Here is a 72,089-nt window from a genome sequence, read left to right as displayed (position 1 = left end):
GCATTGCTCATATTCGTCTTGTGTTCTGCATATCCATGTGCAGTTGACCAGCTTCCTTTCTATTTGATATATTATTTCTTTAGACATACCAATAACTTCCATCAGGTTACAGTCAAGTTCTTGCTAGCAAGGGAACCATTCTGTCTTATTAAGGTGTCACTGCATATTTTGGTTAATATTCATCTTACATTAATTCAACACTTCAGCTCTCAAGGGCAATCTTGGTATTTTTTCCCCTAAGCTCTAATACATACACTTTGCTTAAGTGGAAGATTGTGGAACATGATTGGATTCTAGAATACCCTTCCACTGCCACGTTCAATTTCTGAGCCACAGTGTTGTCATCTATGATGTGAGGATTAAAAGAGTACTCACTTTGCAAGGTTGTTGTGAGGATGAAATGAGAAAATAATTTGAAAGCATCTACTGCAGCACTGGCACACAGAATGCACTCAATAAATGCTATCTATTATCATTGTGATCACAGTAGATTTTCCTCAATTATCATTTGTTGTCTTACTACCAGAGAGAAGGCAGAATACAAAAGCCCCAAACACTTAAAAAATAGGTAAGTGCTATCTATTATTATTATAAAAAATAATTTTCTTCAATTATCTTTCTTGTTTTAATATCCTAAAAAGGAAGCACACTAAAGCCCCCACGTAAAATAAGGCATATAGAGAAAATGCAGGCAATCCAGGATGGTGTAAGAATAGGTGTCTGGATGTATGAGCAAATGTCCAAATATAAAGATTAACAGATGGATGGGAGTCTAGTCATACTATAGAATTATTTTGTTTTGTTTTTGAGACAAGGCCTCACTATATAGTTCCAGGTGTACTGATATTAACTCTGTATTCCAGGCCTTCCTTGAACTCATAGAAATCCACCTGCCTCTGTTTAATGCTGGTATTAAAGGCATGAGTCACCATGCCCAACAATGCCTTAGAATTTTGACATTACCCTATTCTTTAAGCTTGAACACAAAATGTGTTCCACAGGTTCATTATTGAAGGCTTGGTTCATAATTTGTGCTCTTTAGGAAGCCTGTAGAAACTTTGGCAGTGAGGTCAAATGGAGAAAGTGGATCACTGTGGGTGTGTGGTTGTTTTATAGCCTGTATCTTATCTTAGTTTACCACTCTTTCTCTGTTTCCTGTTCACTAGCAGGTGAATGGAAACTGCTACACATCCCCATCACTATGCTGTTCTGCCTCACAACAGATCTAGGGAAGGCAAGGAGTGTAAACTAAAAACTTTGAAATTGTGATTTAAGAAAAGCCTTTATCCTTTCAGCAGTATGTATCAGATGTTCAATATAGTAACAGGATGTCTGATGCATAGAGTTTACATGATGAGAAGGAAAGACACTGAAAACCAAGAAAGGAGAGCAGTTTAAAAGCAAACCACTCCGGTAGGGATTATAATATGGTTTACACATGCAGCTAGAGAAAAAGAAACCTGGAGTGTGTCTATTTTGATATCAGCTCAAATGAAGAAGCCATGATTGAAAATAGCAGAAAGGGGGGGGCATTTTTGGTCCTAGTAAGGGCAACATAGCTTATGTCATTCTAAATGTTCCACAAATAACAATTACAAACCCTGGATAAAATATTATTTTGGAAGACTATTTGAAATTTTATAAAGATATTTGAATGCTTTGGAGACTGAACAAAAACAGACAGACCTAGAAGATATTTGATTACTAAAAGAGGAGACTGTCACTGTTTGAAAGCCACAGCTATGTATCATTTTCCCTGTGTCTAGCCACAGTTGTTGTGTCACAGAATTACTGCACTTTAATGAGAAATGCACAATACTTCCTTTTGCATTGTCAGAGAATAGAGATTGGGCTGGTCAGAGCAGTCAGCAGTTGGGAAGTGAGCTTCTAAAATCTTCAACTGACACTGGGCTTTGTGTGCATGGAAAGACTCCAAGGACTTGGAAGAAAGCGAAAGCTAGAAGGTTGAAAGTCCTACATAGGGCTTTCAGCCTCTGCCTACTTCAGAGAAGACAGAATTTGAAGTTTGAATATTGCCAAATAAAAGGGTAAAGATTTCAAGTTTCCCATTGAAACTCAGAAGGCTTTAGGCTGGAGCAAAGACTGTCCTAAGATAAAAGGACTTTCCCTGAGACTAAAAGCTAATTATTGAAATAGACTTACCATTAAAAAGTATAAGACAAGGTTGTAGGGGAATGGCTCCTTGGTAAAGTGCTTGTTATGCAATAAAGAGGACCTGATTTTTTATCCCTGGCACCCATGTAAAAATCTGAGTGTGCATATTTAAGTCCAGTGAAGACAGAAGGGTCTCTGGGTCTTGACAGCTAGCTAGTCTAGCTAAACAGATGAGTTTCAGGTTCACTGAAAAAATCTGTCTCAAAATAAGATGGAGAAAAGACTGAGTAAAACACCCAACATCTCTCTCTCTCTCTCTCTCTCTCTCTCTCTCTCTCTCTCACACACACACACACACACACACACACACACACACACACACACCTGCACACACCTACACATATGTGAACTGTAAAACAAAACCCTATGAATTTTATATTATTAAATCATGATTTATCTGTCCAACAAAACAAGAAATCAATAGTCCCATATAATCTACAACGTCAAAGACAAAATAAAAAGTTATCATACATGTGAAGAAATGGGAATATATAATTCAGTGTCAAGAGAAACAGAAACTAGTTGAAACCAATCTGAGATAAGCCATTTGTTGGACCTAGAGATGATAGTTTACAGACCATAAGATAAACTCAGTAAATAACCCCAGATTCAATCCAATGAGAACTCTGAAAAGTGGCAAGATTAAAATATATTTGTTGGTACTTTAGGATTGGAAAAAAAAATTGACTTTGGGCCTAGAAGAAGGACACACAGGCCCAGTTTCTACTGATTCCATTCTAGCAACAGAGGGCAGCCTAGATGGATTTTGTCTTTCCCTTGGCTGGTACAGGAATCCCAATGGAAATTCTGGAGCAAAATGTGATGCGTCAAAAGGTGAAATCATTTCAAGGATTTGCAAACCATAAGGGGCCAAGAGAAATAATGCCTTTCATTTACACTAATACTCTCAATTCCCTGACAAGAGTAAGGAACTGGTTTAGTGCTAGAGGTGCTAGCAAATGAGATAGATCATACCCAAAGTGGTATGGCTCAGGAAGTATGCATCATTGTCTTTTAATGGCCTAGGGAAACTCCTTGTGCCCACTTAGCTTCACCATCAAAAATCAGTGGAAGCCCCTGCAGCACCATATAAATCAATCAGGGAAAACAGTCTTTAGAGGCTCTCAAATTTAATTGCCCCTGGAATCAGAGTTCATAGGCACAATCCAAGATCTGTATGCCATACATAGAGTGACTACTGCCAAAATAAAAGCTTTAAATAGGATCAAGAGCTACTGAAATAATAGATGACATGTCTAGGACACAATAAAATGATTTTTGTAATAAGCTTTTTAAATACTAGCTTTTGTACTTGGGTGTGCACGCACTCTTGTACCATGTTGCACATATAGAGGTCGAAGGACAACTTGCAGGAGTTGGTCCTCTCCTTTCACACTGTGGGTCCTGGAGATTGAACTTGTGTAATTGGACTTGGCAACAAGCACCTGTAGCTCAGTGGTTCTCAATCTATGTGTAGTGACCCCTTTGGCAAACCTATATCTCCAAAAATATTTACATTATAACTCATAACAGTAGCAAAATTACAGTTATGAAGTAGCAGCAAAAATAATTTTCCGGTTGGGATCACTACATTAGGAACTGTATAAAGGGGTCACAGCATTAAGAAAGTGTAGAGCCACTGTTTTAGCTGCTGAGCCATCTCACTAGCCCTTTTTTAACCCTAGCAGCTTTTAATATTCTTTTCTTTTCTCTGTACATTTAGTGTTTTGATTATTATGGTACAAGGGTATTTTCTTTTCTGTTTGTTTTTTTTGGATTTGGTTTTTTCGAGACAGGGTTTCTCTGTATAGCCCTGGGTATCCTGGAACTCACTCTGTAGATCAGGCTGGCCTCGAACTCAGAAATCCACTCAGAGTGCTGGGATTACAGGCGTATGCCACCACCACCTGGCTTCTTTTCTGGTTCAATATATTTGTTGTTCTGTAAGCTTCTATATGTCTATGGGCATCTCTTTAGGGTAGGGAAATTTTCTTCTATGATTTTGTTGAAAATGTTTTCTGGGCTTTTGATCTGGGAGTCTTCCCCTTCTATTCCTATTATTCTTATGTTTTGTGTTTATGTAGTATTCCATTCAAAAATTCCTAAATTCTTTAATGTGTCATGAACTTTTTAGATTTGCATTCTTTTTGACCAATGTATCATTTTCTTCCATTGTATCTTCTATGCCTGAGATTCTCTCTTCATGTCTTATATTCTGTTGGTGATTGCTGTTCCTGTAGTTCCTGTTCTCTTTCACAGGTTTTCCATGTCCAGGGTTACCTCTGTTTGTGTTTTCTTTATTGCTTCTATTTCTATTTTCAGTTCTTGGACAGTTTTATTCATACCCTTCACCTGTTTGTATTTTCCTGTATTTATGCATATTTATTTCATTTCCTCTTTAAAAGCATCTACCTGTTTTAATGTATTTTTCCTGTATTTTTAAAGGGAATTTATTAATTTTCCTTTGAAAGGCCTCTATCATCTAAAAACTCCCAGGACACAATGATTCTTTCATAATAAGAATGAGAAAAATCAAAACTTGCAAGAGAAAAAATGATGCTTAGCTACTAGTGCTAAGATGAGTCAGATGTTGGAATTATCTTGACATGGATTTTAAAACAATCATCATAAACATTTCAACAAATAACTAAAACTATCTTGAAACAAAAGAAAAGCCAGAAATTCCTAGCAATATAATAGAAGCTACATAAAATAGTCAAATAGAAACTACAAAACCAAAAGTACAATAAGAAGATTTAAATGCCTATTATATAGGTCCAGTAATTTAGTGAGTCAGTGCATTTGAGGATAGGTCAATAGAATTGACACAATTTGAACAACAAAGACAATAGAGACTGAAAAGAAAACAGATGCTCAGTACTTATGGGATAATAATAAAAATAAAACACTGACGTCATTGGAGTCCTAGAATTAAAAGAAAATAGGCTGAAGACATAGCTCAGTGGATGAACACTTGCCTAACATGTGCAAGGTCCTTGGGTTTGATCTTAACAAAATGGTTGTGGTAATTAAAGGCTTAAGGAAACAATAGTGGGAGTTAGAGATGTGGCTAAGTAGTTAAGAACCTGAGAAAGTCTCAAAAGTATTACCCTTCCAAAGGCAAAACTACACACTGAGATATATCATAATGGAATTTCCGAGAAGCAATGACAAAAGAGGTTGAGACAGAGAAATGACAGATTACCAATATGAAAATTCTCAATTCTACTATCAGAAGATTTTCTGTCTGAAACTATGTATACCAGAAGGAAGTATCACATTTTTCAAGAATTTAAAAAAAATCCTCTCAAATATAAATCCTGTGTCTATTCAAAGTATCCTTCAGGTGTAAATGGCAAATCACATTCTTACATAAAAGATGCTCAAAAAATTGTTCAGCAGTAGCATTTCCCTTAAAATATTTCTAAAAGAAGTATTTCAAATAGAAAATAATAAAAAGAGGAGTCATGCGGCAGCAGAAAGAACAGAAATATAAGTATATAAAATAGAGTATCTTCATAGGTTTTCTAAATGGTATTTGGTGAGTAGAACATGTCTGATACCCAAGACAACAATTTTAAGTGTGCAGAAAGAAAATAATGCAAATGGAAGTAATGTTTATCTTTATTTATTTTTTAATATAGAACAGAGTTTATTCAGGGCATGGGGAGGGTAGTTAAGAAGGTAGTAGAGGCAGAGAGGGGGAATAGAGAGAGGAGAGAGGAGAGGAGAAAAGAGGAGAGGAGGGAAGGGAAGGGAAGGGAAGAGAGGAGAGAAGAGAAGAGACGAGAAGAGAAGAGAAATTGAGGAGTAGAGGCCGCCGTGAGCACATGGAGGGGGGAAGGGAATGGGGAGAGGGCAGGGAGAGGAAGGGAAGAGCAAGAGCTAGAGTAAGAGACGAGCAAGAGAGCAAGAGCTGATGTTTATCTTTATATTAACTATGTTTTCTTATATTGCATATTATTGGCACTCTGCCATCTTGGATCTTGCTGAGTGGACAGAAACTGTCTGTCCCAAGATTAGTCAGCATTTAGAGATAAACTCATCACAGAGCATAAGTTTCAGATATAAACTAACCAATCTCAAGACCATACTCTAAATCCCAGCTTTTAAAACTGAGGTCAAGTACCTAAATGTGAAGGTTTTGAAATTTCTGACCAAATATTCAGATTCATACATGTTAACAAATCTCAATTTTTAATATTTGTTTTTGGTGTTTCAAATTATATGTATGTGGCTGAAGAGATGGCATTTGTTGCTCTTAAAGAAAACCTAGCAGTCACAGGGGAGCTCACAAGCATCTGAGTTTACAAATGTCTGTAACTACAGTACCAGGAGATTTGATAGCTCTTTGTAAACTCTATGGGCTCTAGCATGAATGTGGTATAAATGCATGCACATGAGTGTGGGTGACTTGAGAAGAGCTTCAGAACCCTTGGAGCAGGTAGTGCGAGCTACCTAATGTGACTGCTAAGAATCAATCTCAGGTCCTCAGTACAAAGGACTTAATCACTTAGCCATCTCTTCAGTCCTGGAAAAATCTCAAATATTTCAAAGAATTGCATCATGCATAATTCAAACAGAAATCAGAAAAGGCAACATAATCCAACTGTAGTGGTATATGCATTTAATCTGAGAGACAGGAAGATGGCCAGCCTGGTCTACACAATGAGTTCCAGAACACCAAGGGCTATATAGAGAAGCCCTGTCTCAGAAAACAAAGACAAAAAGAAAAGAAAAAGTAGCATGACGATCTCTGAGGATAACCCATGACCACAAAAGGTACCAACTAAGCAGAGCACACATGAGTTCACAGACACTGAAGTAAGCGTCATGGGGCCTGCCTGCATAGAGCTACACCAGGTCCTCTGCATATATGTTATGGCTGTTAGTTTGGTGTTCTTGTGGGACTCCTAACAGTGGAAGAAGGTGTGTCTCTTACTATTTTGCTGCCTTCTTTTCTCCTGTTGAGGTACTTTGTCTAACCTCAGTGTGAGGGCTTTTACCTTGTCTCATTGTATCTTGTTTTGTCCTGTCTGGCTGTGTCTCTTAGAGGCCATTTTTTGGAAGGATCTAGAGTGGTTCTGGGGAATGGGAGGTGGGGGAGCTGAAAGGAGTGGAAGAAGGGGAAACTATGGTTGGGTTGGGTTATATGACAGAAAGATCTCTTTTCTTTATTTTGTGTGTGTGTGTGTGTGTGATACTGAGGGGTTTTTTATTCGATATATTCTTTATTTACATTTCAAATGATTTCCCCTTTCCTGGCTCCCCACTCCCCGAAAGTCCCATAAGCCCTCTTTCCTTCCCCTGTTTCCCCATTCACCGCTTCCCACTTGCCTGTCCTGGTATTTCCCGACACTGCTGCACTGAGCCTTTCCAGAACCAGGGGCCTCTACTCTGTTTTTCTTGGACATCATTTGACATGTGGATTATGTCTTGGGCATTCCAGTTTTCTAGGCTACTATCCGCTTATCAGTGAGTACATACCATGATTGATATTTTGAGACTGGGTTACTTCACTTAGTATGATGTTCTCCAGCTCCATCCATTTGTCTAAAAATTTCATGAATTTGTTGTTTCTAATGGCTGAATAGTTCTCCATTGTGTAAATATACCACATTTTTTTTTGCATCCATTCCTCCATTGAGGAATACCTGGGTTCTTTCCAGCTTCTGGCTACTACAAATAGGGCTGCTATGAACATAGTGGAGCATGTGTAGCTTATTGCATGCAATTCTTGATCTTAGAGCATGTTGTTCTGTTCAGGAACTTTCCCCCTGTACCAATGTCCTCAAGGGTCTTCCCCAGTTTCTTTTCTATTAGTTTCAGTGTGTCTGGCTTTATGTGGAGGTCCTTGATCCACTTGGAGTTGAGCTTAGTACAAGAAGATAAGGATGAATCAATTCACATTCTTCTCCATGCTGACCTCCAATTGAACCAGCACCATTTGTTGAAAAGGCTGTCTTTTTTCCACTTGATGTTTTCAGCTCCTTTGGTGAAAATCAAGTGGCCATAGGTGTGTGGGTTCATTTCTGGATCTTCAATCCTATTCCATTGACCCGCCTGCCTGTCACTGTACCAATACCATGCAGTTTTTAACACTATTGTTCTGTAGTATTGCTTGAGGTCCGGGATACTGATTCCCCCAGAATTTCTTTTGTTGTTGAGAATAGTTTTAGCTATCCTGGGTTTTTTGTTATTCCAGATGAATTTGAGAATTGCTCTATCTCTGTGAAGAGCTGAGTTGGGATTTTCATGGGGATTGCATTGAATCTGTATATTGCTTTTGGCAAGATGGCTATTTTAACTATATTAATCCTGCCAATCCACGAGCATGGCAGATAGGATCTCTTTTCAATAGAAAAAGAAGTCATAAGGAAAAGTTAAGATGAGCGCCACCTTTATTTGTGGAGGGCTTAACATTTGGCATTAGAGTCTAGTGACAAGACAATCAACTGATGTGCTCCACATTGGGAAGGATCACCTCTTCCACTCCCAACTGTATTCAGTTACCTGTAGTTATTTGTATAAGGTTGAGGCCTTGTGGGCTTTTCCCCATCCACTTTGGCATGTTCATTGCCATCTTCCTTGTTACATATAAGAAACATTATATGAACTCAACTATTTAAATTTAGGAATACACACACACACACAATTGATGAAAAAGAGGCCATGAATTTAAAATAGAGTGGCAAGAAGTATCTGATTTTGTAATTAGTGTCAAAAGTTAAAAAGGTATGTACCCCTGAAATAAAAATTAAATATCCTAAAACATCATTGGATGCAATAAATGGGAAAAACTAAGCAGGTTGGGACAGAAATTAATTAAATAGAAATGAATAAAACAATAGAACTAATCATTGAAATGAGACCTGGTTCTTTGAGAAGATAAACAACTTCAACAACAACAACAAAAAGAAAGAAAGGAACAAGCAAACAAAGAAACAAAGAAACAAAGAAAGAGAAAGCTCAAATTAGTAAAATTTGAGGTAAAAGCTTGCTACCACCTTTGGAGAGGGAGATATGCCCTCCCCACTCACCCCTTGCCACCTGTGACAGTTGGGAAACCTGGCACCCAGGAGAGCAGAGCCTGCACAGGCCCTGGGCAGTAGAGTTGCCTCTGGTTGTGTGGGAGGGGGTCTGCCTGGGGCGTTGTAGGTGAAGAAGGCCTTGACAGTGTGAAAGCTGGCCCAGCCCCCCAGCTGCTGCAGCACTAATGAGAGCAAGGCAAGAGTGTCACCTTCCGATACTCTTGTTCAATATACAGCTTGAAGTACTAAATACTGTGATAACTGAAGGAAATAAAAGGGCTTAATGTAGATAAGAAGTCAAAGTATCCTTATTTGCAGATGATATGACTGCATACATAAGAGACACTGAAGAATTCATCAGAAAACTTATAGAGGTAATAACCACTTTCAGCAAAATGGCAAGATATAAAATTAACACACAAAATCAGCAGCCTTTCTATGTATGAATGGTAAACGTACTGAGAAAGAAATCACAGAAATAGTCCCTTCTCAATGGTCTGTAAACACATCCTTCAACTATGCCTAATGAGAAGTGAAAAAATCTTTACAATGAAAATTTTAAACCTGAATAATGAAATTGCAGTTACTAGAAATTGCAAAAACTTCCCATTTTCAGGGATTGAAAACAACTGATATTGTTAAATGGTTGATCTGCCGAAGTGATCTGTAGATTCAACCCAATCTCCAACACAATTCCAATATAATTCTTAAAAATAAAAAATAAAAGTCTTAAAATCTTAAAATTCATATAGGCATAATGAAGACCCTGGATGGCTAAAGCAATTCTGAGTGAAATTACTGTGAGAAGTATGTCCATATCTGTTTTCAAATAAGTTCTTTCTTAAAAATCTATGTGTAATGTGCAAGTGGTCCAGCAATTGGACTCTTTGGCATTTATTCCAGAGAAAAGAAAACTTAGACTCCAACATAAATTTGCATGTGAATGTTTATATCAGCTTTATTCAAAATGGCCCAAACCTGGAAAAAACTCATATTTCTAATAGGCAAATGCATAAACAAACTGTCGTAAATTCAGGCCTTGGAATACTAGTCATCAAAAGAAGGATAAACCATGCTACACACAACCATGTAGATGAATCTCAAAGGAGTCATCTTCAGTGAAAAAAAAAGCTTACCCTGCAATTTTATATACAGCATGATTTAACTCGTGTATTTTTATAATGACAAAATTATAGAGATGTAAAACAGATTAGTGGTTGCTTATGATTGAGTATGGGGGGAAAGGCAGGAACAAGGCAGAATATAACAGCATAAATGCCCACACAAATGCTTGGTATGTTTAAAACTGGGGAAATTCAAATAAAATTAGTCTATTGTTCTAGTGTCAAAATTCTGATTATGATATTGTACTTTAATAATGCATGGTATTCTCAATCGGGAAAACAAGGTGAAAATTAAATAGGATCCTGCATTATTTCTGGCAAATGCATATGAGTCTACAATTCTTTTAATTAAAAATATGAAAATATTGATTGCCATATTCTAATGTGGCTGGAAAAGGAAAAACTAGTCTTTTTCAAAGAATTATCAATTATTACTATTACTACAATTTTTGTCCTATTCATTTTTATGTATGTGTGTCTATGTGAGTGATTACAACACCAATGGGAACTCATCTGTGGATGTCAAAAAGGGCATTGGGTCCCCTGGAGCAGGAATTTTTTTTTATTAGGTATATTCTTTATTTACGCTTCAAATGTTGTCCCCTTTCCTGAAGCCATCTCCCCTTCCCCAATCAACCCCCACCCCCACCCCCGCTTCCCTGTCCTGGTATTCCTCTACACTATGGTATCAAGTCTTTCCAGGACCAAGGGCCTCTCCCCCATTTGGTGTCCAACAAAATCATCCTCTGCTGCCAATTTGTCTGGGTCCATGGATAACTCCAAGTGTACTCTTTGGTTGATGGTTTTGTCCCTGGGAGCTCTGGGAGTATTTGGTGACTCATATTGTTGTTCCTCCTATGGCACTGCAAATCCATTCAGCTCCTTTGGTCCTTTCTCTATCTCATCCATTGGGGACCCTGTGCTCAGTTCAATAGCTGGCTGAGAGATTCCCCCTCTGTATTTGTCATGCACTAGCAGAGCCTCCCAGGTGACAGCTATTTCCGGCTTCTGTCAGCAAGCACTTGTGAGCATCCACAATAGTGTCTGGGTTTTGTAACTGTATATGGGATGGATTCCTAGGTGGAATAGTCTCTGAGTGGCCTTTCCTTCGGACTCTGCTCCACACTTTGTCTCTGTATCGCCTTCTGTGGGTATTTTGTTCCTCCTTCTAAGAAGGACCAGAGTATCCATACTTTGTTCTTACTCCTTCTTGGGCATCATTTGATATGTGATTTGTGTCTTGGGTATTCCAAGCTTTTAGTCTAATATCCACTTATCAGTGAAAGCATGCCATGTGCGTTCTTTTGTGATTGGGTTACCTCACTCAGGATGATATTCTCCAGTTCCATCCATTTATCTAAGAATTTCATGAATTCATTGTTTTTAATAGCTGAATAGTACTCTATTGTATATATATATACCACATTTTCTGTATCCATTCCTCCACTGAGGGACAGCTGGGTCCTTTCCACCTTCTGGCTATTATAAATAAGGCTGCTATGAACATAGTGGAGCATGTGTCCTTATTACATGTGAGAGAATCCTCTGGGTATATGCCCAGGAGTGGTATAGCAGGGCCCTCCGGTAGTATTATGCCCAGTTTTCTGAGGAACTGCCAGACTGATTTCCAGAGTGGTTTTACCAGTTTGCAATCCCACCAGCAGTGGAGGAGTGTTCCTCTTTCTCTAGAACCTCTCCAGTACCTGCTCTCTCCTGAGTTCTTTATCTTAGCCATTCTGACCAGTATGAGGTGAGATCTTAGGGTAGTTTTGATTTGCATTTCCCTGATGACTAAGGATGTTGAACATTTCTTTAGGCGCTTCTCAGCCATTTGATATTCCTCAGGTGAAAATTCTTTGTTTAGCTCTGTACCCCATTTTTAATAGGGTTATTTGGTTCTCTGGAGTCTAAATTCTTGAGTTCTTTGTATATATTGGATATTAGGCCTCTGTCGGATGTAGGGCTGGTAAAGATCTTTTCCCAATTTGTTGGTTGTCATTTTGTCCTATTGACAATATCCTTTGCTTTACAGAAACTTTGTAATTTTATGATCTTAGGGTATAGGCTATTGGGGTTCTATTCAGGAAATTTTCCCCTGTGCCTATGTGTTCAAGGCTCTTCCCCAGCTTTTTTTCTATTAGTTGCAGTGTGTCTGATTTTATGTGGAGGTTCTTGATCCACTTGAACTTGAGCTTAGTACAATGGGATAAAAATAGATTGATTTGCATTCTTCTGCATGCTAGCTGCCAGTTGAGCCAGCACCATTTGTTAAAGAGGCTGTCTTTTTTCCACTGGTTGAAGTTAGCTCCTTTGTCAAAGATCAAGTGACCATAGGTGTGTGGGTTCATTTCTGGGTCTTGAATTCTATCCCATTGATCTACCTGCCTGTCACTGTACCAATACCATGCAGTTTTTAATCACAATTGCTCTGTAGTACTGTTTGAGGTCAGGGATGGTGTTTCCCCTAGAAGTTCTTTTACTGTTGAGAATAGTTTTAGTTATCCTGGGTTTTTTGTTGTTGTTGTTATTTCAGATGAATTTAAGAATTGCTCTTTGTAGCTCTATGAAGAATTGAATTGGGATTTTAATGGGAATTGCATTGAATCTGTATATTGCTTTTGACAAGATGGCCATTTTTACTATATTAATCTGCCAATCCACAAGCATGGGAGATCTTTCCATTTTCTGAGTTGTGATCCACCCAACATGGGTGCTGGGAAGCAATCTCAAGCCCTCTGTAAGAATAAATATGTTGTCTTTACTACTGAGCCATCTCTCCAGCCCATCATTTTATTTCATTAACTATAATAGTTGTATATTCTGTGTCCGTTTCAGGAGTTTCACACAGGCGTGAGCCTACTGCCTATTTTTCTGCCAAGTTGTATTAATATTATCATTTCTTCAGGTGTTTTAATTCAGTTTTGTGAGATTTTTGTTGGTAAACTGTCTGGCCTGGCTTGATATTCCATCCTTCATAGTTGGTTTACTTTTGCTTCTCAAGAACCCGGCAACCTAGAATATTTTGTTAATTTTTAAATTCCATTTCCTGGATACCCAGGTCACATTAATTGTATCCATAACTCTTTGTGGTTATGGATTTTCCAGAGATCTTGTTCACTAATACATACATAAAAATGCAGAAGCCAAAACAGCTACATTTACTTCTCCTCTTAGTTATTATCAAGTGGAATTTTTTTAGTGTAACTACCAAGGTTATGGTTCCTTCAGCATCTTCATATATGTGTTGATGATTAGAACATAACCATGATAATCATACAGGAAAACCTTATGTTGGGTTGTACTAAGATTTTGTTTATCAAGAACCATACTTAAAAGTGAGGAGACATGTTACAAGTGGCTAAGATGTTTTGTTTTGTTCGTAATACTAAGAATCCAAACTAGGAACTTCACATGCTAAGGAAGCACTTTACCACTGAACTATGTTCTTGTCCCCTTGTTGTGGTTCTAAGGATTGAACCTAGAGCCTTCACAAATCAGGTGAGCACTCAACTATTAAGATACATTCCAGCTGGGCAGTGGCGGCGCACACCTGTAATCCCAGCACTTGGGAGGCAGAGGCAGGCGGATTTCTGAGTTCGAGGCCAGCGTGGTCTACAGAGTGATTTCCAGGACAGCCAGGGCTACACAGAGAAACCCTGTCTCGAAAAAAACAAAAATCGAAAAAAAACAAAAACAAAAACAACAAACAAAAAAACAACATTCATAGCCCAAGTATAACTCATGAATACTGTGTGTGAGAATAGATTTGTATAACCACTTTGGAAAGTGCTTGTCAGTATCTACAGAAATTCAATGCATACATTATATCACTGACAAAGCAGTACTTCTATCATATACAGATATATGTTAATCAAAAGATATGTATGAAGTGATGTTTTAGCAGGATTATTTATAATAATAATAATTGAAAACAACCACAACAGCCAGCACCAGTATAATGCATAAACAAATTCTGGTGTATTTATAGAGTGAAGTATTATATAGAAATGAAAATGAACAAATTACACTGATATCCAGTATCATGGATGAAAGTGGCCAGACATGCACCAATCCATGTTATCATGTTCCATGCTAAAAAATCACAAACCACATAGAATTTATCTACTATGTTAGATGTTGAAATCTAGGACCTTTGGAAAATAGTGACAGAACAGGCTAGGAGGGGATGGAGCTTCAGGGACAATACTATGTTTCCGATTAAAGAGCTGGTTATACAAGGTGTGTCCATCTGGATAATTCCTTAAGTAAGACATTTAAGGCATTCATAAGATTTCCTGTTTACATATTATATTTTAATTAAAGTCTAATTTTAAATGGAGTATAAACTAGAAAGTTGTTGGATATCAAAGTGTTTATCCCATGTTTTCTTTGGAACTCAAGAGTTTTCTGCTCAAGTTTAACTCATTTTTAGTTTGTACTTTGTAGAGATAAGGGTCCAATTTCACTCTTCCAACATGCGGCTTTCTAGGTTTCTCAATACTATTTGTTGTAAAAGTTCAGTAGTACATGAGCACAAACATCTGATCTGAGGTCTTCATTACGCTTTGTTGCTCTGTGTGTCTGTATGAACAGTTAATATCCCAAATATATAACTACTAAGACTACAACTCAGCAGAAAAAAACTAATTAACAATGGGCAAAAGGAGCTAGAGAGACGCCACAGGTGTTAAGAATTCTTGCTACTCTTGGATAGAACATGAGTTCAGATTCCACCAAGCACATGGGCTGGCTTACAGCCACTATAACTCAAGCCCTGGGGATTAGATGCCCTCTTCTAGCCTCCACAGACACCTGTACTTATGTGCATATACTCATAAAGATAAACATATACACACGTACAATTTAAAACAAGTTAAGTCTTTTTAATGGACCATGGACTTGAATGAACATTTTTTTTTCAAGAAAGCATGTAAAGGGTCACCAGAAAGATACAAAGATGCTCCCCCAAAATGCCAATTATGTGCATTATAAAAAATAATCCAAAGGTAGTTGTTAAGATGTACCTCAGTGGTAGAGCACTTAGTTTCTGTTAGTTCAATTCTCTGTTTGGGCTCTTGAATCTCGCTTATTTCCTTGTGAGCTCAGTAATGGGTTTAAAAAGATATGTGTTATCTTTTATCCAGAATTTATAGGTTTTGCCAGAAATACACACACACACACACACACACACACACACACACACACACACATATATATATATATATATATATATATATATATATATATATATATATTCCACTGCTATAGTCTGATAATTTCTACATCCCATCTCTTCAAGCCACCCACATCCTCACTTGAATTTCTGACTCGACAGCATCTATGAGATCCTGTTTCACATCTCTACTAGAATGTCTAGTAAACTGAAATACATATTATGTTCAAAACAGAGCATGCTCTCCTCCCACTCAACCATTACTTGTACAGCCTTTCCCATTTCAATCAATTAGTGGATGAATTCCATAACTCAGAGGCAGAAACCTACCTGTCCTGCTAAAATGCTTCATTGTGCATCAGCATACCCTGTCCTACTCACTGAAAACTACATACTTAATTCTTTCTCTGAATTTCATACCCACCAGATTCCATTTACAAGGCTGTTATCAGTTTGTAGCCAGTTCACTGCCATAACCTTCTTATGGCTACCTAATTCCACTCTTAACCTCGCTCTATACAGAGACTGAGCAAATTTGTTGTTGTTTAGGATGGATGCAGAATTAACCAAGAAAGCATTTGATGAGTTACAATAATTTGCTTGTCTTGTGTTGTTTATCTAGTTGGAGCATCCCCAGTTATATAATAAAAAATATATTGGCTGTTTCTGACTGATTATTTGATTTCTGCTTTTTCTCTAATATAGGCATTTACAAGACAGATTAAGCTTTTGCATCTGTTTGCTAGGTCCGATGATCTGGCAGGCTCTGTGTGCTTGGGCATGCTCCAGGCATGTCCTCCACCTTCACTCACTTTAGCATCCTTCATCACCTACTGCAGTCTCAATGAAGACCCTTTCACTGGAGGCATCTACTCCATTGTCATCTTACCTAAGGACAGTTCACTATTATTGGAGTTCAGGGTTCTTTTTCTAAAAAAAAAAAAAAAAAACTAGAAATTTAGGACCATATATGAACATCTCTGATTTTCTCTCTTTGACCTTTAAAAACAAACATGAAATAAAGCAAACAAACACAAAGGTAAATGTTGCGCAGGCTGACTCAAACTTCTTTGCTTGTAGCTAGCTGGTCTTGGCCAGTGGTGATCGTTATCCTGTCCTGCTCAACCCTCCAGATTGTCCCTTTTTTGACTCTGGTCCAGACTTCCTTGTGACAACAACAGACATTGTCAGCACTTCCCAGATTCCTTCCATTTGGTACTTTAGAGCATTCTAGCTGACTTTTAGATGCTTGGTCTGGAAACATGGAAGATGCTATTCATGGAGAATGTGTGCCTCTGAAAAGATGTAATTGCTCTGTTTCCCAGGGATTTCCCCAATACATGGATGGATTATTAACACACTTGCTCCTGACCACCTTTTCTTCTTTTTCTTTCCTTTTAAACATTTTTTATTTATTTTATTTATCTACATTCCAAATGCTATCCCCCATCCCAATTCTCCCTCCCAGAGTTCTTCACCCTATCCCACATCTCCTTTGCCTCTGAGAGGGTGTTCCCTCACCCCCACCTCCCCTCCCCTCCACTGTACTCCCCATCCCTGGGGCATCAAGTATCTACAGAATTAGGCACACCCTCTCCCACTGAAGTCAAATAAGGCAGTCCTCTGCTACACATGTGCCAGGGGCCTTAGGCCAGCCCATGTATGCTCTTTGGTAGGTGGTTCAGTGTCTGGGAGCTCCCAGGAGTCCAGATTAGTTGACACTGTTGTTCTTCCTATGGAGTTGCCATCCCCTTCTGTTCCTTCAATCCTTTCCCTAACTCTTCCATAGGGGTCCTGAACCTCAGTCAGCTGTTGGTAGAGCCTCTCAGAAGACAGTCGTGCTGGGCTCCTGTCTGCAGATACAACATAGCAGCAGTAATAGTGTCAGGGTTTGGTGCCTTCCCATGGGATAAATCCCAAGTTGGGCCATTGATACTTTTAAAAGGTCACTGGATTCATTTCTGGGTCTTCAATCCTATTCCATTGATCTACTTGTCTGTCACTGCACCAATACCGTGCAGTTGTTTTGTTTTTTTTTTTTAATATTTTTATTTTCTATATTCTTTGCTCTGTAGTACTGCTTGAGATTGGGGATACTGATTCCCCCAGACGTTCTTTTACTGTTGAGAATAGTTTTAGCTATCCTGGGTTTTTGTTGTTGTTGTTGTTGTTATTCCAGATGAATTTGAGAATTGCTCTATCTCTATGAAGAATTGAGTTGGGATTTTGATGGGGATTGCATTGAATCTGTAGATTACTTTTGGCAAGATGGCCATTTTTGCTATATTAATCCTGCCAATCCACGAGCATGGAAGATTTTTCCATCTTCTGAAGTCTTCTTCAATTTCTTTCTTCAAAGACTTGAAGCTCCTGTCATACAGATCTTTCTCTTGTTTGGTTAGAGTCACACTAAGATATTTTATATAGTTTGTGGCTATTGTGAAGGGTGTCATTTCCCTAATTTCCTTCTCAGCCTGTTTATCCTTTGAGTATAGGAAGGCTACTGATTTGCTTGAGTTAATTTAATATCCAGCCACTTTGCAGAAGTTGTTTAGATGGCTTATATCTGAGATATACAAAGAACTCAAGAAGGTAGACTCCAGAGAGCCAAATATCCCCCTTAAAAATGGGGTGCAGAGCTAAACAAAGAATTTTCACCTGAAGAATATTGAATGACTGAGAAGCACCTAAAGAAATGTTCAACATCCTTAGTCATCAGGGAAATGCAAATCAAAACAACCCTCAGATTTTGCCTCACACCAGTCAGAATGGCTAAGATCAAAAACTCAGGAGAAAACAGGTGCTGGTGAGAATGTAGAGAAAGAGGAACACTCCTCCACTGCTGGTGGGGTTGCAAGCTGGCACTACCATTCTGGAAATCAGTCTGGAGGTTCCTCAGAAAACTGGGAATGATACTTCCGGAGGACCCTGCTACCAAGAGGATTCCCCAGCATGTAATAAGGACACATGCTCCACTATGTTCATAGCAGCCCTATTTATAATAGCCAGAAACTGGAAAGGACCCAGATGTCCCTCAATGGAGGAATGGATACAGAAAATGTGGTATATAGATACACAATTGAGTACTATTCCACCATTAGAAACAATGAATGCATGAAATTCTTAGACAAATGGATGGAACTGGAGAACATCATCCTAAGTGAGGTAACCCAGTCTCAAAAGAACACTCATGGTATGCACTCACTGATAAGTGGATATTAGCCTAGAAGCTTAGAATACCCAAGACACAATTCACATATCAAATGATGCCCAAGAAGAAGGAAGGAGTGGCCCCTGGTCCTGGAAAAGCTCAGTGCAGCAGTGTAGGGGAATACCAGAACAGGGAAGTGGGAAGGGATGGATTGGGGAACAGGGGGAGGGAAGAGGGCTTATGGGACTTTCAGGGAGGGGGGAATCTAGGAAAGGGAAAATCACTTGAAATGTAAATAAAGAATATAGCAAATAAAAATAATAAAAAATAATTGAAAAAAAAAGGTCACTGGACAGCTTTTCCTTCAGTCTCTGCTCCATTTTTGTACCTGTATTTCTTTTAGACAGGAAAAATTCTGGGTCAAAACCTATGAAGATGGGTTGGTGACCCATCCCTCCATTGGGGTCCCTGTCTATCTACTGGAGGTGGGCTCTTTATGTTCTATCTCTCCACTATTGGGCATTTAGCTAAGGTCATTCCCTTCAAGTCCTGGGAGCCTTTCATACCCTAGGTCTCTGGGACTTTCTAGAGGTTCCCACCCCCCACCCCCCACCCCAGCAAGTTGCATATTTCCATTCATTCTCCTGGCCCTCTGGGCTTCTATCCAGTCTTCCCCTATATCTGACCCTGCCCCCTTTACCCGATCCTGCCCCCTTTACCCCTGCCCTCTCCCCTCTCTCCCCTTTCCACTCTCCCCTCTCCTCTCTCCCCTCTCCCACCCAGTTCCCTTCCTCCCTCTGCCCCCATGATTATTTTGTTCCCTCTTCTAAGTGAGATTGAAGCATCCTCTCTTGGGCTTTCCTTCTTCCCTTGTGACTTCCACTCTGCCTTTCCATAATTCCCACCTCCCCCAATAAGCTACCTAAACTCCTGCCAGTTTCTGGCAGGAGAAAGCAGAGCCAATTGCCTGCATCGCCCTCTGGTCCTTTGCTGTTCCCTGTCTCCTAGCACTTCTCTCTGTTCCCATGGTTTACTCCCACACTTTGTTCTCCCTGTAGTCAACAGTCACCCTTGCAGGTAGGTGACCTCAGCGCACCCAAGCTTCCCAGTCCTCCCTCCTCTTCATTGCAATCACTCGCACTCTCTCTGCAGATCTTTTAGTGATCTGGAGGTATTTTGGTTTTTTTTTTTTTTTTTTTTTTTTTTTTTTTTTTTTTTTTTTTTTAGAGCCTGCATTTATCTATCTGCTCTCAGTAGGAGCTCTGTGAGAGCAGAAGCCCTGTCTGACTTCTTCACTCATCTGTCCACAATGTGAGGCACCAAGGGCACCACCAAGAGAAGACTTTCCACAGTTATTGGACTTCATGTTCATTTCCTCAGTACTTCTCTCTCTGATTCTCTGTTCCTAACCTTACCCTCTGGATGCCACAAAGTTGGTACAAATGAGCACAAAGGGTTCTGTCCTATGGGTGGGAAACTCAAGTCACTATCAGATGGTGAAAGTGTTTCAGTTGTGGATTTTTTACTCCTGAGTCTCGGTGATAGCTTCGATTTTTCCTTACTTTTTTTTGTGTTTGAAAACAATCTCAATTTGCTTTGTTTTCTGCTCTCACTCCTCACACTGGCATATTGACAATCTAAGCTGGGCGCACCATACCCAATTTCCTTCTCAGCCATTTTCTCCTGAAAATCACAGGGTGTCTGTCTTTCTGTTATTCTCCTGTCCCTGACATGCCTGCTGCTGTTATAGTATCTGGCCTTACAGTGTGATATGGGCATGTCCCCCCTCCCCCCAGTTAAAGTCATCTTGATCAGATCGGCAAGTCTCCAAGCAACCACATTCTTCCCTAGTGAGATGCACTCGATCTTTAGCCAAAAGCCTATCATTTCAGTATCTTAAGCCATCGTCCAAAAAACAAATCTGCACAGCTTCAACCCTTCTTTGCATCTCCAGCTGTGCTGGCTGCAGCTACTCCCACACCTAGCCTCAAGGGACCCCTGACCTCTAAACCAGCCCTACAGCGACCAACTTGTAGACAAATCCTATTCCCCTTGGTTCAGATGAGACAATATTGGAATTTCTCAAAAGGAAATTTGCTAGGAAACCAAGTGAAAAACAAAACTAGAGAGGGAGGGAGAGAGCGAGAGAGAATACAAAAGCTTAAAGAATGATGCTTTATAGAGTCCAATTCCTTATCCTGAGATAACTACACTCTGGCTGCAGACTGGCATGGCTGGCACAGTTCACAAGGCACACAGGATATGAGAATATAATCCTTCAACCTTTGCACAAAGGAGATGAGGCTGGAGCTGGAGCACTGCTTAAAGAAAGACAGAATGAGTCTTTGTGTGCCTGGACTATTTCATTCCACAGCAATGGTAGCCTAGAGCATGGAAAGGCTGCTCCAGCGACTCTGCACAGGCAGGAAGTCCTGTCTTCTGGCCCTGATGCCCTGCAAGCTCCCTGCAGCATTGCTGACCGCTCACTTTGATTTTAGTGGTGTTTATTTTAGCGGTTTCTTTAGGATTTTTGAAATACAAGATCATGTTGCCTGCAAAAAGAGGTGGTTTTTCAACTTTCATTCTAATTTGGAGACCTTTTCTTTTACTTTCTTCCTAACTACCCCGGGTAGAATGTCCATTTCAGTGTTGGATAGAATTAGCCTGAATGGTGTCTGCATCTTGTTCCTAGTGGGAAGTATCGAGTCTCTCCATCTAGTGTGAGGCTAGCTGTGGTTTTTATGTGGACAGAGGCTCAATCCAGCTTTCAGTGACTCATGCTTTATTGAAAAGCTTAGCCATGCTTTTTGCATTTTCTTCCTTTGTTGTACTTTTAGCTTCCTTTACTTTTTGCACAGTTCCTTTCAAAAAGTCTAGCCTGTCCTTGTATGGCTAGAAAACTCAAGAGCAAGGGCTTGACTTTCGCCTGTGTCCATTCAACAGGCATTGAGGAAATGCATACAGTGAGCCAACACTTTCCCAGGTTTGGGAGAATACAATACTGGATAAAATAAAGTGTCTGTCTTCTGGAGCTCACATTCAAGGGTGACCTTAAAAATATGTAAATAGTCTAGACAATCACAAAGAGAAGTGTGAGACAGAGCACTGTGGGTGGGTGTGGTGAGAGGGAGGGCTCCTGAGCTGCTCTGTGGCAAGGGGAAAGAGAAATGCTTTTCTATGTAGGTGATATTCAGCTGGGCTCTGGATGATGATAAAACTTTGGAGAAAATTATTGCAGAAGAAAAATGCAAAATAATCAAAAGTAAGCCTGGTGAGTGTGGACAGCAGGGCCACTGGGAAGGTAGCTCAGTGAGGCTGGCATAGCTGGAGGGAGAGGGGGAAGTGGGAAGTGCTGAGAAGAAAGGCAGGTAACAGAGGGACCACTGGAGGGTATTAAACAGGGGGTATTGTGATTTAAGTAAACACATCCCTCTGACTGATGAATCTGTGCATATCCTGCTTTCCAGGTCAGGTAAAGAGCAGAGCTATAGGGATCTATAGCCCCACCTCCCACAGTGGCCAAAGGGATTCTTCTAAAATACAAGTTAGGCCCTGTTCTTCCTTTCCTAAGAAAGTGGTTCTTCTGTGGGGTTGGAGATTGGAGCCAGAGCCACAAGTACCATCAGCAAATGCTTTGCCACTGGGCTACAGCCTCAGCTGCTTCTAAAATCTCCCACATAATGCTCCATTTATCTTGTCGGTAAAGTATATACTTGCTTAACGGCCATCAGGACCATTTTGTCGATTTATTCTTGCTGCCGGAACAAAATACCACACACTGGGTAATTTATAAACAATAGATGTTTATTTGGTTGACAGTTCTGAAGGCTGGGAAGTCTGATCTTGCAGGATTTCTTATTGCATCATAATGTGGCAGAAAGCATCCCATGGCCAGAAGGAGCAAATATACAGTGACTGAATATGACAGAAAGACAAAGAAATGGAAGAAAAGAAAGGGGACAAACCCATCTTTTTGTCAGGAGCACCTTCCTGTGATAAGCTAACTTTCTCCCATGATTACAGCATTAATCTACACAAGAAGGTGACAGTCTCATGACCTACTTACCTCTAAAGCACTTCTCAGCACTGTTGTATGGGAATTACATCTTCAGTACATGACTTGGAGAGGATATATTTAAACCATACCAAAGGTGCTATAGCCTCTCCCCTCCCTGTGTATCTCTGCCTGCCTTTACTCTATCACTCTCACTCTTGTTTACTTTCTTCTAACCATCCTAGTGTCCTTGGCTAGTCCTCCGAAAAGCCAAGCATGCTGCCACCACAGGGCCTTTGCCCTGACTCTTCCCTTTATCCGCAATGCTTTTATCTAGCTATTTGCTCAAACACTGGCTCATCAGAGAAACTTTCCCTGGCCAAAGCCATTTCCTGTCTGACCTTGTCCTTGCTCTTTTGTTGCTCTACTCCGGATATACTGGCTTACATACTGAGATTTCTGAAGCCTGCCAAATAAAATTTGGTTTGTCCATGGGTGTGTGGATTCATTTCTGGGTCTTCAATCCTATTCCATTGATCTGCCTGCCTGTCACTGTACTAATACCATGCAGTTTTTACCACTATTGCTCTGTAGTGTTGCTTGAGGTCTGGGATACTGATTCCCCCTGAAGTTCCTTTGCTGTTGAGAATAGTTTTAGCTATCCTGGGTTTTTTGTTATTCCAGATAAATTTGAGAATTGCTTTTTCTAACTCTATGAAGAACTGATTTGGGATTTTGATGGGGATTGCATTGAATCTGTATATTGTTTTTGGTAAGATGGCCATTTTTACTATATTAATCCTGCCAATCCACGAGCATGGAAGATTTTTCCACTTTCTGAGGTCTTCTTCAATTCCCTTCTTCAGAGACCTGAAGTTCTTGTCATACAGACCTTTCACTTGTTTGCTTAGAGTCACACCAAGATACTTTATATCGTTTGTGGCTATTGTGAAGGGTGTCATTTCCCTAATTTCTTTCTCAGCCTGCTTATCCTTTGAGTATAGGAAGGCTACTGATTTGCTTCAGTTGATTTTATAACCTGCCACTTTGCTGAAGTTGTTTATCAGCTGTAGGGGTTCTCTGGTGGAGTTTTTTGGGTTGCTTAAGTATATTATCATATCATCTGCAAATAGCAGAGGGACGAAGGCTTATGGGACTTATGGGGAAGGGGGAACCGGGAAAGAGAAAGTCATTTGGAATGTAAACAAAGAATATAGAAAAAAATTTAGTTTGTCCATGCAATGGAATATTATGCACCTATGAAAATAATGAAGTATTGGTAATTGTTACAACATGGATGAACATTCAAAACATGTTAAATGAAAGAATCCAAATATAAAAGCACATGGTGTGCTTCCATTTATGCATATGCAAATTCACAGAGATGAGACAGAAAGTTGATTAGTGATCCATGGGGGCTAAGGGAAGACTAAAGAGTGACATTGCTTCCTAAAGTGACGATGATGTTCTAAACTCAGTAATGGTAATGGCTTCCCAGCTTTGGGACTGTTCCCAAAACACTGACATGTGCAGAGTAATGCTCTTCTAGCCCACATACTCATTCTTCCTACTGCTTCTGTGGCTTCACACTGTCACCACTTATGAGTCCTGAAATAAACATGCTACCACTTGATTCTACCTCTGTACACAGGCCTCAGTGGGCCAGAGAAAGGACAACAGGATATTTTTGCTATTGAAATGTTGTTCCATCATGTGTTTTACAATTGACCACAGACGACTATATAGATATCAAAATCAGGATGATGAATAAAAATGTTAGTTTTCCCAAGAGCTAACTACCTGAGCTTGAGCTTACACTCACAGTCACAGTGACTCCTATGGGGAAAAAATATATATAGCTTAAGGCTGATAACCTTGGACCTTCAACAGGGCGCATGTGTGTGTTAGGGGGTCTTCGTGTTGCTGTATTCATGGTAATTTGGGGTTAGTGGCATATCTCGTGCATCTCTTATTTGGGAAAGGATTATGAGTGAGAGTCAAATATATAGTAGAAACAGTTTATTTCTTGCCTTGGGAAAGATTCCATGAGCTGTCTAAATATATGTGCTGGTTAGATTTATGTCAACATGGCATAAACTAGAGTTACTAGAAAGGAAGGAGCCTTAGTGGAAAAGATGCCTCCACATGATCTGGCTGTAGGTAAGTTTGTAGGACATTTTCTTAGTTACTGATTGATGGAGAAGAACCTGCCCATTGTGGGTGGTGCTATCCTTGGGCTTGTGGTCCTGAGTGCTATAAGAAATCAAATTGAGCAAACCATAGGGGGCAAGCCAATAAGCAGTACTTCTCCACGGCCTTTGCATGAGCTGTTTGAGTGCCTGCCTTGTCTTCCCTCAGTTGACTGATTCAGAATCTGTAAGCCAAATAAACCCTTTCTTCCCCAAGTTGCTTTTGATCATGGTGTCTCATCACAGCAATAACAGCTCCAAATAAAACACCATATCACACTCATGTCTGGTAGAAAGTATTACTATTTCCCTATTCTATCTCTAGAATGGGCACAGATCAACTTGCTGTCATTTGATCACATATGGCTTACCTCCACAGTTGAACAGTCTTGCCCTGAGGCCATCCGTGCTTACAAAGGGAAGCCTTAATCTGGACAAATTAGACTATAGCACACAACAGGTCAAAGTGTTAATCATCTTCTAGAGGTATTGAAGATTTGAGCCCAATTGGTATTCCCTGCAGAGTCCTGGCAGGAATTATTGTAGAACTTCCTACTTTGTGTACAAAGCCCTGGGTTCGGTCCACAGCACCACAAAACAAAGTAAAGATTCCATAGCTTTTCCTGTTCTGTGGAATATATATAAAATAACAGTGTTTGTTTATAACTCAGCAGGATCAGTGGAATCACTTGCTCATGGGTAGAGGGGGCTGATCCAGACTGTGACATCCTCAGGGTCTGCTCAGACACTTGAAATCAAGAAGACTAATGTCTGTGCTGTTTCACACAGGGTGGGAAGCTCTGCTTTACTGAAGGACATTTGCTTCTGAAAGCACCTTGGAACAGGATGCTAAGTGAGTCAAACTCCCATTTTCTGACCACAAACGTGTTTGACCTTAAACATATCTGTCTTGAGACCTAGAAATGTATCTTCTGGAACAATTGGGACCCTGAACTTCATCTATGATGCATGCTGCCAACAATATCTTTAGGCCAGGCTTGATGCCAAGTTATCCACTTTGCTAAGGAAATTGCCATCTATTTGGGAGGCACTTTAAGAACAAGGAATGTGCTGGGTGTGGTGGTGGATTCCTGCAGTGCCAGCACTTGGGAGGTGCAGGCAGGGAGACCAGGAGTTCAAGGTCATCCTCTGGCTACATAGTGAGCTCAAAGCCAGCCTGGGCTACAGGAGACTTTTTCTCAAAAGAAAATATTAAAAATTAAAATAAAAACTAGGAAATGCACATTCTAATCCTGTATCAGAACTTCAGCCAGCCCTTGAGTCTTAGATGTTCACCAAAGATGCCATCATTGGGCCTGTGGTCCTAGGTGCTGGAATGTGCTCACTTTGATTAAGGATCATGGGCTCTTGGATTGCGAATATAAAAATCTACAGTGGAGGTTTAAGTTTTCCAATTCTTCTACTCAGGAACTAATACTTTGTAAAGGGGGAGAGAGACGATTTCGAGTGATAGAATATCTCCAGTGGTAAAGGTGATGCATTTCGAGAAATGTTCAAGTATATGCTGCCTTCGACCTGTTGGCTAACTGTCACTCAAATTAGAAGGGTGAAAGTCACATTTTAGATCCACTTAGAGGTACTAGAGGAACAAATGACTATTTTTAGGCATGGATCAATCTTTATTTTTTTATGTCCCCCAAATTTTGAGATCTTTTATTCTGACTGAATCTGGGGCCCTGACTTTACATCATTTCTTCTTTAAAAGCCCATTGGTTTTCCATAGCTATTGTTCAGAGTTGTACTGGAATACTACAGCAGTGCCACCTGCAGGTCACAGCAATGAAATGCATATTGACAGTTTGAAATTCAAGTCAGATTAAGCTCTTAAGCCCTTCTAGACATGTGAATGGCTAAAAAGCAAAATGCAAATGAAAAGAAAATAAATGAGAATATAAGAACAGAGCAATAGTTCCTCTGGCATTACAGAAATCTAAATTAGAAATTCTTCCAATGGGGCATGAATTCATTTTTCAAAATAGTTCTAGTACTCTGGATAAGTTCCCTGTGGGGAGCTACTGGTCTTGTTGATCCTAGACAATACATGAATGGTACCCCCCAAAACTATGAATTAGATACAGGCAGGGTTAAGATTTTTACAGTCTCTCAAAAAAAAAAAAAAAAGATTTTCACAGTCTCTCTGCAGGTCTATAACCTGGGTTTGGGATCTAAATCTGACTCACGCCAGCATTTTCAAAAGGCAGCCAGGCATCATCTAGACTATTGTTATGTCTGAGAATTTTTTCTTTAAAAAAAATTATCTTCTAAACGAATACACAGAACTTCCCATCTAGCATGAAAAGAGCATAGAAATTGCCACTCCATCCTAACAAAGAAAAGGTCGAAAAAAGAAGGGGCAGGGATCAGCAACTCTTCTTAAATCTGAAAGTAGTAAGGTCACAAGACAAACTACTGCTTCAAAAATTGGAGAAATGGAAAGGGATATGTAGAAACCATAATGTTCCAGAAAAGAGCCCTGCCGTTAGCAACCTGTCCTGGGACCAGTGCAAGACTGGGAAAGTCTGCACTGCAATTGATGAATTGCTGGACTCTCTGAATGGATGGATGATAGAAGAGTTAACATTTCTATAGGAGCCTTGATATTTTTGTGAATTTTAACAACAGGAGCTCTACCAAGCTCTCAAAGACACTTGCATCATGCTTCCAGCAAGAGTAGGAGAGGACTAACCATTTTGAAATATATGATCTTACCAAGACTTGCCTAAGAAGAAACTGTTTTATGATTCTAATCTGCTGGGATTTTTTTTTAAATTATTGCCTACCTAGAAGAAGGCAATACCCAGCCTAGCTCCTTCTACTACCCTGAACTAGACAGGGAGACACTATGAGCCCCCCTAAGTTCACAGTCCAAGGCCACAGGCTCATCCAGAGACTCGGAGCTAAGCACAAGTCTGTAAATGTTTTTCTCTCCAGTGCTTTACCACTGAATCACTAAAGGACTCTCTGCTACACTTCCTCGTACTTAGTACATCATGTCCACTTTCCAACAACAAAACCTACGAGGCATAATAAAAGGCAGAAGCATAGTGGGAAGAGACCAAGAAGCATCTAAACGAGACTCAGATGGGGGTAGAAAACGGCTTATCAGACAAAGATTTTCAAGATTCCATAATTAATATGCTAAAGATGCCAACGGGTAAAGCACACAGCAATGCAAGGCAGATGGATAATATAAGCAATAGAGAAAGAGATCATTTTAAAAATGATAGAGATCAAAAATGCTGGGACACAAATGAAGAATGATTTCGATGGGCTAATTATCAGACTAGATAAGCCCAGTGGTGCATCTCCGAGTTGAGGACATGACAATAGAAATATCCAAAACCCGAAGAGCAAGTGTAAGAAAGATTGAATCAAACAATGCAATATCCAAAAAGTGTGAGACAGCTACAAAAGAAACAACATATTCAAAGCAGGAATAGCAAAACTAGAATAAAGACACTGAAGGACAGGAGCAGAATTTGACACAATAGCAACTGACGATTTCTCCAAATTAATGCTAGACACCAAATTACAAATCTAGGAGTCTTAGCCAATAACAAGCAGAGTAAATGTAAGGAATTTTGGACCAACCTATATTATAGTCAAAATTGGAAAAGTCAAAGATAAGTCAAATTTTGAAAAGCCAGAACATTCCAAAAATACTTTTTGTACAGAAGAACAAAGATAAGAATTTGATCTGGATTATTGGAATCCAGCAACGTGTGCTTCAGCCACCACATCCTTGTTGGCACTTGGTGTTATCAGTGTATTTCATTGAAAGCTTAATTGCTGTTTCTCCACAGAGTTTGGATATTATTTGTGTATCTATTTGCCTTTCATATGGTGTCTTTGGTGAAAAAAAAATTAGTACTTTTGATTAAGTGATTTTCTTACTATTCAGTTTAGTTCCTATATATTCTAGATATAGAACTTTGTTAGATATATAGTTTACAATTTTTCCTTGCTTATAGTTTGCCTTTTCATTATTTTTAACATGATCTTGCATCATGCAAAGGAAAAGTTGTTGATTATGATGACTTCTTAATATTTTCCCTTTATGTTTCATTTAATATTTTCATGCAATATCTAAAAAAAATCTTTAACTGCAATTTAATGCAGTGTGTGTGTTGTTCGGGTGCTGTAATGGCTATACCTGGCTGTCAACTTGGCTATATCCAGAATGAACTACAATCCAGAATTGGAAGGCTCACCTGTGATCCAGATCTTGAGACTGGGAGATACAAGTTTCTGACCTGGATCTTGGCATGGAGATCTTGAGGCAGAGTGGCTATGAATCCCAGGAGACTAAGGCAAGGAGATCTGAGTTTAAAGTCAGCCTGGGACAAAACAAGTCCCAGATCCAGGCGTGGTGGTATACACTTTTAATCTGGGACACACCTTCTGCTGGAGACCTACACAAAGACATTGGAATAAGGAAGAGTTCATCTTCATCACCTGCTTGCATTTACTTGCCAGCACATCTGTTGAAATCTACTTGCCTTGTGGGACTGAGCAACTACTAGATCCTTGGACTTCCCATTCACAGTTGACTGTTGCTGGGGAGTTGGACTACAGATTGTAAGTCACCATAACCTAACTATATAGAGACTACACATAAACTCTGTGACTCTAGAGACTCCTGACTAATACATGTGCCTATGGAGGCCAGTGGTTGACTTAGAGTAGCTTCCTTTATTGCTCTCTCTCATGTGTTTTGAGACAGGGTCTCTCCCTGGACCCAGAAAACATGAATTAGCTAGACTATCTGAGTGAGCTCTGAGGACCCATCTGTTTCTGCATCCACCAGCACTAGGGTTATAGATACATTGTCACAGTGGGATTTTTTTATGGGACCTGGGAATTTGCACTTAGATCATGTTTGCACTACAAGTACATCTAAGCCATGTCCCCAGATTTTCCCATGATTTCTTCTAAAAATTTATAACTTGAAACTTTACATTTAGTTCTGTGTCCCATTTTGGATTACTTTTTCTAGAAGATGTGATGTTTATGAATTCATTGTTTTTAATAGTTGAGTAACATTCTGATGTGTAAATGTACCACATTTTTTGTATCCATTCCTCCATTGAGGGGCAGCTGGGTTCTTTTCAGCTTCTGTCTATTATACATAGGGCTGCTATGAACACAGTAGAGCATGTGTCCTTATTGCATGCCGGGGAATCCTCTGGGTATATGCCCAGGAGTGGTATAGCAGGATCTTCTGGAACTGATGTGCTCAGTTTTCTGAGGAACCACCAGACGATTTCCAGAGTGGTTGTACCAGCTTGCAACCCCACCAGCAGTGGAGGAGTGTTCCTCTTTCTCCACATCCTCCCCAGCACCCGTTTTCTCCTGAGTTTTTTATCTTAGCCATTCTGACTGGTGTGAGGTGAAATATCAGGGTTGTTTTGATTTGCATTTCCTTGATGACTAAGAATGTTGAACATTTCTTTAGGTGCTTCATCCTGAGTGAGGTGACCCAATCACAAAAGAACGCATATAGAATGCACTCACTGATAAGCAGATATTAGCCCAGAAGCTCGGAATATCCACGAAACAATTCACATGTCAAATGATGCCAAAGAAGAAGGAAGGAGAGACCCCTGGTCCTGGAAAGGCTCAATGCAGCAGTGTAGGGGAATACTAGAACAGGGAAGTGGGAAGGGGTGGATTGGGGAACAGGGGGAGAGGAGAGGGCTTATGGGACTTTGGGGGGGGGGAAATCCAGTAAAGGGGAAATCATTTGAAATGTAAATTAAGAATATATCGAATAAATAAATAGATAAATAAATAAAATGAAGATATGATGTTTAGAGTACGGGTGTTGCTACTGCTGGTGGCTTTGTTGTTGTTGTTTGTTTGTTTAGGTCACATTTTTGTTTGGTTGAAGGTTTTATACACATGGTAGGTATTCCAGTACCTTTTGTTGAAAGGATACTGTGTTTGTGAGGGTTCTCAAAGAAAAGAAAAGAATAAGTGTTTGTTTAAGGAAGTTTTAGGGCCAGGGATGTGGCTCAGTGGGTAAAAGATCTATCCATGCAACCCTGACAACCGTAGTGAATCTGTAACCCAAACCTCCAACAGAACAGAAGATGGAGACAGGAGATTCACCAGACAGAATAGCTATCTTCAAGCAAACAACACCATAGCAGAAACAAGAGACCCTGCCTCAGCAAGGTGGGAGGGAAAAACTGGCTGCTAAAAAGCATTCTCTGACTTTCCACACTTATACCTAGGCATGTGGAACCCATCACTCCCCAATAAATATATACAGAAAAAAACCTAGAAGGCAAACCTTCCAGAAGGAGGGCAAATAAAAAATAAATAAGGAAACACACAAACGAGTAATTGAATATATAGGATTTCCTAGGATAACTGTGAGCTTCTCTCTAAGCACTGCCTATACGTTGTCCCTTTATCTTTGATGTCTTTATCTCTGATATATTCTTTACCTGAAATAAGTAAGCTACCCCACTCTCCTTTCTCTTAGTGTTAGCATGGTCTATCTTTCTCTAGCCTTTCTAACATATTGATCTTTATTTAATGAGACTTTTGTGTGTGAGAAGAGAAATACATAGTTGTATCTTTTTAAAGAGTATTTTTGTTTTTTATGTTTTTGAGAGCTTCATATTGCATAATGATTACACCAGTTGACATGCCAACACAGATGGGAAAGATCTTACAAGCCCCCCCACATGAAGCACTACAGATGGCTGCAGAGAAAGGGAGAGACAGTTTTCTCCAGGAATGAGTCCTCTGATAGGTTAGTCAGTTTCAAGTGTATTGGTTTTCATTGTGCTTTTTATTTCGTTTTATATATATAATGTGTGTGTTCCTGTATATTAGTTTATTTTAACCATTTACATTTAAAGAGAATAATTGTTTAGTATTAGGTATATATGTTTCATACACACACACACACACACACACACACACACACATGCACATACACACGCACACGCACGCGCGCGCGCATGCAAGCATACAAGGTTTTCCCTATATGTACTACACTGACTGAGACCGAACAAAGATCTGTCTGTTTCTGACTCCTGAGTACTGGGATTAAACATGCATGCCACCATGCCTGGCCAAGTTTTCATATTTTAATTGGAAAATGTATAAGATCTCATTTTCCTCTCCTCTGAGAACACCAATTATCCTTTTTGAAGGTATTATTTGCACTAGAGTTTGCAATCATTTCCATACCACTTCACCAGGAGAACCTTACAACAATATTTAATCATTCACTCCTCAGCCTTTTATATCATTACTGGCATTCATTCTATCTTTCTATAAGCTATAATCAACTAATACATTGTTGCTTTTACTGCCTTTGAAGAACTAATTATTAGATCAACTAAGAAGAAAAATAAAAAGATTGTCCTTTCATTTATTCTTTCTTGTTTATGTAGCTTTTTAGATTCTGACTTTATTAAGTTTCTTGAGAAGAACCTTGGACATTTCTTTCAAGGTAGGTCCTTGAAAGGGATTCTGTCCTTCCACCATGTTTAATCAACAAGCACTTTTACCTGCTGAGACATTATGAAACCCTAGCTGGCCTGAAACTCACCATGGAGAGGAGGTTCATCTGGAACTCACAGAAACCAGCATTCCTCAGAAAATGCAGGAGATGGAAACAAATACAGAGACCTCCAGGCAGGCATTGTTCAGAGATTGAGAGACCTTGGAACAATGAGCCCTAAATGGGATGACTCCACAAGTCCTTCCTCCTGGGGGTTCAGGGAACTCTGCAGAAGAAGAGGCAGAGAGTATAAAAGCCAGAAAAGATGGAAGACATCAAGGAAATGAATGAGGCCTTATAGACAAAGCAGTGCTGACACACATATGAACTCACAGAGACTGGCAGCATATGCAGGTCCTGCGGTTGAAGTCAAATGGGACCAACTGCTAAGGTGGGAAATGGACACAAGCCTCTATCCCTAACCCAGAAGATATATCCAATTGATAATTGCTTGCAAAGGGAAAATTTGTTTTCTCCAACGGAGTCTCACTGGGTGTACAAAAACCATGTAAGAATGGACCTCATGCCCAGCAGTAGATGACCAACACAAAACAAACTCAATAGTATTTTTGGACAGTTTTTTTCTCCCAATGTTTTGATTTGGCATTATTTTTAATCTTGCAGGTCTTCTGCTTATATATCAAGTTTTCCAATTTGGTTTTTTGTTTTTGTTTTTCTTTTTTTGGCTTTTCGAGACAGGGTTTCTTTGTGTAGCCCTGGCTGTCCTGAACTCACTTTGTAGATCAAGCTGAGCTCGAACTCAGAAATCCGCCTGCCTCTGCCTCCCAAGTGCTGGGATTAAAGGTGTGCACCACCACCACCCGGCCTGATTTTGTTTTTATTGGTTTCTGTGTGACATATCAACATCTTTATATGTATCTTTTTCTTTAGCTCTTTTTTCCAGTTTGTTTGATTGGTCTGATTCCTGTTGGTTTATTTGTTTTTATATTGTTATTATTAAAGATTCCTTTGTATTCTAATGAAGGAGAGAAAGAAAGGGTATGGAATTACATTGGTAAGTAGGTGGGGGGCGGTCTGGAAGGTGTTGGTACAAGGGAAACCACAATCAGAACATATTGTATGGGAAAAAAATCTATTTTTAATGAAAGAAAGAAAGAAAGAAAGAAATCCACCTTCCTTTTCCTAGCATGTGCTGGGATTAAAGGCATATGCCTCCATACCTGGCTCTCCTTTACTTTTATATATTTTGTCCAAATTATTTGACTTTTGTTGTTTGCAAGTTTTAAAATTAAAGAATAATTATAATTTCCTCCTCCCTCTCTTTCTTACAACCCCTCTCATAACCACCCTGCTTCCTCTCAAATCTATGGTCTCTTTTCTTTAATTATTATTGTTACATATATATGCATGTCAATACATAACTATAACCTGACCTGCTGATTCCGTTTAGTGTTGCTTGTGTTTATATATGGTTTCAGGGCTGACCACTTGGTATTGGATAACTTATTAGGTAGCTCATCACTGGGGAAAGCTTACTGTCCCTCTTTCCACATTCATTAGTTGCCTGTAGCTGAGCCTTGTGTGAATTCTCCCATGTACGTTGGTTTGTCAACTGGTGCTGTCATCGTTCAGTCTTTAGGTAGTCATATCATTAAGATATCATGGGCGAAGCATCTCTGTCATTTCTAGAAGACAAACTCTCAAAGCCAACTTTCTGATCCTCTAGACATCCCTGGTCTGAGCTGCCTCCTAGGGCCATATTGATGTCCAAGGTCTGCACAGAGCTGCCCGTACCCCTCATTGGCTGTGGCACTCAGGAGAGCAGCTTTACACCTCACCTGGGTAACACAGTAGAACTGGCCCTGGTGGTATGGGACAGGTGCACTGGACTGAGAGCTAGAGAACAGGTCCTGCCCCTTTCTGGCTGCAGCACTTGGGTGAGCTAATTGATGCAGTGCTGGAGAGCTCACCTTGTTGGTATGAGTGTGGGAGAAATGCTGGACTGAGCAGCTTAGATACTGCACAGGCCCAGATCCAGGGCTTTGAGTTGGTCTACCCAAACATCTACCCCATCTATGAACTGCTGGAGCACGAGAAGGGGCTGGACCTCCTGAACTAAAGCTGCAGGATCTCCACAACACAGGACAACAACAGGATATCCAAGAGGAGTCCCAGTAAGGATCCAATATTTATAGTGTAACAGAAGCCAGAGGCCTCAAACCAGACCAATAATCCATTGCAATGAACATTTGCAAGTAAAGATGTGTAAACAAAAGAGTATACTGTGTAACACACTGCAGCTTCCACTCTATGATTTCTGTTTTGTTTGTTTCTCTTTTTTTTTTTCCTTTTCTTTTGGGGGGAGATTGCAAGGGCAGAGAGCAGATACAAAAGCATGGATTGAAGTGCACGATGTGAAATTCACAAAAAAATCACACACACACACAGACACACATACATATATAATATAGATACATACATATATACATACACAAACATATATAGATAGATAGATGTTAACCTCTAATGGTAACAGGGAGAAAATGCTTTTCCCAGATAGCAAAGTCTTATCCCCATGGTGGTAACATACAAACATCAATCTTCTGTTAATGGTGCTGTTACCTAAGTCTGTGATTACATTATGGAAAACAAGACTCTAGTCAAAAACTTAAAAAGTAGGCCTTTAAAATTGGATGGCCACAGGGAACTTTGGAAAAGCTCAATGTATTCTTAAAGTATGCAGAGTTAGAAGACTCTGCATACTTCCAAAAGGGCTCAGGAAAAACAAAAAACAAAACTCCATTCACTTAATGTTGCCTGGCCTTGGCAAGCAGAAAGTGAACGCTAAGGTTGACTTGTAAATTATTTGTAATTGAAAGCAAGTCTTCACACACAGGTTCTCTTGACAAGCAGTCAAGGCATTTAAAGAAATCTGATTGATCGTTGGACGGCCATGAAATTGTACTGACTGCAGTGTGACGTCTAATTTGCTGGTTAATTTTCATCAACTTGACACAAATTTAGACATACCCAAGAAGGGAGCATCTCAGTTGTGGAGTTGCTTCCATCAGAGTGACCTGTGGGGATGTCTGTAGGGCATTTTCTTAATTGCTAATTGATGTGGGAATGCTGAGACCCCTGTGTGCAGTACAAATCCCAGGCAAGTAGGCCTAGGCTATATAAGAAACTTAGTTGAACATGAGCCTGGGAGCAAGCTAATAAGCAGCATTCCTCCATGATTTCCTCTGCATCTGCCTCCAGGTTCCTTCCTGAGTTCCCAGTCTGTCATCCCTCAATGATAGACTGTAACCTATAAGCCAAACAAGTCCTTCCCTCACTGAGTTGCTTTAGGTCATGGGATTTGTCTTAGGGTTCTATTGCTGTGAAGAGACACACGATGACCACAGCTACTGATATAAAAGAAAGCATTTAGTTGGGGCTGGCTTACAGTTCAGAGTTTTTTGGGGTTTTTGGGTTTGGTTTTTTTTTTTTTTTTTTTTTTTTGGTTTCAAGAATCTTTTCTTTTATTTAATTTTTTAAATTTTTATTGATATATTTTTTATTTACATTTCAAATGATTTCCTCTTTTCTGGTTCCCCACTCCCCGAAAGTCACATAAGTCCCCTTCCCTCCCCCTGTTCTCCCACCCATCCCTTCCCACTTCCCTGTTCTGGTTTTGTCTTATACTGCTACACTGAGTCTTTCAGTTCAGAGTTTTATTCCATATTCATCATGGCAGGGAGCATGACAGCGTGCGGGCAGACATGGTGCTGGGGAAGGGGCTGAGAGTTCTACATCCAGATCCATAGGTAGCAGAAAGATGGACACTGGGACTGGCTTGGCCTTCTGAAACCTCAAAGCCCTCTCTTAGTTATGATATACTTCTTTCAATATGACACACCTACTTCAACAAGGACACACTTCTCAATCTTTCCCAAGTAGTACGACTTCCTAAAGATTAAGTGTTCCAATACATGAGGCTATGGGGGCCATTCTCATTCAGACCACCACAGGTACTTTATCCCAGGAAGAAGACTCAAGTTTGACCATCTAGGAAGTTAACAAAAGCTCAAAAGTAATGACTACAGAACACTGAGAATATAAAATCTGCAGAACTGACACAGAGCACTATGCAAAACAGCCAAAGCAAGAACATCCACAAACCTAACAGGATGACAAGCTCTGAAGGCAGATCAGATACAAGACTGGCTACTGTGCATTATGTTACCAGTTTTTTTTTGAAAGTATCAGGCACATACAGAAACATGAAAATAAAAGGCCTGAGCACAAGAAACATAATTCTCACTAAACAGAGACTTTAAACCAGATATAACAAATCAAAAGACCATAGAAGAATAGTCTCACCAAACAGAGAACACCAACAAAGACATATGCATGACTTGAAAAAACAAAGCAGAGATTCTAAAGTTGAAATTTAGAGGGGCTGAATAGTACATCCACACTGGTGGCGAGATTCTTTAGTCTGGGAACTAGAAAGAGAAAAAAAAGTGAAGAAACTTAACATGGCCTAATAAACCTGCAGGACGGCATCAAATATGTCAATGTTCATTTAACAAAAGTCCTGGAAGTAGATGAGAAAGAGAAAAGATCAAAAAATATTCAAAGAAATAAAAACTTTCCATCAATCTGTATCTCCTGTTTCTCCAAGGAATCCAATGACTGCCAAGAAACTCAGAGGTTCAAACAAAGAAAGGTATGTAAGAGTCAACTCATAAAAGAGACATGTTTGTGTGTATGCAGGTGTAAGTGATACAGTGCACATGTGTGTGTATATGTATATGTGTATATAAATATATGTGTATACATACATGTGTATAAATATATATGTGTGTGTATATATATATATATATATATATATATATATATATGTGCATGTGAAGGCCGGCAGAGGTTGATAGTGTATGACTTCTTCAACTTTTCTCCATAAGTAAAACAGAAGTTGGTTAGAGGCAGGAGAGTAATGACTTATCATATATAAGGGAGTTCCTAACTTTCCATCACAAAGAAAGCCAAAGGACAATGCAATAATATATTCAATGTGTTACAAGAATAAGACCATAAACTAAAAAATTTATATCCAGGAAAATTATATCTCAAAAATGAGGGATAAAGATATCTCCAGATAAACAAAGACTGAAAGAATTCACTGCCAGCAGAACTGCATTTCAAGAAATTCTAAAAGGAGTCCTTCAAGCTGAAAAGAAAGCAAATTAGATGGCAACGTGAATCCATACATAGAAATAAAAAGCACTGGCAATTACATAGATAAATATAAAAATGGTATAAAATACAATTGTACTCTTGTTTTTCTTTAGTGATTCAAAAGATGAATGCAATGAGACACAGTGACTCATGCCTGGAGTCCCATTACTAGGGATGCTGAGATAGAAGGATTTCTTGAGACCAACCTGGCAAGACAGAGAGATTTCCCCCTTTAAAAATAAATATATGGGGGGCAATAAAGATTGCTCAGTAGTTACGAGTACTGGCTTCTCTTCTTGTGAGCCTGAGCTTAATTCCCAGCACCAATTTAGTAGCTCACAACTATCCACAACTCCAGTTCCAGAGATAAGTTGCCCTCTCTGACCTTATTGGGCATCAGGTTCATGTGTGGTTCATACATACAAGCAAATCACACATGTGTGTGTACACACACAGAGACACAGACACACACACACACAAATCAATCAATCTTTATAAAAATTGGGTAACAAAACAAAAACTTAATGATATATTAGAAAGCATACACTTAATATGAAAAAATTATTAGAGAAAACAGAGGGGGAAGACAAAACATATAAAAATAACAAAATGAACCGGGCATGGTAGTACAGGCCTATAATCCTAGTTAGCACTTGGGAGGCAAAGCAGAAGGATCTCTATGAATTTGAAGCCAGTATGAGCTACACAGTGAGTTTAAAGTCAAGACTGGTTTATATAAAATGATCATGTCACACAAAAATAATAATAAAAAGATGTAACATGAAAATAGCAAAATAGCAGTCAATATACATTGATGGTATACCTTAACTGTAAGGCAGAATGAATCTCTCAAGTGTGACAGAATGCCAGTATGCTATCTTAGGATATTCTGCAACTTGCTTCCCATGAGTACTATGAGCTCTTTTTCTGTGAGAAGAGAGAATAAACATGGATCAATTCTAATTTTGTGTGAACCATGTGGTCTTTAGGCTTCATCTCTAGAGAGGCCTAGAGGTTAAACTTCAAGATAAGGGATGGTAAATAAGAAAATGCCAGTCACATTGTCCTTGTCTCTAGAATACTAGATTTACAGACAGGAAGAATGTTGAGGCTGCAGAGTGAACACACAGTTCTACATAGTTATGTCCAATCAAACTACTCTTCATGGTTTGTGTTTCTCTGTGGGCCTCTGTGGACATAAGACCTACACAAATACAAACCAGACAAAAAGCTCAGCATCAAGAAGGTAAAGTGGATGCCAAGTCTTAACCTAACCAAAAAGATTTGCAGTGGATGCCTCCTGGGAAAGGGGAATCAGTTTTGTCTCTGGATATATCAACCATCCTCCAGGGCAGGGTCCACACCCAGCAGTAAGTGGCCAACACAAAATGGACTCCATCCATGTTTTGGTTTGTGCACTTTTTTTTTGTTTTGGAGGGTTTTTTTGTTATTAGGTTTTGTTGTCTATTTTGATTTTTGTTTGCCATTTTGGTTGGTTTTCTTGTTTATTTTGAGATAGAGAACAAAAAGTCAATCGATAGAGAAGTAGAGAGAAGCAGAGAAAAGGGCAAGAACATAATCAAAATATAATGTATGAAAAAATTAAAAAAATAAATAAAACTAAACTAACATATTTAAAAAAACTGAACTGAGCTTTTCTGTGAAGCCGCCACAAAAATCATAAGCCTTTCAGGGAGTTTGAAGAAGTTCGCTTTGATACCCATCTTGAATACTACCAACCGAGTCTCTGCACATTATTTAAATGATCATTTCTAAAAGTGTATCTATGGCCAGAAAATATGCCTAGTTGAAGTAATAGCACAATGGAAGTTTCGTTAAAAAAAAAAAAATCACAGCTCATCCAGTGTTGTAGGGGATTATCCTTCAAGACTTTTTAATAAAGCGGCCACAAGCCTCCAAGCCCCACCGCCAGTGTTTGATGCCTATTGCCCTAAAGCCAGTGAAATCAGTGAATCATATCAAGTTAGGTTTTTCTGGATGATCTGTAGCTGTAAAAGTCCTTTGTTTTTGAGGAAGCAGGAACGGAACATATATTTAATTAGAGAGGTATGGTCTGGGACAAGGACTTCTTAGACATAAGCTTTGTAGTGTTGGTGTGCAGATCAAGTGATATCCTTTGGTGTCTAGTTCTTTGACTCCTCTGGTCTGTAGTTAGTGCATGGTAGTCTAATGTGCATATGGAGAACTTTGAGAAGCATTAAATGCATGATCTTGAGAGAAGAAATTGAATCTCCTTTTTAACAAACTAGCACTATTTGACATAGATAAAAATCTGGAGCAAGGGATGAGATACAGCACCATATATCCACACCAGGGGGCCCTGTGGCCCTGTGAGGGAGTCAGGCTCCAGATGGATCACAAGATTGCATCTTCTGCAAAAAGAGCTCCAGAGATCTCAGTGAGATTTCAGTAGCCTTTATGGCCTTCTGGATTCATAAACTATGTGAATTTTGTTTTTTTTTATGAGGTGAAAGCTAGATTTATGGACACTGGAAATCCTGAGTGTCAGTGCTGGTGCCCAGAATGAAGCTGAGTGGTTTGCTAGAGCAACGTAATAGCAGAGATATTGTGAGCTAGTCCAGGCTGGGTGGCTATGGCCTTGTAGTGGAGCAGTACTTTTCTTCTGCAATTCTTTGATTGTTCAGGAGCTGTTCTGGCAAGAGGTCAACCCTATCCTCACTGTGTGAGCATCTGTCTGATACAAAACTCTTATTGTGTCACACATAGCTCCTCCTGTGTCTTTGGGGCCAAAATATCTCAAAAAAGATGGATTCATAACCAAATGATTTGCAACATCCATAGCTCCATCCTTAGAGTAACAGATTATCTCATGCCTTTTGGGCATCTCAAGCAGTCTTAAAATAGAATTGTTTTGGTAGTACTAGTAATTTTACCTAAAGTGAGAGACTAGTGTTGTATCATTGGAGCTAAAGATGCAGCTCAATGGAGCTTGTATTCTCACCCTGTGGAGGGTTTTCTTTGTTTATTTATTCACTGGTTTTTGTATTCATTTGTTTATTTTCATTTGTGGTGTGTGTGTATGTGTGTGTGTGTGTGTGTGTGTGTGTGTGTGTGTGCGCGCGCGCGCGCGCATGCATGTCAAAGGTCAGAGGACAACCTGTAGAAGTCAGTTCTCTCCTTCCACACAGGTCTTTCATCAAATCAGGTCTTCAGGCTTGGCAGCAAGCACCTTTCGCTGCTGCCAGCTGTTCTATCCTGCCAGCTTCCTGCAGAGCTTTTGTTGATTGTAATTTGCTTCCTAGAAAAACAAGTGCAAGAGTGAACGGGTTGCCTGTGTGAAAAAGCCACCTTGGTTGTTTAGATCATAGAAAAGACCTATAATAACAAAGTAAGTGCCTATCATCTATAATCTAACCAACTAAGATTCAAATGACTTCCAGATAGGTTTGGAAGTTGATTGATAGGCTCAACCTCAGTAAAAGAATTCCAGTTTTTTGAGGTATACAATTTAGTTAACTCAGATGCTAGCAGAGATAGCATGGAGAGTTCCCAGTCTGAAGGCCTTTGTAGAGTGGTATTTGCTAAGTGAGGAGGTGACCCAGTCTTTTTCTCACTTCTTGGTCCAAGAAAGCTAGACATGTCAATTTACCAGTTATAGCAAGAGCTATAGGACAGCTCTGATTATTAAAATTGCCCTAAGTATCTGATTTATTTGATCCTTTAATGAAGGCTACAGTGGATTCCTTCAAAAAAAGCCAGTCAATGGCTGGGAAACAGCTTTTAAGAAGCAGAGTTTGGTGGGCATATAGAATCCTGGGGCTGACTTTATCTCTCTGTGCCTCCCTTTTCATCTGTAAAATGGAAATTTTAATAGTGTGTACTTCTCACCACTCTTGTGAGAATTAAGTAAAATTAGGTAATGTTTAGTCTAGTGGTTGGCAGATAATGGGTAGTCAATAAAGAAGGTTGTGTTGTGGCTGCTTTTAAACCATGTTGTTTAGGAGTGGTAAGGACCAATAAACAAATGACAAGAGTCCCAAAACCCAGAAAGGGCACATATAGCTATCAAGCGCAAAGAGTAAGAACAAAGTAGGGAATGAGAGGCAAAGTCAAACTAGAAAGGCGGGTGGAGCTGAAAGGAAGAAAATAAGAGCTGAAGTGCAAAGGTCACCAAGATTGGCTGCAGTCCGCATGCTCGAGGAGTAATTCAAGCTGATTTCAAGGGACAGTGTCCTCAAAGATAAATGAAAGGCTATTTTCTACTTGCCACCCTCTAGTGTTCCCAAATGTCTCTTAGGTCCAGTTTTATGAATAATACTCTGAGTTGGCTTGGGTTAAAGCCAAGAGTCTGGAGTTAATTAAAACAGAAAGTGGTTTCTTACATTTACTATGCTGAAGCCAAGTGATTCTGCCAAAGTTTGATTTTCCTATTCTTTTCAGTTCTACAAAGATTTGAGCTTCATGGGTAATGGGAAGGACAAGAGAAGCTAAACTCTTAAGGTGCTATCTGTATGCTTACTGGTTTATTAGGTTTTTATCTCTGAGAAGGAGACTTGTTTTCTATCCACTAACATAGGTGAAGAAGTGCTTCAGTAACAAGTAAGCCTTAAACTTAGGCTCAGAAGAAATAAAGTTTATTTCTTGCTAATGATAATGTCCATTCCATGTTGGGAGAAGCTCTGAGCATACCAATGACCTAAATTCCAATGTGACAGTGCCCCGCTGCCAGGTTGTTTTCTCTGATTATTGCACCATGACTCCAAGTTTCTAGCCAAAAGTGACCTGTGTCAATTCTGTTCCATTTTTCATGAGTCACAGCAAGTCACATGACCACACCTAATATTAAAGTGTGAGAAGAACCTTTTGCAAAGAGGGAAATCCAATGATGACTGGTAAATACAATTTATAACTGTGTGTTCTCCTAGTGATATTAGGGACCATGGAACATCCGAGTACACCTAATCAAAGTCTTAGTACTCACACAATTCTACAGATTCTTGCTTTCTTTTAGGCACTTCTAGTATCCTCTATAGGCTGTGTCTTTGATTTACACCACAAATCATCAAAGACATATAAACTGTCACATATGCCCAGCAAGATCAAAACCACTGAGTGCATGCAATAGTGCTGTCAACTTAACTAGCAGGAGGTAGATGACGAAATGTTAACAAGTTAGAGAATCTATGGGAAACATCAAGGTGAAAGTGAGAAGTAAAGATTATCAAATGCGTAAAACAACTGTTCATACACACACACACACACACACACACACACACACACATGCACACACACATATATATGTATATATGTATGTATGTATATATATGTATATATGTGTGTATATATGTATGTATGTATGTGTGTGTGTGTATATATATATATATATATACACTAACTTCCAGAATAACACTTGTATACGAAGCAGGATAGAGAGACACATGCTTATTGTTCAGCACTCAGGAGACGCAGACGGGATAATCTCAAGTTTGAGGCTAGCTTGTACTCCATTGTAAGTTCAAGGCCAGATTGGGCTGCATACCAAGACTTTGTCTTTTAAAAAAAAATGAGAAAAAAGACAAAAGAAGACATGGAAGGCATGCTTATAATCCTAGAACTTGGAGGCAGAGCCAAGAAGATATCAAATGTGAGGATTGCCTGGATTATGTAGGCAAACTCTCAAAAGAAAAAAAGAAAGGAAAGTTACATAGCAGTTTGAACCACCTTGTGATGTAGCACTATAAATATTGGCAGTTCCATGTGTACAGTCAGCAAACTCCCCATTAGCAGTGCTTACAGCACATTGAAATGGGTTCTTGGGGAAAAAAATGAAATAAGGTGCACAAATTCCTGCTGAAATGGTCTGCTTTTTCTAGAGGCACAGGTGATGCTTTAACATATGCAAATCAATAAAAGTAATTATATCACATAAATGGACTCAAGGGCAGAAACTATGTGATTTTCTCAATAGAAACAGGAAAGGCTTTTAATAAAACCTCCAAAAACTTCATGATAAAGACCCTGAAAAAATTATGATTGGAAAGAACATATATTAACTTAATAAAGGTTGCATATAACGAATGTATAGCTAACATACTAAATAGGAGAAAAATCAAAACATTTCCATTAAAATCAAGAAGACAATGGTTTGCACTGTATCCACTCTTATTCAATTTAAGATTTAAAGTATTAGTGACAATAGAAGGAAATTAAGGGATCTAAATAGGAAAGAAAGAAATCAACTATGTTTTTTGGCCAACAATGTAATTCTACACATACCTTAAAGACACAAGAAGAAAACTCTTAGAGCTGATAAACACTTCTGTGAAGTGGCAGGATATACAATTAATATAAAACAAGTCAGCAGTCATCTTGTATAGCAATAGTCAACGTGTTGAAAAAGATATCAGAAAAATAATTCCACTCACAATTGCTATTTTCTTAAACCACAGAAATACTACCAAGGTTTGGACACTAATTGGATTTGAGATCCACTTAATCATGGATCATGCATAGTATTAGAAGCCTAGCCTGGCACTAGTAAAATCCTGGATCTTGAAGGAGAACCTTCAACTGCCACTTACTAACAAACTTAGTTCCTAACTCTATTATAAATGTGTATCCTTATACTCATAGATAAGTGTAAATCTCACTTCCCATCGAAGAAACATTTCTTTGACACAGACAGAGACCATTACAGAAAACCACAACAGATCAAAATGTGCTGAACCAGAGATTTTATGGTGCCCTGCTCCCATTGGCACATCTACAACACAATTTCTGCACCTTATTTTCTGGGATCATTGCAGAAGAAGGGGAAGAAAGATCAAGAGCCAGAAGAACAGGAAGTTTGCTGTGAGGCTATGTTTTAGGAGAGAGGCAACATCTATAAACACTCATCAACATGACTGTCTAAACAATGATGATACTAATGGGCATGCTAACATGGAAGGGGGAAATCTCATGGACCTCAAGCCTAGACAAAGAATCATGTTCAACTGGGGAAATGCTGAGAGTGGGAGAATTTTGTTTCCAAGGTACGAGCTCCTAATTGCTTATCTGATTCCAAATGATCAGCCCTGAGATCACATATAAACAGGTAACATTTTACAAATGGAGCAGGTTGCATTTATGTGTGTGTGTATGTATGTGTATGTATATGTGTATATGTATAAACATACATACATACATATGTATGCATATATGTAAATATAATTTAAAAGAGGTCATTAATTGTACTTAGAGAGATAAAGGTAGTGATACAGGGACTAAAGGGAGGAAAGAGACAAACAGAATGATGTAATTATATTAGAATATAAAAATACCATAAAGTTAAGAACTTAGGGATAAATCTAAGCATAGAGTAAACGGTTTCTACAATGAAAACTTTAAAACACTAAAGAACAAAACTGGAGACCTGTCGTGTTTATAATTTGGAAGAATTATCATAGTGAAAATGACTATATTGCCAAAACATAGTCTACATACTCAATACAGTATCCATCAGAATTTCAATGCCTATTTTTAGTTTGCCGAGGAATCTCCGTACTGATTTCCATAGTGGTTTAACTGATTAATATTTTACCTAGCAATATATAAGGATTTTCTTTTGCCCAACATTTGCTGTTTTCTTAATTACTTTCTGACTAGGGTGAGACAGAACTTCAATATAGTTTTAATTTGCATGTCTCTTATGTCTAATGAGACGTTGAACATTTTCTATATGGTTACTGGGCATTTATAGTTCATCTTATACAACAGAAAAATTTTAAACCATGAAGAAGGATAAAGTTATGTTCTTTATAGAAAAATGGATACAGCTGAAGATAACCATATTAAACAAATTAAGTCACTCTTAGAAAGACAAATATTGCATGTTTTCAATCATCTGTGGGTACTGGATTTTATATGGATATTTAAAATTGTATGTGAATAGATGACATGAAAGTAGATGTAAAACTATCTGGGAGAACAGTGGGCACTGTAGAAGGAGAAAGGAAAGGGAGGCCATTCTCAAGGAAATGAGAATATCCTTGAAATACATTACATACTTGCATGAAAATGGGTTTGTGTCACCAGATTAATAAAGTAAAAAAAAATCTTTTCATTGCAATGCTATTCTTCACAGAAATAAAAAGAATCTTAAAATTCATATGGAAATATAAAAGACACTGGATAGCCAAAACAATCCTAGCAGAAATACAAAACAAAACAATGCTAGTAGTATCACCATACCCGATCTCAGCTTAGATTGTGCTATAGAGTAATAGCAATAAAAGAGTGTGATAAATCGATGGAGTGCAGTAGAGAACCGATATATAAACCCACACAACTACAGCCATGTTATTTATTTACAAAGATGTCAAAAGTACACAATGAAGAAGAGACTGCCTCTTCAGCAACTGGTATCAGGAAGACTGGATACCCATATATAAAAAAATGAAACTAGATCTCTATCTCTTGCCCTTTATACCAAGTTCAGGGTCAGTGAAATGGCTCAGACAGTAAAGGTCCTTGCTGTCAAGCCTGGTGACCCATGTACAACACCTGGGACCGGGACCTGGGTATATATGGTGAAAGAAGAAAATGACTCCCACCAATAGTCCTCTGCCTTCTCCATATATGCCAGTGTATCCACACACACACAGAGTGGGATGGGAAATAAATAAATAAATAAATAAATAAATAAATAAATAAATAGCTGTTAAAATTAAGTCAGCTGCAAATGGGTACAAAAACCTTAATGCAATACATGAAACTTTTTATATGTTAAAGGAAAACAACTTTAGATATAAACATAGGTAACAACTTTCTGAATAAAACTGCATCCATTTATTAAAGAATTCTAACATTTGAAAAATAAAATCTCGTGAAATTATAAAAGGGCTTCTTCATATAAAGGGATACAGTTAATAACATAAAGAGAGGGCCTACAGAATGGTGGACAAATATTTGCTAACTATACACCTGACCTAGAATTAATATCTAGAATATACAATGAACTAAAGAGAAAGGGAAATGTGACCAAGTGGGTCCCTCATGAATATTACTAGAATATATGCTGCAAGCCAATCATTGTTTTTTTGTATGACTAGAATTATTACTCTTGAGTCCTTCCTACAATCAAAAGGGAAGCATGGGTTTGGATAAGTCTACAATCTACAACACAAAACTAAACATTCTTATAGGGAGAAATACCATTCACTCTGTGCCATCAGAGGGTTGGGTGTTTGGGCTTGCCCTTCCTCCATTCAACTTTCTTGACTAACCCCTTCACACTGAGGATTAGCCAGAGCATAGTATCTTCCACAGTAGCATATAGTTGTGTCCACAGGGATCCACCGCAGTATACCTAACTGGCATTTTGCCCCAGACTTGTCATATTGTGCATGGACACTCTAGTAGTTAATCTTCATAGTCAACTTTAGATATAGTATCACATAAGGAACATAGCTCTGAATGTGTCTGTGGGGAGTGTTTCTAGAGATGCTTAACTAAGGAGGGAAGTACAACCCTGAATATGAGTGTCACCATCCCATGGACTCTTATCCGCAAACAATTCAAAAGAAACTGGGAGAGTAAAGGAACTGTGCCACCAGCATTTGCCTCTGCTTCCTGAGTGCACATGATATTATCTGCATCTTTGTCCTCCTGTCATTACAGCTATAACCTCTCTCATTGCCATACCTTCTTTGCCAGGGTGGACTACAGCCTCTATCACAAGCCAAAGTGAACCAGAAGGAAATCCTTGAGTTGCATTTGTCAGATGCTTTGTCACAGCAAGAGGGAAAGTAATTATTATGTTCTCAGTGCGTTTCTCAAACAGAAAGCCAAGAGCTCAGGCTCTGGGGTCAGACTGAATATATTTGAACTTGAGCTCAGCCACTTTCTGGCTGACAGTCTTGCACAAATCAATTGATTTTTCTCAGTTTTCTTATGCCAAGTGATCAGCCCTGAAAACATACAAATAACATTATAAGGATTCAACAGATTGTCGTGGTGTGTGTGTGTGTGTGTGTGCGTGCACATTCAAAATAACAATTAGTGTAAAGACAGTTCATGAATTTAAAGAAGAGTGGGAAGAATCCATAGAGAGTTTGGAGAGAGGAGAGGAAAGAAATGTTATAATTAAATTATAATCCTAAAAATATAAATAAATAAAATAGGAAGAAGCAGCAAAAAAATATAAGAGCTATGATTGTTAAAGAAGAGTCTATATGTGTGTATAAAGCACTTAGCATAATACTTACTGCTACACAATAAGTGCTCAATAAATACTAGCCATTACATCATTACCATCATCATCACCATTACCATCCATCATCATCTTGTTCAGCATCATTATCATCCTGAGTTCTGCGCAAAGCCTATTACAACTCTCCCAGAGGCCCTGACCTAGGCTGACTTTAGATGAATTGCTGACTTTTGTAGTCACTCATTTCCTGTGTTCGCCGCTGTAGGGCAGTGACTTTCACGTTGATCTACTATTGTCAGCACTTAATGTGGGCCTCTCAAGCAGCTGGACAACCGTCTCTGCCAGGAGTTGAAATGCTGTCCAAATATGTGGCTTCTACCGAGATATTCTCGGAACATGAGCTCAGGAAGCTCCACTTCCTAGGACTGGGAGTTAGAGAATCATCTTTTTGATTTCCAGAGCCTGAATCTATATGAAAAGAGGAAAGCCTGTACCAGGGCCAAAGGAGTATGTACTACTACTATTGACTAAAATCTTTTGAGAAAATGGGGAGTTGGGTTTTAGTCATTTATCAAAAATGGTAAAGTAGAACTCCCACAGCACAGTCAACATGCACATATAAAAAAATGTACACGACTGACCCCAAAACCTTCCATCCCCTTTCTAATAAAGAAACTCAGAGCATCCTAGACTTGGAGGGGAGCTGAAAGTTTTGGTAGACATACATTGTCCTCTGTACCCCTGAAAGAGATTGATGAGCAGAGACGCATTGGCCAGTATCTCATTCTACCTGACCAGATTTCTAGTGTCAACCACCCCCATCTCCACCTTGATTTCAAACCAAATAGTTAAGTCTAGCCCCTGACATCCTGAATGATTTGCAGCCTGTGCCCTAGACCACTTGCAGTATGCATGGCTTCCCATCCTTTCACTGGTTCTCTTGACATCAACAATGTGATGTGTTTGGCACCCTCATGTCACCCTCCAACCTAGTTCTCTCTCCCAACACAGTCTTACATTCAAACTCACTCTTCCAGCTTGGTCTTTACTTTTTCTTCTTAGCTACAGCTGTACACCTATTGGTACAGGGCTCTGGCAGCTTAGCTTAGGCCCTCAGAAGCATTGATCATGGTGGCCTTGTCACAGCCTAACTAGTAGGCAGGACCCTGGATCATCAAATGATCAACTGTTGTGTGTTTGCTATCCTGACAGTGCTATTAATTTTATGACATCATGATCAGTATTCTGCATGTGCCTCAGATCTTGGAAGTGGAGATACACTCAGGCAACAAATATTTGTACACCTCAGCCCCAGTGGTTTGGATGACCTACAGAGTAACCATCCCTGTCCATCATAGGGTGGACTCTTCCAGGACTATAACATTTTCTGAAAGCATCTAGATAGTGCTGACAAAGATACTGTGGTCTTAGAGCAGAAGCTCTCTTAGAACTTTGTAATTACAAGGTTTCCTGTGTTTGCGGACTGCTGTTACCTTTGTATCTACACTATCCCAGCCTGTTTCCATCTCTAGTGCTATTCATGGACTACCCACCACCATCTGTCTGTTGAACCACAGCAGGAGCCCTGCCAATCTCTTCACTGCCACCCATGAGTACCTATAATCTGTTCTCCATACGTTACCAGAGTGATTTTTTTTAAATATACATAACACCACAGCACTTTAATGTATAAATCCCTTTAACATATTGTGGTAATATTTTAAAACACAGACTAGTTTCTGGGGATGTATAATAAAGTATTTATAGATTAAAGGATATGCTGAGTTGTGTTTAATACTTAAATGTGCATTATGAGAGCAGCAGGTATATGTGAAATGAGATTATGTTAATCATTAAAGATTCATGATGGATGCATAAATATTCATCATATGATTCTCTCTAATTTGTTATATACTTGGAAATTAAGGCCAGGAATGGAGCTTAGAAATAGAGCATTTGCTTAGAAATATACATATGGAGAGAGACAGGGAGACAGACAGAGAGACAGAGACAGGAAGAGAGATGGAGAGACATATGGAGGGGGAAAGGGAGGTAAAGAGGGGGGATTCCAACAGGTTTATAATCTCAGCATTCAAGATATCGATGCCGGAGCACTGAGAGTTAAATATCAGCATGAGATTATGATATCCTTTCTCAAAAAAAGAAAAAAGAAAAAAGAAAAAGAAAAGAAAAGGTAAGAAGCAAAATTATCTTGAATAAAAGCAGAATAAAATAACAAAAGCTACCAGCAATAATAAAAACAATTTAAAAAGATACCCCATTCTGAACAATATCAACTCACCGCCATGGTTTAGAAGACACTGCTTATTGTTGCCACTAATCACCACTTACTTACTTTCTATTCCCAGTCATAACAGAGAGTAGAACACTGCCTGGCATAGAGTCCACACTCAGTGAAGATTATCTGTCATTTTCTAGATTAGAAGAGATCTTAATTTTGAGTTTTCTTCTACATACAATGCTTCATTCCAGAAATCCTGGAATAGTTGATCTTGCAACAGGTTGGAACTAACATTTAACATTAAGGTAGTCATATAAAGGCAACAAGTTACCGAAGTCACACTGGTCCAATCTCCAATCCCTGCTGTCCCTTTCACATTAGTTGAGCAAGGAAAACCGCTTTTCACTCCAGAATAAACAAAGAAAAGTCAAGATAAATAGAAAACATATGTATTTGTAATAAAACTATGTGAAGAGATCAGAATTACTTAATGAATCACAGAGGCTTTAGTGTAAATACAGAAGAAAATGAATACCTAAAATGAAATGACATAGGAAGACTAGAACTCAAATGGACAGAAAGTGATATGCCAGACAATATCAACAAAAAGAAAGTAAACATTGTTACTAGCCAATGAAATATCATTAAGGGGACAAAGAGGACATTTTCATAATAATTAAAGGAGCAGTTCATTAGTGGTATATAATACAAGGAGAAAACCATATGCATCTAAGAAGGTTGTTTCAAAATGTATGAAATAATAAGTATAAAAAGAAAAGTTTAATTCCCTATGCAACATGAAATACTTTAACATAGTTCTCAGAAATCAAAAGACTACTAGATAAAAAAAAAAAATTAAAAGCAGGGCTTGAGAGATGACTCAGGGGTTCAGAGTACTGGCTGCTCCTCCAGAAGACTCAGGTTTGATTCCAAGCATCCACGCAGCAGTTCACTCTAGTTTCAAAGGATGCAACACTGATTTCTGGCTTCCTTGGGCACCATACATGTAGTGTACAGATATGCAAGCAGGCAGAAGACCAATGCACAACAAAATAAAATAAATAAAAATTTAAAAGTAATGATAACTCAAAGCAGGAAGGTATTGACTAACAATATCAACTACCTTGATAATATGAACAGCATGCAGTAATTATGTATATAGATATGAGGGTTTGTAACCAGTAAAAACATATATTATTTCAAATGTATATAAATTGTTCATACAAATTAAATATCTTGTTAAAAAGAATTGAGGCCGGGTCTTATTCTATAGCTGGTTTTGAGTGTCTTGCCTCTATCTGCCTCTCAGTTGGTGAGATTACAAGCGTGTTCATCACAGCTGGCCTTCTGAAAACATTTTAAAATGTTTCTGTTATATAGACTCTGTTATTGAGCACAATTCAGTAAGTTTTAAAAGTAAAAAGATAAATGTCGGCCTCAGTATGTTCATGTTACTATAAAAAAATACCGTAGAGTAGGCAGCTTATAGAGATTTTTAAAAAACCGATTTCTCGCAGTTCTGATAGCTGAAAAGTCCAAAAGGTATCATCAGATTTGATGTCTGGCAAGGGCCTGCTCCTGGCTCGTACACAGAGGATGTTTTCTCCTTGTGCCAATGTTTGAGTAGATAGCTAGGCAAACATGAGCAGGAATGAGGAGGTTGTCCTGTACATGCACTCGTTTTGAGGTTAGATATATTCTGGCAGGGTAGAAGAGGAAGTAGATGTGAGGTAACCAAGGAAACTGCTGCTTTATATTGGTAACTATGTCTCCTGGTGGCTTGGATGCACTGTTGTGGCTCATCATTCTTAAAGCTACAGTTGGGTTCTTTTTGTTGTAGTTGAAATTGAGGTACTGTCTTAGTCAAGGTTTGTATTCCTGCACAAACATCATGGCCAAGAAGCAAGTTAGGGAGGAAAGGATTTATTAAGCTTACACTTCCACACTGCTGTTCATCACCAAAGGAAGTCAGGACTGGAACTGAAGCAGGTCAGGAAGCAGGAGCTGATGCAGAGGCCATGGAGGGATGTTTCTTACTGGCTTGCTTCACCTGGCTTGCTCAGCCTGCTTTCTTATAGAACCCAAGAATACCAGCCCAGAGATGGTACCACCCACAAGGGGCCCTCCCCACTTGATCACTAATTGAGCTTGCCCCACAGCTGGATCTCATGGAGGCACTTCCCCAACTGAAGCTCCTTTGTGATAACTCCAGCTTGTGTCAAGTTGACACAAACCCAGCCAGTATAGGGACCAAGACACGTTCCCACCCACCATACATGGCCTGAGGGAAAATAAAGCTTGTAGGGGCATCCTGACTCCAGAGCATGTATAGCAGAGTGGGGCAAAATGAAGCAGGCACCCAAGGGCAGAACTTAACAATGATGTCACACTAAGAAACCTTAAGAAACTTCTTTAAATCCAGTGGACAGAACCTAATGGACTGCTATCCATTCTTCAGGACAGCTCACCCCAAACTATTTGCAGTGTGCACTCTGCTTTGCTAAATAAAAGTATCCTTAAACTATCTGGATTTCTCAACTGAAATCTCTCCCTGCAGAAGACATGGACCAAGGAGCACTCTTCATGGGTAACATTCTCTGAAGCTGGAACATGCTAGACCACCAACTGGAGCCTCTTTTATAATAAGGGCAAGGAGACTCTGCTTTTAAATGTTAATTCCCCCCTAAAGAATCTGCCTCCTAACATCATCAAATTAGTGATTAGTTTTCAAAATAAGAATTGGAGAAACATCATAGCAATATCCAAAATTTTTGATATTTAAGACATATTCTAAATTAATATGGTAAAGAGGAAATAAAACAAAAATTGTCAATTATTTAGAGGTTAATGGTAATGAAAACATTAATTATCAAAACCAGTGGGAAGCAGCCAAAGTTGCACTCAGAGATAAAGTTATAATCAAAGACATTTATTAGAAAACAAAGAAGTTTAAAAATAGACTACTGTAGAAGACTGAGACATAAGGCATATTTCCCAGCCTGTACAAAAATTAGCAGGCTGGGCATGGCCGTGCCTGCCTGTTATCTTAGTATTCAAGAGGCAGATAAGATCATGACTTCAAGACCATCCGGAGTTACATAGTGCTTCCCTGTTTCAAAAATAAAATCAACTTGAAATGAGCCAAAGACCCACATTAAGACCCAAATCTCTGATACTCCTAGAATAAAACTCTGCAAGACATTGACAGTAATTTTTTTCTGGATATAACCCCAAGAGGAGGAAACAAAAGCAAAAAATGACAAATGAGATCACGTTTATCTACAGAGCTTCTGCACAGCAAAGGAGACAATCAGCAGAGTGAATCGGCAGCCTAGAAAATGGAAGAAAATTGTGGCCAGTGACTAATCTGACAGTGTTAATATGCAGAGTACATAAGAAACTAAAAAAAAAAAAAAAAAACCTGACAGACAAACCCAAATAATCCCATTAAAAATGGCAAATGATCTGAATCTTATTAAAAGAAAAAATGCCTTGACCAACAAATACATGAAAAAAATGTTCAATCTCATTAGGCATCAGAGCTACATGATTCTACCTCACTCTAGTTAGAATAGCTATTGTCCAAAAAAAAAAAAAATAGCAAATGCTGCTGTGGGTGTGGATTGAAAGGAATTCTTATACAATATTGGGAGGAATGTAAATTAGCACACCATTACTGTTGTATGGAGACTTCTCAAACAATCTAAAAAGTAGATATACCATATGACACTGGTTATCCCAGTTAGTTCTGTATATGCACCCAAAAGAAAGGAAATCACCACACCAGACATCTGCACACCATGTTTACTGATATTCTATAATACCCTATAGCTAACATATGGAATCATCAATAGCTAGGTACCTAGGTGCCAATCAACAGCTGATGTGATAAAGAGCATGTGTTGTGTATATATACACAATGAAGCATTCTTCAGCCACAAATAAGAATGAAATCCTGTCATTTTCAGCAAAATAGAAGGAGTTTGAGGACACTGGATGAACTATACCAAACACAGAAAGCAAGTATTAAGTGTTACATTTCCCCTCCCCCACTCTCTCTGTCTCTCTCTCTCTCCCTCTCCTCCTCCCCCTCCCCTCCCTCTCTGTACAGTAGTGATTACTAGAAATTAGACTTGGGTTTGTAGAAAGGGTGGTTATTTTTCACTGTATGCTATGTGCATTTATGGAAATATCACATAGAATCCCACTAAGGTGTACAATATTTTAACTAAAACTTTAAAACACAGGTTAAGAGAAGAACTCAAATTCTTAGAGATCTGGAGTTTTTAGTGAAATATCATGGCTTAGTTTGCACTCTTGCAAATTTATGTGGGCATCCATCCTCTAGTGTATGTCCTTAGCAGTCCTGAATCAAATACTGCTCAGTGACTGCCTTCATGGGGTTCATTATCATTTGAGAAGTGTGGAGATAGAGGAGCCCGTTCCTGTGAAACTCACCTAAGGTACACTGGCATTGGGTCTAGTAAAGAGACAGAAAACAAGGTTCAATGGCACAGGAAATGCCAGCGTGGGGGTGTAAAGTACAACCCATAAGCCTTCTAGAACATCTAAAAAAATTGAACTTTTTAAAACTAAAGCTCGTCTGATTCCCACTCACAGAAATAAACACATTTCAGTCACATAAGGTGCTATGGTATGCTTGAATGGGTTATAGAACTGTGTGGAACAGCACTGGAATTATAAATAGGCACTCTGGTGGGCATTATATGGGACTGGATAATGGAAGGGAACTGGATAAAGCAAGTATCTCTGGCAGAAAATAACCAAGAGGGTTCAGCCAGGTCAAGCTGGCTTTGAAACACATCTCAAACATAAGATCATTGCTTACTTAGAAATAAATCAGCCTACCCAAACCATAGAATTTCTTTTCCCCACCTAGACTAAGAAAGTCATTTTCTGGACAACAGGCTGTTGGCTACACCCAGTGAGCCTTGCTTGGAATCTGAGAACATTCAAGATGGCTCAGGTGTTCTGGGGAACAGCTTTTACTTTTCTCCCAATTACTTAAGAAAGGGCTTTCACCAGGCAGTGGTAGTGCATGCCTTTAATCCTAGCACTCAGGAAGGAGAGGAAGACAGAGTTCTGTGAGTTTGAAGCCAGCCTGGTCTACAAAGAGTTCCAGGACAGCCAGGACTGTCACAGAGAAATCCTGTCTCAAAAGAAAAAGAAAAAATGGAAGGAAGGAAGGAAGGAAGGAAGGAAGGAAGGAAGGAAGGAAGGAAGGAAGGAAGGAAGGACTTTACTTTCTTTGGATTTGGCTCCATTTGAAGGTATCCTCCACTGCGATAGGGAAGACAGGATGGCAGGAACATCAGTGACCAATCACATTGTATCTGCTTTCAGGAAGGAGAGAGATGGGAGTGCTGGTGTTTTTCTTGTTTTCTTCTTTCTATTCAGTCCAAGATTGCAGCCCACACTTTGAGTGCACCTTCCCACCTAGTTAATCTAAATAACTCTTCACAATATGTCCATAAGTCTGCATTCTGGGTGATTCTAGAGCCACTCTATTTGGCAATAAATATTAACCATTATCGATGCATTGTTCCCTGGGCTTCAAGACTTGGCTAATATGAAAACCTTTATTTTTACAGGAATCAAAAGGTGAAGTATTCCTATCATTATTTAAAGAGTCTCTGAATTAAAATTGTAAGGAAGTTTTATAAACACAGTTAAGACTCTCTGCCTCTAACATAAATATAAATGTGTATGTGGGCATCCATTTCCATATGCATGATACTGAAAGAATGGCCCGGTCTCCCTCCATCCTCCTAAATGTCAGGAAGGAAGCTCTGAATGGCTACTAATATACATTTGGAGTCAGTGGCAAGGAACCAGAGGCACATGTAAGGGTCCAGTTTACAAAAAAACGTTCACAGGTGCAGTAACATTGCATCTTAGATACAAAGGAAAATACTTTGACACTTGAATAAGTTTGTATGTTTTAGCATGTAAATGTTCTGCATGGACAGAAGCTACTGTACTGTTGGGTGACAGCTCTTTGTTTGGTAGTGAAGTATACAGGATGCTTGCCAATTTATGAAATAAAATAGGATGGGGAGCAGGAACTGGATCTTTTTTTATTGAGTATCTTCTTCATTTACATTGCCAATGGTAAAACCTTTCCCAATTTCCCCCCTCCCAAAATCCCCCCTCCCCAAAGATTCCCTACCCCTCCTCCAACCCCCTGCCTCCATGTATATTCCCCCTTACCCGACACACACCTCCTCCCCATCCCCCACCCCTGTCCGGTTCCCTTTGTTGGGGCCTCTATTGAGCCTTTACCTGACCAAAGACCACTCGTCCCACTGATGCCCAACAAGGCATTCATCTGTCACATTTTTGGCTGGAACCATGTGTACCCCTTGGTTGATGGTTCAGTCCCTGAGAGTTTTGGGGTATCTGGGTGTCTGAAGTCATTGTTCTTCCCATGGTGCTGTAAACCCCTTCAGCTCCTCCAGACCACCCTCCAGATCCTCTGTTGGGGATCCCAAGCTCAGTCCAATAGTTGGTTGGTAGTTTCTGCCTCTGTATTTGTAAGGCTCTGGCAGGGCCCCTCTATTCTCCACAACAAAAGATATTCTGAGGGAATCACCATCCCTGACCTCAAGCTCTACTACAGAGTGATAGTGATAAAAACTGTTTGGTATTGGTCTACAGACAGGCAGGAAGATCAATGAAATAGAATTGAAGGCCCAGAAAAGAACCCACACACCTATGGTCACTTGATATTTGACAAAGGAGCTAAAAACATCCAGTGGAAAAAAAGACAGCATTTTTAACAAATGGTGCTGGATGAACTGGAAGTCTGCATGCAGAAAAATTCAAATCAACCCATTCTTATCTCCTTGTACAAAGCTCAAGTCCAAGTGGATCAAGGATCTACACATAAAATCAGACACACTGAAGTTTATAGAGGAGAAAGTGGGGACAAACCTTGAACACATGGGCACAGGGGAAAAGTTTCTGAACAGAACACCAATGGCTTATGCTCTAAGAACAAGAATTGACAAATGGGACCTCATAAAACTGCAAAGCTTCTGTAAGGCAAAGGACACTGTCAATAGGACAAAAAGGCAACCAACAAATTGGGAAAAGATCTTTACTAACCCTACATCCGATAGAGAGCTAATATCCAACGTATATAAAGAACTCAAGAAGTTAGTCTCCAGAGAATAAAATAACCCTATTAAAAAATGGGGTACAGAGCTAAACAGGGAATTCTCAACTGAGGAAACTCAAATGGCTCTCAAGCACCTAAAGAAATGTTCAGCATCCTTAGTTATCAGGGAAATGCAAATCAAAACAACACTGAGATTCCACCTTACACCAGTCAGAAGATGAAAAACTCAGGGGACAGCAGATGCTGGAGATGATGTGGGGAAAGAGGAACACTTCTCCATTGTTGGTGAGATTGCAAGCTGGTAAAACCACTCTGGAAATCAGTTTGGCGATTCCTCAGAAAATTGGACATGGTACTACCTGTGGACCCAGCTATACCACTCCTGGGCATATACCCAGAAGATTCCCCGGCATGCAATAAGGATACATACTCCACTATGTTCATAGATGCCTTATTTATAATAGCCAGAAGCTGGAAAGAACCCAGATGTCCCTCAACAGAGGAATGGATACAGAAACTGTGGTATATATACACAATGGAGTACTATTCAGCTATTAAAAACAATGACTTCATGAAATTCTTAGGCAAATGGATGGAACTAGAAAGTGTCATCCTGAGCAAGGTAACCCAGTCACAAAAGAACACACGTGGTATGTACTCACTAATAAGCGGATGCTAGTTCAAAAGCTCAAAATAAACAAGTTACAATTCACCCAGCACAGGAAGCTCAAGAAGGAGGACTTAAGTGAGGGTGCTAGGGTTCCTCTGAGAAAGGGAACATAATACTCACAGGAGCAATAAGGGAGGCAATGTGTGGAGCAGAATCTGAAGTAAAGGCCACCCAGAGACTGCCCTACCTGGGGATTCATCCTATAAACAGTCACCAAACCCCAACACTACGACAAGAAGCGTGTACCAAAAGGAGCATGCCATGGCTGTCTCCAGAGGGGCCCTACCAGACCCCTACAAATACAGAGGCAGAAACTAGTAACCAAATATTGGACTGGGCTTGGGGTCCCCAACGGAGGATCTGAAGGGTGGTCTGGAGGATCTGAAGGGGCTTACAGCCCCATGGGAAGAACAATGACTTCAGATACCCAGACACTCCAAGACTCCCAGGGACTGAACCATCAACCAAGGGGTACACATGGTTCCAGCCAAAAATGTGGCAGAGGAATGCCTTGTTGGGCATCAGTGGTAGAAGTGGTCTTTGGTCAGGTAAAGGCTCAATAGAGGCCCCAACAAAGGGAAACGAACAGGGGTGGGGGGTGGGGGGGAGGTGGGAGTGTGTCGGGTAGAGGGGCATATACATGGAAGCAGGGGGTGGGAGGAGGGGTAGGGAATCTTTGGGGAGGGGAACTTTTGAGAGGGGGGAAATTGGGAAAGGTTTTACCATTGACAATGTAAATGAAGAAGATACTCAATTAAAAATACATAAATAAATAAATAAATGAAAGAAAGAGCACAGCTAGTTACTGACTGTGGATATGCAAATATGGAAATACAGTAGGCAATTGTATGCTGACAAATAAGATATTTTAGATGAAAGGGATAGATTCCTAGACAGATAATGTTATGCCATGAGTGTATCGCCCCAGCTCATGTTCTAGAAACATTTTCTTCAATGCAGCCATGTTAGGAGACAGGGCCTGTCAGGTGTGTAGGTCATGAGAGCAGAATTACTGTAGAAAGGCTTGCTGAGTGAACTTGATTAAGTTCCTTTCTCTTTTGCCATGAGTACAGCTTCCATCCTTTTCTGTCCTTCCACTTTCTGCCATGTGAGAATGCCCAAAGCACTTAAAACACCAGAAACAAACACACACACACACTCACACACTCACACACACACACACACTCACACACTCACACACACTCACTCACACACACACACTCACACACACACACACTCACACACACACACACTCACACACACACACACACACACTCACATGTACACAATTTGAAACCATAATATACAAGCAGAACACCAGTAAGGTTAAAAAAAAAAAAAGAAATATGGGACAAAAAATTCTGCAAAACCACCATTGAGTTTATTTCATGTTGGCCATCTACTACTCGGCAAGAAGCCTACCCTTATCCATGGCTCCAGTAAGACTCCATTAGGGAAAACTAACTTTCTTTTTGTGAGAAGTTATCAATTGGAGATAGTTTCTGGGTTAGTAATGGGGGCTTGTGTCCATTTCTTTGCATGCTGGTACTGCATCTGGCCCAGGCCTGTGCAGGCCCTGTGCATACTGCTACAGTGACTGACTTCACATGTGTGTCAGTCCCACCATGTTTAAAAGGCCTTAGTTCCTAGCTGTTTTACATACCCTCTGGCTTTGTCAGTCTTTCTGCCTCGTCTTCCACAGAGTTCCCTGAGCTCTGAGGAGTTTCATGAAGACATCTCATCTAGGACTGGATGCTCCAAAGTCTCTCACTCTACGCAGTCTCTGGGTGTGGGTCTCTTGTGTTAGTCCCCATTTAGGAGGAAGCTCCTCTAATGATGGATAAGCATGATGAAACAGTTTTGAAGTGTGTGTTAGGAAAAGCCCTGTTGTCCTGAGTCAGAGCATTAAAGGCAGTTCCAGTAAGCACTCAGAGAAGCAGAGCTATAGAGAAGGCCCTGGTCTTCTTGAGACAAAAATACTGACCAAGATATTGACAGTACAGACTACTCTGATCAGGCCCCAGGCAGAAACCTAGGGAAAAGACACCCTTGTTACAAAGTGGCAAAGAACTTCACTGAATTCATCCATATCCTAGGCTAGGACTTTGTGGAAGACAGAATTTAAGATCAGTGAACTAGAAAAGCCTGAGACTCGTGGAGTGGGGGACACCACAGATTGCCAGAGCAGTGATACCAGAATGCAGTGATGAAGAAGCCAGCTTTCATCCCTCATGGAGGTGGCTCTTGTGGCAGAGGAGGCCTTGGTGACAGAGGTGGTAGAGGAGGCCAAGGAGGCTTTGCCGGAGGCAGAAGTCAAGGCAGAGACTTTAGGGGCCTAGGACTTGGAGGAGGAAGTGAGCAAGGGTGAAAGTTTCCTGTCTGAGGGCAACTGAGATGGAGGTGGTAACCAGGAGGCAAAAGAAGAAACCAGTCAGGAAGAATGTGATAGTGGAAGCACATCAGCGTGAAGGCATCTTTATCTGTTGCAGAAAGGATGATGTCCTTATCTCAAAGAATCTGTATGTGGGGAGAAGAGAGTCTTTATTTCAGAGGGAGATGACAAAATCGAGTGCCAAGCCTGGAGGCCCTTCTGTTCTGAGCTGGCAGCAACAATCCTAGGCATTGTAGACCAGAGCCACAACAAGCTGGGGGCCAATCTTGGGACAACTTCAGGCACCACCGTCTCCTACATTTCTGATACTGTCAACCCAGAGGATCTAGTTTATGCAGTTGAGTTCACCCACTGCTCTGGCGGTGACCTCATCAACTTGGCCAAGAAGAGGACCAACGCTGGCATTGTGATTGAAGACGCTCAGCACACACACAAATAAGCAGCATGTTTATCTTTATGGTGGATGTGACCTGTGCTGATGTGGCCCAGCCAGCCAGACCAAACCCAGACTGTGGCCCTGAATGCCCACACCTTCCATGGAATGGAGGATACTTTATCATTTCTATTAAGGCCAACTGCATTGAGTCCACAGCCTTTGCAAAAGCTGTGTTTGCATCTGAAGCGAAGAAGATGCATCAGGAGAGCATGAGGACCAGGAGTGGTTGACACTCTATGAATGAGACCATGCTGTGGTTGTATGTGTGTACAGCCACCCCCCAAGGCAAAGATCTGAAATTCAGAGCTGAGTGGATTTGAAGAAATGTGTGTTGCTACTATTGTATGTGTTTTCTATTAAAATTTTTATCTGTCAAAAAATCAGTGAAGTGGGATGGGGTCTCTCTATGTAGCATTGGATTTCCTGGGGGAAATATATATATATATATATTCAAACTCACAGAAATCCACCTGCCTCTGCCTCTCCAGTGCTAGGATTAAAGGAGTGCCACTGTGGCCAGTTTGTAAAATGTCTTTTAACTGTAATTTGCAAGAATGGAAAGATGATTTAAAGATGAACTTTATAATTAAAGAGAAGTAGATCCTAATTTTCAGTGTTTACATGTACATAAGCAAGGAAGTGTAGTGGTATAGACTGTTAAACTGACTAGACCACAAGAGGGGAGCAAGAGGTATTGCTAGGGGCAAAGGACATATACGATGTGAAAGGAAGTGTGAATATGCTTGGCCCAGGGAGTGGTACTATTAAGAGGTATGGCCTTGTTGGAGTAGGTATGGCCTTGTTGGAGTAGGTGTGCCCTTGTTGGAGTAGGTATGGCCTTGTTGGAGTAGGTATGGCCTTGTTGGAGTAGGTGTGCCCTTGTTGGAGTAGGTATGGCCTTGTTGGAGTAGGTATGGCCTTGTTGGAGTAGGTATGGCCTTGTTGGAGTAGGTATGGCCTTGTTGGAGTAGGTATGGCCTTGTTGGAGTAGGTATGGCCTTGTTGGAGTAGGTATGGCCTTGTTGGAGTAGGTATGGCCTTGTTGGAGTAGGTATGGCCTTGTTGGAGTAGGTATGGCCTTGTTGGAGTAGGTATGGCCTTGTTGGAGTAGGTATGGCCTTGTTGGAGTAGGTATGCCCTTGTTGGAGTAGGTATGGCCTTGTTGGAGTAGGTATGGCCTTGTTGGAGTAGGTATGGCCTTGTTGGAGTAGGTATGCCCTTGTTGGAGTAGGTATGGCCTTGTTGGAGTAGGTATGGCCTTGTTGGAGTAGGTATGGCCTTGTTGGAGTAGGTATGGCCTTGTTGGAGTAGGTATGGCCTTGTTGGAGTAGGTATGCCCTTGTTGGAGTAGGTATGGCCTTGTTGGAGTAGGTATGGCCTTGTTGGAGTAGGTATGGCCTTGTTGGAGTAGGTATGCCCTTGTTGGAGTAGGTATGGCCTTGTTGGAGTAGGTATGGCCTTGTTGGAACTTCTTGAGATCTTAGTCCTAGCTTCCTGGAAGCCAATCTTCTGGTTCCCTTCAGAACAAAATGTAGAGCTCTCAGCTCCTCCTACACCATGCCTGCCTGGATGCTGCCATGCTCCCACCTTGGTGATAACGGACTGAATCTCTGAACCTGTAAGCCAGAACAATTAAATGTTGTCCCTGATAGGCGTTGCCTTGATGTCTGTTCACAGCAATGGAAACCCTAAGACAGAACAGTATTTGGGTGGAGAGGTAGATGAGAGGGAGAGGGAATGAGGAAGAAGAGGGTGAGAAAGAAAGTACAAAAACAAGTTTGGTTTGAAATTTCCATAATGAAACCCAATTCTTTATAATCCACTACAAATTAATTTTTTAAAAAGGAAGCAGACATAATTTTTTTGTAAATCATTTAGCTTGGTCATATAAAGAATAAAAGAGGTATGTTTAAGAGAATAAAACCTAGTAGCTGGGCAAGCAACTTTTTAAGAAAGAGATTGTTATAGATGTTAGGTTCAAACTTGGGACAAATGATAAGGTGCCTATTTAACATATCCAAGGGACCTGGCTTCCAGGGTCTCTCTGCATCCCTCAGTCCTCCCTATTACAGGGCCCTCCTGGCTAGCATACCCAGCCCCTACCCTAACTCTCCAGTGGTTGGGCTGCCCTTCCTTATATAACTCAATCATTTTGATTACCTGCTTTCTTTGTGCTTTTGGCTATCCTGGCCACAACACCTCATTTCCCTCTCATCTCTCTCCCCGTTCCACTACCCATCTCTCCAGATGGCACAGCTCTGCCTGGTTATGTCTGCTCCAAACTCTCCTAGATGACCCTGCCTCGGACTGTGCTTTCTCACATATCCATAATAAACCTCCTCCACCATACCTAGGACCAGTCGGTTTCCTTTCATTTTATTCTGTCATTCAATAGACAGGAGGAAGCCAATGCTATCCATTATGACAATGAGAGAATGGCTGCGAGGGCAGAGGGCATCTTGGAGATCTTTAAGTTTGTCCCTCTCTTTAGGTTGCTATGTCAGGGCCCCAGAGGCAGAATTCCGTAAAGACAGGCACCAGGGTACTTGTGGACTCTGTGCCCAGGCCATCTCAGGTCACTGTTTCCTTCATTTCAGCAAATCATCCAACTGTGGCTCAAGCAAGCCTGAGTATAGTCCAGAGCACTGTTCCTAAGCATGCAAGCAGTGAGCCTTAGTAGCATCCTTATGATGCTAATTCTGCAGATGCACAGAGTACAAGATCTGTGCAGGAAGTTCAATCCAGTGACACAGGTACGTATCTCAGCAACCAGGTGATTAAAGTAGAAAGACTGTGATGTTCAGGCCAACTTGAGCTACATAGTGAATTCAAATCCAGCTTGTGTAATTAGTGAGATATTGTATTAATAAAAAGAAAAGAAGGAGATCGCCCTAGTTTCAATACCTAAAACCTCACGGGATTGGCCAGGCTCCCCTAGACCTAGGTTTTAAAGAATGCCTCAGAAAGCCTTGGGCCCCAGGTAGAGATAACCCCCTGTAGGGCAGTGCTTAGCAGAGCTCTGAGTGCAAACTTGCCCTCGCAAATCCAGAACTATAGAGCTACCAGTACCCACTGCAAATCAGAAAAGTGACTTCAGCTCATGACACTTAAAGCATGGACTGTGCCTAGTAAAGCCTTGGGAGTCTCTCCGCCCTGGTATTCCAGGACATGGGACAGGGAGTCAAAGAGGATCACAGTCCAGCTGAGATTTAAGGTAATTTACCCTATTGGATTTTAGACTTCCTTAAGACCCTTTATTCTTTCTTTTTCCATCTTTCTATCTTTGGGGATAGAAATATTTGTGAAGCATCATTCCCACCCTTGTGTTTTGGAAGTAGATAATGGGTTTTATTTTTCAAACTTTACAGAGTGGCAATGAACTCGTTGAATTATATCCACGTCCTCACATCTAGAGAGAATTTGCATCAGGATAAATCATGCCCTGAGTCTCCTCCATATCTGATTTAGATGATCTTTTGGTTAGTGGTGAAATGAGAGTTAGTGGAGCATAGTGAGTGTGAGAGCAGAGCACGAACAGAGGGAAACAGGGAAAGAATGCTCTGGCCTGACTGTGTTTCTAAAACTTCACATGTAGAGGCTGGAGATATAGTTCAGTTGACAAAGTTCTGCCAACACACACCTGAGTTTGAATCTCCTACATCCATGTCAAAGCCAAGTATGGTAGTGCCTGCCTTTAATACCAGTGCTTAGGAAGCAGAGATACAAAGAGCTTAGAGGATCGCTAGCCTGATACTCTTGCTTCTTTGGTGAGCTCCAAGTTCACTAAGCCCTGTCTCCAAAAATATGGTGGAAAGTGATAGGATAAGACACCAGATATCATCATTTGCCCTTTATATTTGCTTGCTCACACATATATGCACACACATGGATATGCCTACATGCATACCAACACCTACACACAATAAATCACGTGTGGACCAAGTGAGATGGCTCAAAGAGTAAAGGTACTTGCTACTAAACTGGACAAGTGGTTTGTCCTCATAGCATCATGAAGACACACAGGAAAGCTTTTAGCTGCTATCAGCAGGTACCCTAATTTGGACTTTTCAGTATTTATAACTGTTTGAAATACATTTCTTTACACTCTTTAGTTAAATTATTTTATTTTATTCCTGCCTGAATATGTGTACACCACATGTGTGCATAAGCCTGTAGAGGTCAGAAGAGGATATCAGATCCCCTGGAACTGGAGTTACAGAAGGCTGTGAGGAACCATATGGGTTCTGGAAACTGAACTTAGGACCTCCATAAGTGTAGTAATAGTTCTTACTGAGCTATTTATCCAGATCTCGATTTTCTTTTCTTTACAGTGTATATATCCTAGCATGCTGTAAAGATGGCTCATCGGTTAAGAGTGAATACATCCATTCCAAGAAACCTGAGATTGGTTCTCAGCACCCATGTCAGGTGGCTTACCACTGCCCAACTGCAGCTCTGGGGGAATCCAAAACCTCTGGCATATACAGGCGCCTCTACTCATGTTCACATACCCTCACACATACACAGAATTAAAAATAAATCTTAAAAAAAGAACAAATTACACTATTCTAGTATGTGGGTACATGTTGAGTTAAGGCAAATACACACTGCTGAAATGGATCAGAGGAGACAACTATTTGATCAACTAAAAAAAGGAATCATTTATATTACATGTATTGGTGTTTTTGCCTGCATGTATGTCTGTGTCTGACATGTATACAGTGTCGGTGGAGGCCAAAGAGGGCATTGGATTCCCTGAAACTGGAGTTACACTTGTGAACCCCTATGTTGGTGCTGAGAATCAACCCCAGAACCTCTTCAAGAGCAGCCAGTGCTCTTAACTGCTGAGCTATCTTTCCAGATCCAAGATACAAATATTAATTTAAGAATAAAGATAATAGCCATAAAGAAAAGTCTTGTCATAGCTTCTAGCCCATTTTTATTCTTTTGTGACACCCACCAGCCTGCAGAACCACTTTCTCCTATGGATCCCCAGTGACTACACTAGGCTAGGACTCAGTGACATCACAGCCACCACATTTAGCTAGGATCCATCATAAGCAACAGTAACTTACCTAACAAAGATGATACCTGATATCTACTTTAAACATCATAACACCAGGTGCCTAGATTCAGTGCAAAAAACAAACAAAAAAATTGAAGAGCCAAAACAATATACCTCATTTAGAAGCCAACAATCCTAGTGAAATATGTCCTAAGCAAAGCATTGTCACTACAGCACAAGACAAGGGCTTCAACATAGCGATTTTGAATATGTTCAAGGGCTTTAAAGAGGATATGAATAAATGCCTTAATGAAGATTGTGAATACATAGTTGAATAAAACAAATTCACTTTCAACATGAAAGCTGAATTTAACAAAGAAACAGAATCACTAAAGAAAACTTGCACTGAAATAAAATTGGAAATGAAAAGATGTGGGTATCAAAAACTTCAGAGGTAAGCCTCACCAGAAGATTAAGAAATATGAAAAAAAGAATTCCAAGTCATGAAAATAAGGTAGAATAAATGAATAACTCAACCTTTCTTAGATTTTTTTTGCTTCAAACTGTTAATTCTAAAAAAAAAAAAAAAAAAAAGTCCAGTAACAAAGCATCCAGGAAATATGGGAGGTATGAAGAAGAAAACCGACAAATAAAAATATAGAAGAAGCAGTAAAATCCTGGGTCAAAGGCAATAGAATGGGGATTTTTTTTTAGATCATAAAATAAAATCTCTCCAAAGAGATGAATAAAAAGATGCCTATCAAGGTAAGAGAGGCACACAAAATATCAAAATAGAGAGTACTAGAAGAGAAATTCACATGACACATAATAATCAAAACAATAAATGTACAGAACAAACATGGGATATTAAAAATGACAAGAGAGATGATCAAGTCACATATAAAGGCAGGCCCATCAGAATAGCATCTGACTTTTCAATGGAGAATCTGAAAACCAGGTGAGCCTGTATAGATGTTTGACAAGCACTAAGAAACCACATATGCCGGCTCAGATTACTATACCCACCAAAGCTATCACAATCAGTGGAGGGTGGAGGAGGGAGAGTTTCAAGATAGAAACAAAGTTAAGCCATTTCTGTCCATCAATCCAGTTTTCAGAAGGAAAACTTCAATCTGTAGATGTTAACTACACCCAAGAGGATACCAGGAATAAATAATCCTAGAAAAGTAAATCAAAAGAGGAGAGAAAGCACAACAACGAATGAACAGAAATCAATAAACACTGCTCATTAATAACACAGAGGTAATAATAATTTCAGTAATATACTCAACAATACAATACAGAGGTATTAATATTCTCAATTCTCAAGTAAAAAGACACAGACTAACAGAGTGAATTAGAAAACAGTATTCCATCCTTCTACTGCATCCAAGAAATACACTTCAGCATCAGGGACATATATCAACTTAGGTCAAAGGATAGAAAAAGGTATTCCAAGGAAATGAACCCAAGAAGCAAGCAGGCATAGTTGTTTTATTTAAACATCTGACAAAATATGCTTTGAACTAAAACTATTAAGAACATATAGGGAAAGACAATGCATACTCATCAAAGGATAAATTTTTCAAATAGATATTATAATTCTAAGTATTTGTGTACAAAAACAAGGACATCCAAGTTCATAAAGCAAAGATTACTATAGGTAAAATCACATATTGATCTTAACTCAGTGTGTCTTAATTAGGGTTTCTATTGCTGTGATAAAACACCATTAACAATGTGGGGAGGAAAGAATTTATTTTGCTTACAAGTGCATGGCCTCTGCATCAACAAAGGCAGTCTGGGCAGGAACTCAAACTAGGCATGAACCTGAAAGCAAGAGCTGCAGAGGCCCTGGAGGAGTGCTGCTTACTGGCTTGCTCCTCGGGGCTTGTTGAGTCTACTTTCTTATAGAACCCTGTACCACCTGTCCAGGAGGGCACCTACCACAATGGGCTGTGCAATCACTAATTGGGAAAATGTTATACAGGCTTGTCACTCTACAGCTGGATCTTATGAAAGCATTTACTCTATTGAGGTCCTCTCATATGACTTTAGCTTGTGTCAAGTTGACATAAAAACTAGCCAGTACACAAGGTGATAGTGGTTGACTCATATACCACTCTTGCTAATAAACAAACCATCTCCCCCACTTAAAAAAAACTAAGCAGAGAAATGTAGGGTTTAAATAATGTGAAAAATCAAATGTACTTAAAAGGCATCTATTGAACATGCTACCCAAACACTAAAGAATACACATTTTTCTCAACAGTTCATGGACTTTTCTTCAAAACTTACCATATATGAGGACACAAAGCAACTCTCAACAGATACAACAAAATTTGAATAACACATGCATCCTATCTGACCACCATGAAGTAAAGCTGGCTATCACCAAGAGAAGCAGCAGAAAGTATACAAACTAAGCTGATCAACTCACTACTGAACAAAAATCTGGCCAAGACAAAAAAAAAAAAAAAACAATAAGGACATTAAAATTTATTAGAATTGAATGAAAAATAATCATAATATACCTAATCCTATGGAGAAAAACAGAGCATTTCTAAGAGGCAAGTTCATAGCAATAAGTGCCTATATAAAAATAATTGGAGAGATCTCATATTAGTACATTAGCAACACACTTAAAACTCAAGAAAAGCAATAATAAATAATACCCAAAAGGAGTAAGCAGGAAAACATAATCACACTCAGAATGGAAATCAATGAAATAAAAAAAAAAGTACCCACAAAGAATCAATGAAACAAAGACTTAACTCTTTGAGAAAATCAGTAAGTTTGATAAACTCTTAGCCAAATTAACCAAAAGACATAGAAGAGAAAACTAAATTAATAAAATTAGAAATGAAAAGGGGGACATCACAACAGATACCTGTTTTATATAAAGATGTTATAACCCTGATGCTCAAACAAACAAAAATGCAAGAATTCGCAATGAAACACTTGAAAACTGAATCCAAGACACCAAGGAAATCCAGAAAATCATAACATACTTTTAAAAATTTGTACTCCACCAAACTGGAAAATCTAAAAGAAACGAATGAATTTCTTGACATATATGACTTACCATAGTTAAATCGAAGCAAAAATCAACAATTTAAACAGATCCATAACCACTTGTGAAATACAAGCAGTAATTAAAAATATCCTACCCCACCCCCCCAAAGCTCAGGACCAGATGGACTCAATGCAGAATTATACCAGATTCTTCTTTAAAGAAGTAACAGCAATACTCCATAAATTATTCCACAAAACAAAAACTGAAGGAGTATTTTCTAATTCTTTTTATAAAGCTGCTATAACCCTGATGCCAAAACAAATGAAAATTGATGCAAAAAATTCTCAATGAAATACTTGCAAACTGAATCCAAGAACACATCAAAAAGATTATCCACAACTATCAGTTCATCTCACAGATGTAGGGGTGATTTAACATATGTAAATCAATGTAATCCACCACATAAACAGACTGAATGACAAAAACCACATTATCATCCCATTAGACTCAGAAAAGGCTTTGACAAAATCCAGCATCCCTTCATGATAAAAGTCTTGGAGAGACTAGAGATACATGGAACCTGCTTCCACACAATGAAGGCAATTACAGCAAGTCTAGAGCCAACATAAACCTAACCGGAGACTCAAAGCATTTCCACTAACACGAGGAACAAATAAGGTGGTCCACTGTCCCCATATATATTCAACTTTAAGTTTCAGCTAGAGAAATAAGACAACTGAAGGAGATCAAGGGGATACAATAGGAAGGGAAGAAGTCAAAGTATCTTTTTTGCAGGTAATATAATTTTATACACTAAATACTCTACCAGGAAACTCCTGCAGCCAAGAAACACTCTGTCAAGTAAAAGGATACAAAATTAACACGCAGCACAGGAAAGAAAGCAATTAAAGATTAGTAAGGGAAAAAGAGTGAGTTGAATTCAGTTGTGCTCAGTTCATGTGGGAGCAGTTCAGTTCAGAGGAGTTCAGAGGGAATTTTTCCAAACAGAGCAATTCAGTCAGAAGCGGAGAGAAGCCAGACTCAATCAGTCTGCTTGTAGAGGAGGTTGAGCCAGAATAGCTAAGTCGAACCAGCCAGTCAGAGTTCAGAAAGAGCTAGAAATAGTGAGCTTATTCAACAATAATCCTCCCACACAATTATATCTAGCCAATAAAAGTTACATGTACAGAAGGTATTCTACATGCTACCAGAGGAGAAAGTTAATCATCAGTATCACCCAGTTACAAACCCTGTGGCCTACAACAGCATCCTTCATGCAAGAAATACTGATTCAGTATTGGCACAAATGTTATATGAGCAACCAACTACTTTTTAATTGTATTTTAAGGCCCACTCTATGAGATAGATTCCGTATTTGATACTGTTAAAATATCCACAAACCTAAAATCAAATGTTATGGGTCAAGAGGAAAATCTAATTCTGTTGTTCTGCTAAAGGAATATAGAAATAAGATGGCACTATTATACTTATAGATCAGTGCCTCATTCAACCCTTCCTTTTTTGCAGGAGATGGAAATAAACACAGATATCCACAACTAGATAATGAACATAAAGTTAGTGACATTGGAGCACTCAATCCTAAGTGAGATGCCTTCATTAACCCCTCTCCTCAAGGTACAGGATTGAATGCAGAAGAATAGAAAGAGCCACAGATGGTGGTTGACTCTAAGGAAGTAGCATATACCAGACTCAATAGGACTGACAGTGCACACAAAACCTGCACAGCTTCAAACCAGAAAAAAATATCAGCACTGAGAAGAGAAAGTAGACACAATGTTCCAGCCCTAACCAAGAAGCAACATGCAATTTTTACTTACTGGGAATGAGAAAATCAGGGTTTTCTCCTAATGTGGTGTCCCTGTATATATCAACCACACTGCAGCACAGGTCTCACACCCAGGAGTAGTTACACAACACAAAATGGATCCTATGATCAAAATATATTTTATGAAAAATTTTAAATGGAAAGGAAAATTTTAAATTTAATTGGATCATAAGGTTTGTTACATAACTCCTGGAACCATTAAGCACTAAACTGATATTGAGACTGAAAAAAGAAAGAAAGAAAATTCTTTGTCCTAGATGGCTTTATTGGTGGATTCTGCCAAATGTCTAAAGAAATAAATAACCAATCTTTGCAAGCTTCCAAAAGTAGAAGACCAGGGGAGTCTGCCCACCTCTTCTTTGAGGACAGTATTGCACTCACAGCAAATCTAGGAAAAGGCATCCCAAGCAAAGGAAACTGCAGACCAATGTCTCCTATGATTGTGGTTGCAAAAACCTTGAACAAAATACTAGCAGGCATAACCATTTGCTGAACATTTAAAAAAAAAAAGGCTTGTCCATGATGACCCTACCATTGGCATCTCCTCAGAGTAATTTTCCACCCACAGATCCCATGCTGCCAAGCCTGCTGTGGGCTATACACCATGCTTGTCCATGTTGCGTTAGGAATTAAGCCAGGTTCTACTGTGAGATCTCTTATCCCAATTGCAGTAGTTCCTGATTATAATCTGCCTTTGTCACTTTGCTGTCTGGCTCTGGTTTTCTTTAACAGCTTGGAGGTGGGGATGGAGAGTGGGTGCTAATGAATACATTTCTTTTTATGGTGATGAACATGTTCTGAAAGTGATTGTAGTAGTGGCAGGTGTTTAAACTGTTGGATTGTGTGCTTTCAACAGGTAAGGTGTATGATGCATGAATTCTAATCTCAGTAAAGACATGGAAATATATTGGTAGAGTCGGGATTTGAGCTTACATCTGCTAAATCCAAAGCTTACGCTATGTGAGACTGCTTTGCTGCCCCCAGGAGAGTTTGAGAAATACACTGCTGTCATTAGGGCTGCTAGCACGATGGTTCCTCAGAGATAAGGTTCAGACTGAAAAGGCCACTTTGCAAAGGCTTTAGACATTGGTGGAGTTGAACAGCAAACTATATCCCAGAACAGTTGCCAGCTTCACAGAGGCAGGCCAGCATTCCCCAGGGATCCTGCCATTACATGCCAACTTCAAGGGGAAGCCAAAGCTGATGAACTTGTTGGCCTCAGAATTCGGAGCTCCCTCACAGATCCCTGCCTCAGAAACTACAAGGCTCCCTCGGGGCTGGAAACAGCCCAGGGTGCAGGCTCTATGGACACTGGCAGAATTCTTGGACCATTCACCACAGTCTTCTAAGTAACAAAGACTGAAAGATCTTGGGCATCATCCCAGCATTACCACAAATCTGAGGGCCCCATCATTGTAGCCGCACCTGCTGTGTGGATTCCTGGACTACTCTTACTCTAGCTTGCAACACCATCCAATTACATACTTCTATCAGAGGCCAAGGAAAAGACAGAAGTCTGTGCCTGGGAAACCACAGGCACCACGGCAGATACACCCAATCCCCCAGTCACCATGGAAACAGGTACCATACCAAAAGCTCTGAT

The 72,089-nt window shown here is 39.7% G+C and overlaps 1 pseudogene; it reads left to right on the top strand.

The window, feature by feature from the left end:
- The first annotated feature begins 36,323 nt into the window (after window positions 1-36,323).
- On the top strand, window positions 36,324-60,929 carry LOC127674501 (rRNA 2'-O-methyltransferase fibrillarin-like; annotated as a pseudogene).
- Window positions 60,930-72,089: the final 11,160 nt, after the last annotated feature.

The sequence above is a fragment of the Apodemus sylvaticus genome, chromosome X, assembly GCF_947179515.1.
Source record: "Apodemus sylvaticus chromosome X, mApoSyl1.1, whole genome shotgun sequence".
Taxonomy (NCBI): Eukaryota; Metazoa; Chordata; class Mammalia; order Rodentia; family Muridae; genus Apodemus; species Apodemus sylvaticus.
This window is presented reverse-complemented; position numbering and strand designations above follow the sequence as displayed.